This window comes from Cibotium barometz, chromosome 39 (assembly GCF_041138505.1).
Source record: "Cibotium barometz isolate CiBa-2024 chromosome 39, ASM4113850v1, whole genome shotgun sequence".
Taxonomy (NCBI): domain Eukaryota; kingdom Viridiplantae; phylum Streptophyta; class Polypodiopsida; order Cyatheales; family Cibotiaceae; genus Cibotium; species Cibotium barometz.
Genome location: NC_141084.1, coordinates 23,611,169 through 23,683,257, shown reverse-complemented (window position 1 = coordinate 23,683,257; position 72,089 = coordinate 23,611,169).

Here is a 72,089-nt window from a genome sequence, read left to right as displayed (position 1 = left end):
CTCTCACTGATCCATCTTTGGGAAAGGAAGCACGCTACATTTTACCCAATATGCAGCCCTCACAAACATGCTTGACAGGTGCCTCAAGCTTTGGCAAAGAAGACACCATTTCAGATTTCTGCAGGCGCAGCAAACTTGCAAAATTCAGATGACCAAAACGTGCATGCCACAGTTTTGCATTTGAAATAGCCTGCGTATCCATAATAGCACATGCTGAATCCTCTACACATTTGCCATCCATATTGAGCTTATACAGCCCTCGACATAGTGAACCAGATGCTACAATGATGTCACCACAAGAGAGATCATGAACAGTACATCTGTCATCCACAAATTTTACAACCAAACCTGTTTTGGCAAATGCGGAGACTGACAGCAGATTCTTTTTGATCCCTGGCACATACAATGCATCAAAAAGTGTAAAGGTGTTGCCATTTGCAACATTCAGCACAATCTGTCCAACTCCTTTAACGGGATAAGAGGAGTTATTGGCACAAGTGACAGTATTCCCTATGGGAGCAGACTCAAGGAAAGTGAATAAACTGCGCTGCGAGGTGATATGCTTAGTGGCACCACTGTCAAAGTACCATACATCTGAATTTACTGCAGACATACATGTGTCATGCAAAGATGGGTCATAACTGCACTGCGCATTGAATGCCCATTCTGTATCTAGCACAACATTAGCAGATTCATTGTTAGAAGGAGAGGCATCTGCAACAGCCATACCAGCCTCTTTCTTCTTAGCCTCTTTCGCAGCCAGCTTAGGACACGCTTTGATGACATGATCATTTCCCTTACAGTACTTGCAAAATGTCTTCTGTTTGTCACCCTTCTTCTCATCTTTGTCTTCCTTCTTTGGTTGCGCAGCATTTGCAGATTTCTGCTTACTAGAAGAAAAGCCAGCTTTACCTTTCCCGCTTCTCTGACTAGCACCGAAAGCTTGATCTGCGACACGCATACTATTCCTGTTTTGCCTTGACTGGTCTTCTTGCAGCAAAACAGAAACTAACTCCTCAAATGATAAGGCATTGGGATTGCCTTTCATCATCAAGCGAAGAGTGGAAGCAAAACCCTGATAAGAATCTGGTAGACCATTCAAAACAGTCTGCACAAGTGAACTGTCTGACAGGATTTCATCTGCAGAAATGAGCTGCTCTTTGAAATCCTTGATCTTTGTCAAAAAGCTATCCATAGAATCACCTTCGTTCATATGCTCATTCTCCAACTGTTTTCGGAGATAAGCAACACGAGCCTCATTTCTTGCCTGATACAATGTGGCAAGTACATCCCAAGCATCCTTAGAAGTCCTGCAGGAGCGAATATGTGGGATAATGGTACGTTTGACAGACAGCGCAATCAAGGCATGAGCCTGCGCATCTCTACCATCCCAACGAATCTGCTCTGCTGAAAGTGGTGGTTCCCGAACAGCTGCTACAGCACTTGTGCCTGCACCATCATCAACAGTACCTGTTTCTGAAGTGTTTGCAGCATTCCCAGCCACAATAGGACGTGCATCAATACCCTGCACAATATTCCATAACCCCTTTGCTACCAATACATGTCGCATCATATATGCCCACAATGGATAGTTGGTGCCATCCAACTTATCCTCAGCAGCCAACATGCGGAATACATCATTGTTGTCAGCCATGGCCAATGACTGTACTACTAGATGTAAATGCTGTCTGCAAGAGGTAAACCTGTATAAAATCGACCTGTGCTATATAGCACAGCCCAAAACAGACGAATGGGCACCTGTCCTGCAGATTTTAATCTTGACAGAAAATCTGCACAGTAGGACGATTTTGCCTGCGCAGTACTTGGAATGCAAAAACGGAGGGCGAAATGACTTCAGATCAAAATTCTGAAACGACCAAGCCCTACGGGCTCTCCCACGGCATATACTAACCTGCAGGCGCTCGTGAAACCTCGTTGCAATCGGAGGAGATGAAGCGGCAGGTGCCGGTGATGCTGCCCGGGAGGAGGAAGCCTGCTCTGATACCAATTGTTGGAATTAGGGTTGCAGGAATGCACACACAACTTCAAGAAGATGAGGAAGCTTGAGCACAACACAGTAGTGTATTATGAGTGCCAAAAATGAAAGATAACAAGCCCTAGAAGATAATGGGCGTATATACAATGCACGGGGGAAAAAACCTCCTAGTGAGGGAAAAAGTGCCCCGGCGGTCCTAAGTGTGTTCACACACATCACTACTATAATATGGTAACACCCTGGAGCAGGAGGTTGAGCACCAAGAACAGGTCGTGCTTGCTCTTGTGCCATCGGTGGCTTACGTTCAAAATTAGTATACTGTTGATACATTTGTGGAGCCACTCCACCCCTCGGCTGCTCACGTTCCTGTCTCATTCTCGCAATGCGAGTACATTCCTGTGTGGTATGAGTAAAGTTCCAAGCACAGGCTTGGCACCACTTCTTTGTGGGTTGGTTTGTGACTAGAGGAGAAAAGGTATTACAGTCCTCTGTTTTATGGTCATCGCCACATGCTCCACAAAGATGAGGACCTGTAGGAAGTACACTCCTCATTCTCTGCTACTGTTGTTGTGGCTGCATGGGTGGACGATAGGTCTGTCCCAATCTCCTTAGTACTAGGTTAGCTATCTGGTCTGGATTTACTAGCGCGCTGGACCCTGATCTTTGGTCATCACCCCACTGATCTCTAGGTTTCACCTCAGGGCCAGAACCATCCTGGAACTTGAAGTTATCGGTGAAATCCATAGCATCATGGCAACACTCATTGAAACTTGTATGCTTCTTTGCATAGAGATGTGTATGCAGTGTCGAATTTTTAAGGCCTTTTAAGAAGAGAGAAATTAATCGACTTTGGGCGGGCTTCTCATCTTCTGGGCAACGATTAATGTACTGCTTCATTCTATTTACACAGTCTCTAACACTCTCATTCTCGCCTTGCTTGAAAGAGTAGATGTGTGCTACCGTGTCATGTTGAATTCCCATCAAGGAAAAAGCTGCAATGAATATCTCTTCCAAAACTCGTAAAGAAGTTTTGTCTGAAGCCTCTAATGCCTGAAACCAAGCCAGGGCTTTTCCCTCAAGAGTGAGTCCAAACCCTTCAATTTGAGTATGCTTATCAGCCACTTGCTCAGCTCGAACTGCTTGTCTAAATGCTGCTACATGGTCGTATGGATCTCCCGACCCTTCATACTTCTTTACCAGTTTCTGAAGAGTTGATGGCCTTACTTGTCTTGAATACTCATCATAGGGCCTACGGCCTCTCGCTCTTAGTGGGAATTGTTCCTCTCTTTGGAAAGATGGTCCACATGTTTCCAAAATTGGTGTGGGTACCCTATTACCAGCCTCACCAAACCCTTCCAAAGATCTTGTCACCCGCATTTCAGGAGGTGCATTTATAGGAGGCCGAGTTGGCTCCCCTACCCTCCGATTGTCATAGTGAGAAAGATGTTGGTGTGATGTGACCTGTGGTCGCACATTTGGTGTAGGACGATATCTTGGTGCTAGAGTTGGGCTACTAGCTGTGGTCCACTTGGATGTTGAAGGTCCCTCTCTAGTGAACTCTCGTAGGGGAGGAGCAACAGTTTCTCCAAGAAAGGCTGTCTCTCCTGGTTTGGCTGTATTTGTTGAGAACACTTCCATAAATAATGGTTGTCCTTTCCACGTGAGTTCCCGAATCTCTTTCCAATCTAAGGTTCGGTATTCATTGGCCCATTTATCAATTATTCTGTTCATGTGTCCTGCACGCTTCTCAACTACCACCACATGAGCTAGAGGAAGATCTAGCTGTGGCAATTTAGTTGTGGCATAATATCCCTCTAACGAGTCCTTATAGACCTCTTGAAGTGGGTCATCCTGTAAGACCTTTGTCACAGGAATTTGTCGTACAAACTCCCATTGGCATTCAGCCCCCTGATCCAGTTTGCTCTTGCCTTTCCTATCCCTTTCCAAATTTAGATCTACAAGGAGTAAATCATCTATGGATGGCTTTGAGGACTGGGCATTGGATGGTCCAGGCATGTCCGGCTCAATGAGCCAGTCATCTCTAGACTCCCTTGCTCTGGAAAGTTCTGATAAGTCTAAGAACTCGGTTTTAGAGAGCTCCCCTAATTTGTCTACCTTTTCTGGATGGTAGGTGACTTCGTAGCGAACCCCATCTCCACCCATGTACATGTTACCCTGGTCATTGACGAGAGGTGCTCTATCAAGTTCTGAGAAAATGTCGGCGATCTTAACAAGATACCGTTGTTGTGGATCCTTAAAGATCTCAGCTCCTTGAGCATTTGTGTAGACATATTGGAGTCTCACATTGAGTGTTAACCCCATGGTGTCGGCTTCAAATGGATTAAAGGATCTTGTGGGTGTTCTATTTGGGGCTACGGGATGACTATTTGTCGGCCCTAGATTGTCCATGGAGAATGAACTAGTTGTTCTAGAGGAAAGGGTATCGGATTGGGATTCAGATAGGGTTTCAGCAATATCTGCCAAATTGCCTACCGATTGGGTCCCACTTTCTTGCGTAGGCACTCTAGAAGGTGCCCTAGGTCCTATGGCAGAATCTACACGACGTCCCGACCGCAAGTGCATAAGGTCAAAATTTTGTTTTGGTTTTTTTATGTGTTTTTGTTTTGTTTTGTTTTTGTTTGTTTTGGTTTTGGTTTTTGTGTTTTGTTTTTTTGATAAAAATATATATATATATGTATATATATATATATATATATATATATTTTACCCTACCTAACCACTAAAGGCAACTAAAAATGGGTATGTGTGGCGTAACTATCTATCCTATTTTTTTATTATTTGTTTTTTAAATGTTTTTTTTAATGATTTTATGATTTTATGATTTTTACTTTTTTTAACACAAAAATTATGAATCACACTAAAAAAGATACTAATTATGCACAAAGTTACAAAAACTAAAAAAATGCAAGTTACACTAATTATGCAAAAAAATTAAAAAAATGAAGAATTATAAAATATGCAAAAAAATAAACTCCTAAAAAAACACTTAATTTAAAGAATTTTTTTTTAAAAATTTTCTTTTGTTTTTTTCTCCTTTTGTTGGTTTTTTTAATTGTTTGTTTGTTTGTTTTTGTTTTTGTTTTAAAAAAAAAATAAAACTAATAAATTTCGTACCTAATTACAAAAAATATGAATTTACTAATTATGCATCATTTACAAAACTTCTAAAAAAAGAAAAAAGAAAAATAAAAAATGCAAGCTACTTTAATTATGCAAGACTCTACAAAAATTGAAAAAAATGAACAATGGATTCAAAATACAAAAAATAAAAATTGTTTTTTTTCTCTTTTAAAAAAAAATAAATTTATTGTTTTATGTTTTTTTTCTTTTTTCTTTTTTCTTCTTCTTTTTTCTTTCTTTTTTTTTAATCTCTTTTTTCTTTTTTTAAATATTTAATTATTTTTTTCTTTTTTTTTCTCTTTTTCTTTTTTTAATCTATCTCTTTTTCTTTTTTTTTCTTTTTTTAATAAAAAATATTATTTTTTTGTTTTTTTATTTAAAAATACAAAAAAAACATAAAAATTAATAAAAATAAAAAAAATAAAAAAAATGAAAAATACCACCTACCTTATCCTCCGCCCGCCGCTCGCTTCCGGGTTCGTCGCCGCACCGCTTGGATTCTTCAATGCACCCCACGTAGACACCTCACCGTCTTCTACTCCTTTGCTGTCCACTTCGCCCTGTCCTCTGCTTTGCTCTACGCCCGGCTTTGCTGTCGGTTGCAGGCTACGCCCGCCTCTCCTTTGCTGTCGGCTTCCACTGCTTCTCTTCGCTTCCGCTGCCTTCTACAGCTACGGCCACTCTCCCTCAGCCTGACCGCCTTAACGCCTTCACTCGGCCACCCTGCAACTGGCCGCCTACGCCTTCGCACCCTCACTGGCCGCCTACGCCTTACACTGCACTGCCGCGTTAGTTGCAACCGACGCCCCCCAACTGCAGTGCTCGATGCAGGTTCTTTCACGTCGACGTATAAAAGAATATATATATATATATATATATATATATATATATATATATATATATTCTTTTATTTTAAAACCGCCTCTGCTCTCCTTTCAGCCTGCTGCGCGCCTGCTGCTTCAACGCTTCTTCCCGCCTACGCCATCGCCGCCGGCCGCCTACACCAACGTTTAAAAAAAACGATTTTGTTTTTTTTATTTTAAAAAAAACGTCTGCTGCACGCCGCTTTTCAGCCGCCCTGTGCGCTAACGTTTGATGCAGCCCTCAAATATATATATATATATATATATATATATATATATATATATATATATATATATATATATATATATATATATATATATAGATTTATAAGGTTTTTTCTTAAGGCTACCCTTAGTTGCCCGTTTCTTTCAAGCAAATCGGTTAGTCATGCTCCAATAGATAAATATTCTTTATTTTTCCTCGAGCACGGACAGCTCATATTGAGCTTATTGGCCGCCTTACATGTGCATGTATATATATATTTACCTTTGCTGCGCTTGATGCGTTGGCTCCCCAAATAACAACACAACAAAACAATTAAAAGAAAGGCCGCCTCCAACACTTCCTATCTATCCCTCGCCAACCCCATCAAAAATACAAAAACAGAAAGTACTTAAATCTGATTAGTGGCGAGATTTCTCTACCGCAATGAGGTTTTAATTAATTTTGTTTTTTTTTCTTCTAATCAAAAAACCGAAAACACACAAGGCGCCCTTGAGATCACACACTCAATGCCCTTGCAAACTCTACTCTAATCTACCCTAATCCACGATTTTGCAATCAATGGAGCACTTAGTAAGAAGTAATGGTTAACACCCTTCACTAACTTAGGTGTGCGTTCCCCGGCAGCGGCGCCATTGTTTGTGACATCATAGCATAGCGAAGGCTACACTCCAACCCACACACTTGTCAATCCGTGAATACAACCCGGTTAGCGCATAGAGGCTATCCCGAATGGGAGAAGAAGAGTTAACCACACACTAATGACCTCTAGTCCTACTCAATCCTTCTCAACACTCAAGCAATCAATCTTACATAATCAAAGCATCAAGATTAGGCTACACTTAAGCACACAAATGCAACTTATGCAAGGAACCTAATATGCAAAGAGCTATCACACAAGCCTCAACTACACATTATTTCAAGCACAAGCTTCATCACAAGCACTCTATAACTCACAAATCAAAACATCATTAAGAAATCTAGATTAGCAAGAGTGTAGACCAAAACCTCATATCATTGAAAATGTAAAGAATAGAAAGTACATGATTGAAACAAGAATGGAGATGGAGAGCCTTGGGAGAGCACTTGAGAAGGAGCTATGGAGCAAGCTCTCTCTATGAGCCTCTCAACCAAATGACCAAAAAGTGTCTCTAGCTTTCAAATGGGCCACCTTTTATACAAAAATTCTAGAACTCCCAAAAGTTCCCATGTGGGACTATTGTCAAGCCCTCTCCCACATTCATCTACAACTTTGAACTCTTTTCAAGAGCCCTAAGTGTCTTTTTTGTTGCATCCTTGTATTGATCTTGATTCGTCATGCAACAGAAGACTTAGCTCTAGAATTGTTGAATTCGTCGTTCAATAGTTGGCTTAGATACCATCCTCCAAGAATTTGTCGATATGTCTTTGATGCCTAAAATTTTATTGCATGAGGCTTCCAATTTTTTGGAAAAAAGAGTTGGAATCTTTTCTAAAATTTTATGTAGATCTAAAAAAAATTCTGAATTTTATGGATTTTTACTTTTGTTAAGCTCCCTTTCCTCTTAAACCCCTTAGGAAATCTTTTAAAGATAAGCTTATATAAGCTTTATAATAGAAAGATTATTATAAATCTTATAGTTATAATAGTTTCTTTGCAAAGCTTATTAAGCTTTGAAAAACGTAGCTCTGTAGAAACCCACTAGCACGCTCCAACACGAAGGAGAAAAAAAAGGAAAGCCGTCGGTTGTGCTCCGATGGGGAGAGAGAGAGAGAGAGAGAGAGAGAGAGAGAGAGAGAGAGTTTATGTCTACTTGCACCTTTGCCACCCCGCCGTGGAGAAGAGATAGAGGAATAATTTAAGAAATTTCTCAAATTCTTATCTTTTTAATTCCAAAAATAAAATAAAAACATGCAAAAGTAGTTTTCTCCACAAATTGATTTATGGAAGCTGATGCACCATCCAGTATAGGTTTCCTCCTATTGAGATGGTTTAGCAATTGGATTATTGGGCTTAACCTCCTTTAGAAGCTCATTCAATCCATATGGTTGGAACATTAAGAGGATTTAGATTGGGTGAAACCACTTTTCAAGAAGGTGGTTTTATGGTTTTTATGCATAGTGGTTTGCCACCCCCTTTATCATTTGGTCTATGCCCCTTGGATAATAGAGTGCAACTCTTCAAAAATTCTTTGAATCAAGCTTTTAAGCTTTCAATTCTTGTCTCCATCTTCCTAGATCTAGCTCTGATACCACTATTACTGAGCTAATTTTCTAGGAAAATAGAGTTTAAAGAAACTTTGCAAGGATTGATTTAATTCAAATAACTCATCAAATACCACATGCTCAACAGATTCAATAATTGAGAGAAAACAAATAAAAATACTTAGCTCACAAAGCACGACTCCAAGATTGGGTGCAATCATCCCCCCTCATGTATGTGGCCTATTCCCCACACATGAGTATTTACAGATTACTTTATTCCTATTTAGGCCATAGCCTCCAAAAATACAAAAAGGTGTTTTTCTTACACGACACTCTCTTATGCACAAAATAGAGTGCCCATAAATTGAGGCTAGGATTTAAAGCATATCACGCTTTTAGAAAAATTATTAAAGATCAAGTCTATGCTCGATAAACTAAGGCTTTCCAAATAAATCAAAATGTGCACACGGTAGCACATGTATATACAAATCTTGTTTACAAAAATGATGTGACAAAATGATGTGCCAAATAATAAATTTGTGCAATATCTCCTTAATCTTCAGAATTCTCTTCACCTGTAAAATAATTAACAATAAATTGGTGAAGCAAATATTACATGAGTATACAAACCATAACCACACATGTTTGCAAGGCGTAAGTAACCCGGGAATCACCCCTCCATACAAACCAAATGAAACAAACATTGGAGGCCCCAAGGTCAATATCCACCAAACGTATTAATATTTATAATGGCATCACCCCCATGATATTAACATAATTTGGCTTGATGCAAAGATAATCCAAGCATCCCCAAATTATCTAAGAGGGTAGAATAGTATTTTTAAGAGGGCTTAAAATATATTCCCATAACACTTATATATTAGCTCAAGTGGCAAGATGGTTTCTATTATAGCAAGAGGGGGATAATGCTATTCTCAAGCAGCAACCATCTGGCCGAGAGTTTTCTTGCCTTTGTCACACATATGTCATGGGGAGTCCAAAAGATGTTTGAGCTCAATGATATACTCAGAACTGTTATCACTAATAGTCTTTTGTAGAGAAGAAGGCCCAGCCCGATTGGCTGGCTTTCATATCCACACTAGTGTTGTCATTAAGTTCGAGGGCTGCCACTCAGCCACTTAGTATTTTCTTGCTCATCAAGACTATATATTCCAAGGACAAAGAGCTTTCAACAAGCATGTAATACATTTTCTTCCTCACATCCATATGCCCAGTCATTGGCTTTAATACTGTGTCAGGACCACATTGTATCACTCTTTGCAAATTATGGAAGTAGTACTATGGGGAAACTTGCTGTTCAAAAGAACTCCTAATTGACCAACATTTTTCCTAAGTCTAGTGGTATTTCTAACTCGTGTAAGACATATCCTCATTTCCAACTTAATATGGCAGATGACCCCATGGGCAACAAGGTGGGGATGCAAAAAAGGGTGAAATGGTGATGTAGAAAAGGGTGTATTGGCAATAATAGGGCAAGAAGGTGGTGATATTGAAAGGAGTGTAGTGGAGGTCAAGTATTAGAACTGAATACTGTTATGTCATTTTTTTAGAGTTAAGAAACCTAAATTTTTTTCTTTTAAATGTAGTTAAAATGCATGCACTCTAATAATACCAGTTTTTGACAACAATGACGGCTAAGATAATAAGCAATGAAAATGCTATCATGTCTCAAAGTTATAATTATGATGAAAGTTATAATTGAAAAATTAAAGTTATTATAATTATGATGAATATTATTATTAGTACATTTGTGTAATTGTAAATTAAAGTTATTATAATTATGATGAATTATTATTAGTACTAAAGTTATTATAATTATGATGAATTATTATTAGTACATTTGTGTAATTATAAATTTTAATTTAGAAGTTGTGAAATCATTATTATTATTATAATTTCTACATATGTTTTATGAATTATGATAACCATTATAAATTATTCTATTAGAAGATTATTTCATTTTCCATCTATAAAATATTGTGTTGATAATTATCATTATTAATATTATATTTTGTAAATCAATTGTTATTATTATCATTATATTTTATAAATAGGATTTATAAAGTATAAATAAATTATTCTATTTATAAATTATTTAAAACTATTCCATGCATGTCATAACAACTAATTAGTACCATTGGATATTATAAATCTTCAGTTAGGCCAAAGTTTGTTGATCATTTTAAACTATGCCATGCATGTCATAATAACTAATTAGTACCATTGGATAATGCGAATCTTCAGTTACGCCACAGTTTGTTGATTATTTAAAACTATTCCATGCATGTCATAACAACTAATTAGTACCATTGGATATTGTGAATCTTCAGTTACACTAAAGTTTTTTGGTAGCTTTTACTCATTCTCCCTCACATTCTCCAACACTCTATGCTTATTTTCTGCTTCATCACATATTCTGACCATTGCCGCCCTCAACTAGCACATCGCCCCTCAAGTAAGCTCTATTCCCTTTGTTTCTTTGTGTTCAAAACCCTAGCACTTGACAAAACGCCTACTGAAAGCCCCATATACTTGGGCAGTGATGTTCTTTATGATGCCATAAAGGATCCTGTGCACACACAGGATCCTTTGTGAGCTTGTGAGCTGGCCATGACCATGTTCAACCTGGAGCTTGTGTGTGTGTGTGTGTGTGTGAGAGAGAGAGAGAGAGAGAGAGAGAGAGAGAGAGAGAGAGAGAGAGAGAGAGAGAGAGAGAGAGAGAGAGAGAGAGAGAGAGAGAGAGAGAGAGAGAGAGAGAGAGATGATTATGTATGTAAAATATAGGGTGGGCGGATCTCATAGAGCTCTACCATCGTAGCCCTTGATTATAACCCCTCAGGTAAGCTCTATTCCATGGTTTCTTTGTGTTCACAATCCTAGCACAAAAGATGACAGAGGAGAGGCTACAAAAGAGGGGAGGAAGAGGCAGAGGAGGAGGGGGAGGGGGAGGAAGGGCAAAAGGTGGGAGAGAGAGAAGGGGGGCTAGGAGGGGAAACGGTCGGAAAGGGGGAATCGAATAGGAGGGGCAGGGGGCATAGGTGGAAAGGGAAAGGAGGGGGCGGTGCAGGTTGGAAAGGGGGGAAGGAGGGCTAAGTGGGGGGAGGAGGGGTGGCGTTGGCAAAGAGAGGAGAAGGAGGCACAGAAGGGGGGGGAGGGAGGGAGGAAAGCAAAGCGGAGGGGGAAGGGGGTGATGCAGGCAAAAAGGGGAGGGGGAAGGCGGCACAGAGGGCTGGGGCCATCACAGCAAAAGCAGTGGGGGGGGATGGATGGCAAGGGCAGGAAGGAGGAAGGGTGGGGTGTGTAGGCGATGGGGCAGCAAGGCGGGGAGGAGAGCTCACAGATCCACTCAATGACTTAGTTGTTCTCTTAGTTGATAGATTTCTATCACATGAATAGAATGTAAATCAAGCTTTGGTTCGGTCAATGTTCTCTCTTCGTTCTTATTTTTGGTGGAGAGAATTTGATGCTGACGTCTTGAAAGAAGTTAGAATTAAGGATGTCGAGGATGAAAAAACAAAATATAATGTGGCCTTGGGAGAGTAAAATGTGTCTACATGCAGAAAGTCTACAAGTGTTACCTTGATTTCTCCATGTGTATAAAGCCTATGCTTACTATACATGTCTCATTGGCTCCTCCATGGAAACAAATGTTGGCCATTGCCAATTCGGCAAACGGTCAAGGTTTTTTTTTCCCTACTCTTTAATTTACAATTGGAAGAAGGAGAAGGAGTTGGTAGGCTTGACAAAAGATAAGATGTACTCATTGGTGCTGCTCAAGTGCCACTTGAGAGGTATGTTCTAGTACCTTTGTTAATGTATGGTCAGACAGGAAGCTTCATTATGAGACTCATGAGTTCTTGTGCCGTGAATGTGTAGGAAGAAAGAAATTTTGCAAGCGATAGCTACAACAAAGCTCAAGGACCCTGGCCAAGAGATATTCTCGTGCCCTTAAATTTTGGGCTCACATAAAAAAAGAGGTTTATTGGTGTGCCTTGCACGTCCAGGCTAGGAAAAAGGGGGAGGAGTTAGGAGAAGGCCTACCTGAAGGATTTGACAAGTGGTTTAGTAGGGCGAGGAATGAACATATTGACAATGCATTTTGTGAGCTGTGGAGCAAGACAAAGAACAAAGATGAGGAGGGTGGACAGCCTGAGGTGATAGAAAGCTCTAAGAGAATCCTCTATTGGTAGTGAGTGAACACACTATGTGTGCATAACCAACATTCAATCTCCTAACTTTCACTTATTATTCTCTTTGTCTTCTGTGAAGATGGCTCATCAAGATGTACGATGATCATGCTATGGATAGCATGCTAGAGGGAGTTGATGAGTGGATGAATATGGATCAAGATTGTGGTATGTTTCCCTCTTGGCAGCGCGATCGAGGACTTAATGCATGGGAGATAATGTATTGCCCGTGGTGGTTGGATTACCCATTGGAGGAATATCCAAAGTCAGAGGTAGCACTCTACCAAGGTGGGTTGGTTTTGGTAATGTTTACAATTAGCAGTGATTGATACTCTAGGTCGTCTTTTATCGTTATTATCTACTTCAAGTGCAGAGCATGCAAGTAGATTGGCACAAGAGGTGGTTGATGAGGTGCAAGGTTTGGCGATCAAGAAGGGTAAGGGTGGTAAAGAGAAGAAAGGTGAGGGTCTCCCATAATCCTCTTTCAAGAAGAGGCTAGACTTCCTAGCAAGCAAGGTGGCAAGTTCGACTAAGGGAGCTGCCTCAAAGAAGAAGACATAGAAGAGAGAAAAGGAAGTCACTGTAAAGGTGAAAGGTAAGTGTGCTGACAAAACAATCACATGGAAAGCATGTAGGTACTTTTGGGTGGTTGATATGTTTCCTAATGCAGGTATTGGTGAGCATGTAGGTACTTTGGAGACTCGTCATTCCACCTATATTGAGTCCCTCAATCTTGACATTTTGGAGTTGTCCTACGAGGGTGAGGTCAGGTAGGTACTAATCAACTATCTATATGGTTGTCGAAGTACTTCTCTCAAAGGCTCTCATGTTAGTGCAATGATTTGTAGGATACCTATATTCTTTAGAAACATACCAACATGTGGCCTCAAGGTTGATGGAGAGGAGTTAGATGAGGCGGCACACTTGCTGTACGCAGACTTCCCGCGACGATGAGCTGTTTCGCCGAGAGCTTGGACCTGGATTTGGTAAGTCTTTGTTCTTGATGTGCTGTGGCATATATATTGAAGTCATGGACTTGTGAATTCTTAGGTTTTGGCTAAAGATTGGATAGGTGCCTGCATGGAATGAATTATCACGAAAGTTGTCCAAGATGGTGGCTATCCTTGCTAAGATCTATGTTGGCAGGATGGAGGCTGGTACGTGGTCATATGCTCCCTAGATCACTTCGGCATCATTCAACTACACGCCAATAGAGCTGGCTTCAAGTTGAAGTAAACCTTGCATGACATTATCCCGCAAGGGTACTCAAGAAAGGCCACCCAAGAGGAGAGGGTAAGAAAGGAGTCTCATTTGTATATACCATTTTGTATATACTGTGTACTTATATCATGTTCCCTTGTGTAAACGTATTGTCTGTGTCTAGGTCGAGGCTCTTGTAGTATAGGAAGGGTAAAAAGCCCTTATTCTATGATCGTGGAGATGGGGAGAAGGTGGATGCAAGTGCCTACGACTCTCATAATGGTGTGATGGAGCCCATGGGCTATGACTTGCGTGGAGTTGCAGAACGGCCTCTTGTTTTCTTCAGGTAAAGTTGTTGCATTTTGACCACTAATCTATCTCTAGCTTTATTATACAAAACTTTACAACACCTCTCATGTTGTGCTTAGGTTCAAGTGGTTGCTGAGAACTTTCTTTCTACAAGGTGACATAGTACTTGACCTTTTTGCCGATTGTGGGGGCTTGGCAGCAATGTGCATGGAGCTAGGATGACATCAATTTGTTTGTGCATAGAGTGTGATGTAGCTATGTATGATGCACACTTGAAGGACTTCTAGAGAGTGGACCTCATAAATGTGGAGACTGAGAAAGTCATGAAAAAGGGTGGAGCAGTGAAGGATGAACATGAGAGCACATGGGAGTCATCACACATTGAATTTTATGCTCCATGATTGTGTACTACTCTCATGTTATCTTTCTTTTTTTCCTATTGTGTGGTTAGATTCCTTATCATCGTTTCTTGTACTACCATGGTGTTATTGGACATTACAAGGCATTTTGTTGTGGACTACCATTTTGGATAGATTTGTGCTATATGGACATGCTTGTGTTAAATATTGTTTATGTTGTTTGATTCATCACTACTGCTTATATAGCTCTTGTTGAGAGCTTTTTCAACTCCCACACTAGCTATAACTAGCTAGCACTACAACAAGGCTTGATCCAGTGAAGCAGACAAGAAACACCACCCCAAACCCCATGAAACAACCACACATACTGAAGGTCTTGGCTTGCCTCTCTTCATATCAATGGTCCTTGCGTAAATGCAGCTTTGGACGATGGTCCTTGCTTAAATGCAGCTTTGGACACCTCTTGATCCTGCCAGCTCTTGATTCAGACACCTTTATGAATCAGACAGCTCCAAACCCCTTCATATCCTTTTCTTGATTCAGACATCTCATGCTCCAAACATCAGACCCTTTTCCTGATTCAGATAGCTCCTGCTTTGAACATCGTCCTGATTGATTGAGACAGCCCCCGATTCGGACATTTTCTGATCCTAACACTTCTTGCTTAAACCAGTTTTGATTTAGTCAGCACAGATACCTTCCCCGAACCTAAACAACCACTAACTCCTCATTTGTTTGCTCTTTGTCTAACTGCACTAATTTAGATAGCTCTCAACCAGACACTTCCTACTTCAGTCAGCTCTCATTTGACACTTCCTATTGCAGTTAGCTTGGATTAAGTGAGTTTCTACTTCAAATAGTCTGGCTTTGTTCTAATCCAACTAACCTAGCAAACTTGCTATTAATAGTTCTAACCTAGACAGCTCTTGATTCTAACACTTCTCATGATTTCGACCAGTCAGCTCTCCTTGTGACTTTCTACTTTAGTTAGCTCTTATTTCCATCAGCTCTTGCTCAGTCGGCTCTTGATCCTGACACCTCTTACTTCAATCAGCACTTATTCATTCGGCTCTTGTTTAGTTATCTTGCATTCAATCAGCTAGCATTTAGTTAGGTCTCATTCAGTCAGCTAGCATTTAGTTAGGTCTCATTCAGTCAGCTAGCATTCAATTAGCTTGCATTTAGTCACTACTTCCTTTAGTTAGCTAGCATTCAATTAGCTTGCATTCAGTCACTTCCTTCAGTTAGCTAGCATTCCTTTATTTCCATCAGCTCTTGCTCAGTTAGCTCTTGATCCTGACACCTCTGACTTTAGTCAACACTTATTCAATTAGATCTCATTCAGTCAGCTCTTATCCAGTTAGCTCTTATTCAATTATATTCAATTAGATCTCATTCAGTCAGCTCTTATTCAATTAGATCTCATTCAGTTAGCTCTTATTCAGTCAGCTCTTATTCAATTGGCTAGCATTTAGTCAGCTCTTATTCAGTTAGCTAGCATTTAGTCAGCTTGCATTCTTCCTTTAGTCAGCGCTCATTCTAACACTTCCTACTTCAGTTAGGGCTGATTTAGTCAGCTCTTGATTCTGATAGCTCTTATTCATTTAGCTCTTATTTTCATCAGCTCTTGCTCAGTCAACTCCTGAACCTAACACCTCTTACTTCAGTAAGTATTTATTCAATCATCTCTCATCAGTCTGCTTGCATTCAGTCAACTCTCATTCAGTCAGCTTGCATTTAGTCACTACTTCCTTCAATCATCTCACTGGTTGATTTAGTCAACTCTCATTATGACACTTCCTACTTTAGTTAGTGTTGATTCAGTCAGCTCTTGATTCTGACAGCTCTTACTCTGACTTTTCCTAGTCTGACAGCTTAAGATCTGACATCTCCTGAACTTAACACTTATGAGAAGATGCGAACTTGCTTGTATCTAGCACTATAACGGGACTAGGTCAGACTAATCTAGCAAAAGAAACCATGATGATGATAAGGGGACTAGAACTTGCTCGTTGTAAAACTCACCATAGTCTGTGAAAAGCCCACCAAGTGATGATAAATTGTGTTATTAGCCTAAATTGTAGAAAAAGCTCACCAAAATTGCCAAAAAGCTTACCATAGCAAGCTCACCAAAAATATGCACCCTATATAAGAATATGGCACAATGGAAAGAAAGAATAGCATGACAAAGCACAATAGACAATGCAATAGATACATAATGGAGAGAGTTAAAAATTCTGATTATACCAAAGATGTACAAGTGATGGTGTTGTCCACTTGCGCGCTCTCAAGTAGAGCTTAGATAGCGATATGGACAGACTCTAGATGGAGCATGTACTAAGCGTAGAAGGGGGTGGATACTCATGAGCATTGGCTCATGGCAACCATGTCCATATATAGTACTGTAGGCGGTGTGGTAGACGTGTATACAACGAGGGCAATTATACTGCTTAGACACGTTCACCGCCTGCGTATCAAGAACGCGGCCCACCGACCACCGCCCATTAATGATGGACCTAGTATCCGAGGGAATATTTCTCATACCGTCGCCTCGGGCCGCAGCATTTGGCTGAGAATGTTATGTGCATATTCCAGATGCATCTAGGACCAAGCTAGATGCTAAAAGCAATAAGTGTATCCTTCTTGGATATAGTCAAGAGTCGAAGGCATGTTGGCTCTATATGATACATAGGCAAAGAAGATTGTGGCTAGTCGAGATGTGGTATTTGCAGAATAGCCACACTCAGTGGAGGAAGGAGTTCCATCCACTCTATCATCAGCTAGAGAAATAGTCCACCATGAGCCCAACCCACCATTCAGATTTCCTCTCAAGGAGGAGGAGTTTTTAGAGGATTGAGACTCTTACACATCACAACAACCTGCTGCTGCTGCTGCACCACAAGAAAAGCCACTTCCAAAGTGGGCACAATAGCTCTTTCATGAGCGTAATCTAATACCTGAGAAGCAAGAATCTTTAGCAGATGGACCATGTAGATCAAGGAGAATAGAGGAGAAGAGAAGAGCATCTGATCTCATTGTCAATATGGCCTTGATGGGCTAAGAAAATGGGAACAGTGAAAGAGCCAGCCACCTTGGATGAAGCCTTAGCAAATCCAAAGTGGAAAGCCTCAATGCAGTCTTAGTATGACAACATAAAAAGAACAACACCTAGGAGCTAGTTGACCAACCACCAAACATAAAGGTAACTGGTACCAAATGGGTTTGGAAAGCTAAGTATAAGGCTGATGTGGCTCACTTGAAAAATACAAATCTAGGTTGGTTGCATAGGGATTTGCACAGGTAGAGGGTTTCGACTTTGATGAAACCTTTGCTTTCATAGCTCATATGACAACTACCAGGGTGGTACTTGCCTTGGTTGCTCGGCAAAAAGTGGCCATGGATGTCAAATGAGCATTTCTGAATGGCCACCTCAAGGAGGAGGTATATGTAGCTCAGCCACCAGGTTTTGAGATGCCTGGATTAGAAAACAAAGTTTGCAGGCTAAAGAAGACATTGTATAGGCTAAAACACACCCCAAGGGCATGGTATCACAGGATAGAACAATTTTTCAAAAATTTTGGGTTTATAAGAAGTGCTTCTGATGCTAACTTGTATGTTTTGAAAAGGCATGGCAAGATTGTTTTGGTTGTCTTGTATGTAGATGACTAAAACATTTCAGGTGACAATGAAGAGATGATCTAGAAGACAATGGATATGCTGAGCCATGAGTTTGAGATGACAGACTTGGGCCTTATACATTTTTGTTTGGGGATTGAGGTTTGGCAAGAGTTAGGTAAAGTCTTCATTTCGCAGCAAAAGTATAATTGGGAGATTCTCAAATCATTTGGGATGACAAACTACAAGCCTGTGTCTATGCCAATGGAAATGAATGTGAAGCTTTCTGCTGCAGAGGATTCTTCATCACTTGTTGATTCTAGACCTAATATTAGCTTTGCAGTTGGTGTGTTGAGCAGGTTTTCCAACAAGCCACGAGAGAGTCATTGGAAGGAAGGGATGAGGGTACTTAGGTACATCAGAGGTACTCTTGAGTATGGCATCACTTATTATGACTCAGATTGGGCAAGAGATTGTGATTCTAGGAAATTAGTTTCTAGATATTGTTTTTCGCTTGGTTTCGGTGCTTTCTCTTGGACCAACAAAAAGTAACCTACAATGACACTTTCTTCCATAGAGACTGAGTATAAGGCAACTTTCTTTTCTGCATGTGAGGTAAAGGACCATAAAGATGGTCCAAAATCTTGTCTATCCTTAGCATGTGATATTTATTTATTTATTGTTAATTGATTCAATCCCCGTTAATTTTTTAATACATAACCTTAAGCTACCATCTTTCTTCTTTTAAGAGGTACAATCTTTCTTCTTTTTTATTATTATCTAATTCAATCCCCATTAATCAATACATAACCTTAAGGTACCATCTTTCTTCTTCTAAAAAAGAATAGAAGCACCACTCTAAGGAGTTGGACAAACTTCTACTCCAAGAGCTACCTCAATAATTGTTCCTTAAGCTCAATGTCTTTAGGAACGAACATCTTATAGGCCCTCTTTGTAGTAGGTTGCACATGGTATCAGCTCAATTTCATGATCCACTTCAAAAACTGGGGGCATATTTGTCAAATCCTCTAGAAATATATCAGCACAATCAGGTGCTCTAGAAATATATCAGCACAATCAGGCGCTCTAGAAATATATCAACATAATCAAGCTCTTTAGAATTCGACTCCTTTTGCTAATTGGATTAAGCTTGATAATGTAAATTACCTACTTCTTTCTTAGGCCCTTAAGCATTCTAGATGCCTCTATAAGTTGTATAAGGAAGGAGCTCTTATCACTCCATTCGCACCTTGTTTTGGTGGATATCCATAAAGGTAATGGTCCCTTTGTAGTAACGAATATAGGCCTGATTTTGGGTGAGCCAATACATTCTTAGAATACCATCATCATTATATAATAATCCAAGAGACAAGCCTTTTAATCTATATTCAGTTGCATTAGCATTTAGAATAAATTTGAATTTTATCTGTTTCATGGTAGGTGAGAAGCATCTTCTCACCACTAGACAATTCAACTTGAATTGGTTTACCACTTCTCTGGTCTAGATTCAACTTTTGTAGCCATGTGATATGAATGAATAAGTACTACTAGAATCAATTAAAATCTTAAATTGTTTACATTGGTACTTGTTTTTGCTTGGATAATGTAGAATTGTTGATTTTGAGCCTAATGCTTAATAACTACATGAATTCTCCATACGTTCTTCCAAGTCTAATAGTAGTAACGGTATTGGATATAATAGATTGAGTTTGGAAGTTCCTTCTCTGATTTTCCTAATTCTGGGGTAGGGCTCCTTGATTACTTTGCAGCACCAAAGGCTAATGGTCTTTGGAAGCGGGGTCCTATGGTACTTTAAGTAGATGGGCCGTGAGACTAGTGCATTGGGGAATTCACTTGTGATATGTTCAGTCTACTGGCATTGAAAATATCTTCTCTCCTTTAGGATTTGCTGCTAGCATTGAAAACATCTTCTCTCCTTTCGGAGTTGCTAACTACAGTGACCCATCGGTTACTCAAGACTCATCTCTTAATGGACCCATACACTATGAACCCTAGTTGGATCCTCCTATTAGGTGAAAGTTGGACTCATCTCTTCAGGAACCCATACATTTAGAACCATGGTTGGATCCTCTCATTAGGTGAAATTCAGACTAAAAAAGGGCCGTATAAGAAAGTATTAAATAAAGAATAGTCCATCCAATGAGAGAGCTAGGATTTAAGATTCATATAACATGGATCCTTTTTAATCTTGTGCCACAAACTTTGACAAGGTAATTATCATATTTTTTAAATTATACTGCACATACTTTAGCTACTAATAAGATGGATGCAAATCTCCTAGCACGATATACAAAATTTAAGTTTTTTAGATTTAGAGGTGAGATTGAGTTTACATCTACTGAATAGTCATCAAGATCCTCAAACAAGCTCAAAGGAAAAAGAAGTTACCAAAAGAGGAAATCGTCTTCTTACTAGCATACCACTAGTGTTTAAACTTTATATAATTGCTTTTACATGTATAAGTTCCATAAGACTGAGCTTTTATTATGATGTTACTTGAGCTCCAATTTTTTCACTTGATTTATAAATAGTGATCATTAACAACATACCTTAGATCTTCATGTGATTCATTAGGAGTAGACTTTAATACCTTTTTCTCATACCTAATTTCTATTCTTATGTACCACCACTAAACAAGTTCCTCATTACATAATGCATTCCACCTCCATGTGATGTTCTCTTTCGAAAACCACATTGAGCTTGCCAATGAGATCATTCCATGCATTGAGTAGACCATATGACTAAGCTTCCCTTTTTGGTAAAGTAAGGTCCATGAGCCTCCAAAATGTCCTGCAAAGTAAGATCCATATCATAAGTACTTTAAAACTTTACAAAAAACAAATTCACTTTTAGATATAGTTTTATACAATTTTGGAAACTTTCTTATTGTGCAGTGAGTGATACTACTATGACCCTAAGCTTCTACCATTGATTTGTAAAAGTTTCTAACAAAATTCTTAAAAATTAGTGTATCATCCATTGTAAATGTCATATTTTGCAAAAAACATTACCAACAACTGGTCAAGTGTAACCCATATGTTTGTCTGTGCCAACAATCGAGTCTTTCCTCCATTGCTCTTGTTTAAGAACAATCACATGTAACTTTTTCCATGCATTATATTTCTCTGGCTGCTTTACCAGTAAATCTCCCTTTTCACTTTGTGGTGGTGGAGAAAGAAAATTTATTGCCTTTGTCCCACCAAAGCATGGCCACTTGCCTTGGATATCTAATACTTTTAAATTTTTGCTTGACCTCTGTGTAACCCAATGTCTGATAAAACCTCTTCTACTTTCTTGCATGTCTCTTGAGCATCACTCTTTGGTTGCATCCTCTAGGCAAAACACACATACTTGTATACCAAATTTTCATGCATCCTTACCATGGCATGTAAAGTGCAAAAGTGAACCCTTGTTAAGGGTATCTTTAGAATAGGATCCCACTTTAGATCCAAGTAGACCGCTCTTCCCTTGCGTATTATGCATTGGCACGGGTTGCATGTCCTTATAATCTAATTTTTATTTCCATCCTTTAATGTTTTTCTAGATTTTATGTAGTACAAGCATGGAAATTCTACATTGGATCCACACGACACACCATACATGCACTTTAGAGTTTTTAAATTTCCTTCTTAGAGATTTTAATGTACATTGTATTCACCGAAACTCATATAGTTTTAGGACTTCTCTCCTTGTTTGGATGTTGACCACATTTGGTATACTTGTTAAGCTAAAGAAAACTTTAATATTTTATGGCCTTCTTTTTGGAACTTTAAAATCAGTAAGCCATCATATCTTATTTTTTTATTGAACGTTAAAATAATTTGAATGCTCTTTTGTGATGTTTGGACTCAAGGCTCTATTCATTCGGGACAAGATTACCCTCTCTAACATTTTGTCCTTTGACAATCTCACATTCATTGAGGTTTAATACAAATTTTAGTGTATCACTACATTCTTGAATTATCATGTTACAAAACTTGACCATTACACTTTGCACCTTATATGTATTGAGTATAAAATTGTTGAATTTTATTAGCTTAAAGATAACCTTTAACTTACATTTATGTGTATGGCATAGATGCATAGGCTCACCAATGACCTCCAGAACTCCTCCAAAACTTTACCATTCAATAACTTTTGTGCTTTTCCTACATGATATGGTTTTGGGAGAGCCAAAATCCTTTTTTTCTTTATAATCCTCTTAAATCCTTTGTCTAAATGCTTGTTAAATAGCAACATATTATCTTGAGCTAATATAAGCTTTATCACATATATCTTGGGCATCGTTGTTGCTGGTGGCTGTGAATGTCTTGGTTACTTCATGTATCTTGTCTCTTGTTATATCTTTTGACATTACTTTAAACGTATACTTTGTCTAAATCCTTTGTCTAAATGCTTGTTAAATAGCAACATATTATCTTGAGCTAATATAAGCTTTATCACATATATCTTGGGCATCGTTGTTGCTGGTGGCTGTGAATGTCTTGGTTACTTCATGTATCTTGTCTCTTGTTATATCTTTTGACATTGCTGGTGGCTGTGAATGTCTTGGTTACTTCATGTATCTTGTCTCTTGTTATATCTTTTGACATTACTTTAAACGTATACTTAGGGGCAACGTAAAACTCTCTACACATATAAGTTCAACTGTTTTCCTCTCCAATCCAAACACTTGAACTGCCAAAGTATACTCGAGGGTAACATGTAGTTCTCTACACATGTAAGTTCAACATACAGTTCTCTACACATGTAAGTCTAACTTATTTAAATTTTCCAAGAGGTCCATATGACACAACTAGTGTCATAAAAACTAAATAGGATGTACTAATTAATGTGCAACTAGTGTCATAAAAGCTATATAGGATTTACTCATTAATGTGCAACCGATACACAATGTTTTTGGTTAATGTGCTAACTTATGAGGTTCACGTGACACAACCATAGTGTCATATGTAAGTTCAACTAGTTTAGATGTGCTACCCTACCATCATGAGTCCATGTGACAAAACTATATAGGACGTAATTAACATGTAACCCTGATACAACAAATATCTAAGTTTCTTGTAAGCACACAAGAAGGTATGCCTAATGTTGGTGAGTGGAGTGATGCCTATGCCTAACTTAATTTCTTGTAAGCACACAAGGTATGCCTAATATTAATGATGCTTATGCCAATGTCTGTGTTAATTCCTATGAACAGAGTGATGCTTATGCTAGCATTTGTGCTAATTTCTATGAGTAGAGCGATGCCTATGCCTAACTTAGTTTCTTGTATAAGCACACAAGATATGCCTAATATTAATGAGCAAAGTGATGACTATGCCAATGTCTATGCTAATTCCAATGTATGTGCTAATTCCTATGTCTATGTAATTGCATGTGGTCTCACAACAACAAAAGCTATGTATATCCATGTTCTCATAGTTACAGATGCTTAGAGCCTCCCCAATGTAGAGCATGTAGCTTTAGATGTAGAATAATCTATGCCTATTGTCATCACATAAATGGTAACAACATTACAGACTAGTGCACCATCTCTAGTGTAAACACATGCAGAAATGGCTGGCATTTTGATCCAAAATATGATGCATGGGATGTAACTCTTCTTTGAGCACCAGCAACTTTTGGTAAGTAAGCCACATGTGGCCAAACCTCGAATATTGCTACTAGCACATCTAGAAAGCATGTCAAAGATACAAAAGTGGATTACAAAGTGAAAGAGGTAAATGAGAGAAGAACACTCTTCAAGTTGAGGTATGAAGGTTTACAAACTACCGCACCTATACCACTTATGCATCAAGATGAGGTATGAAGGTTTACAAACTACCACACCTACCAGTCATGCATCAAGTTAACAAATTGCCAGCAAACTAATGAATTTTCCTTAATAATCATGATTGAAGGTATTGAGCACTATTTCACATGTAAATATGAATCCTTAGATGAATATTATGAGGAGTACCAATTGCCAGAGCAGGCTCCATAAAGTGTGGGTGGCAAATTTATTGTAGCACCTTAACAACACATGTCATGGTGGATATAAAATTAGACTTTACATAGGCAAGTCATCCTAAGATTTAAGAATACACTCATAGAAAAAGAGCTTGAGCTTGCTAAGGCAGTCGAAAATAAGGAAGTGGCAAATGTTGGAATGATCATCTCCAACCCCATTTGATCCCTTTTATGCCCCCTTTTATTCAGCATATTTATATGATATTTTTGGTTATTTTTCCCATCTTTTATCAGGAGTTTTTCCTAGTCATGGACTTTGTCCTTAGTCATGGGTTTTTATACCAACTGACCAGCCCCTCCATGATGTATATAAGAATAGGCTTTGTGCCTTATAATTCATTTATCAATTTTGCTCAAGTGTTGGGATCATTGATGGCTACCTCACTACTGCTCCAAGTCTCTCCTCTACTTCTGCTTGTTGCTACCTTTAACTATTCTCTCATGGTATCAGAGCACTAAGTTTTTGAGGCTTTTGCTTCTACACTCTACATGAAGACTATTAGCTAGTGTTTTTTTTATAGCCCTCTCCCCATGTAGCTTAACACAAATCTCTTTTTTTTTAACGGTCTGTATTTGGTCTGTACCTTGGATCTATGGCAGCCTCTCCGTCCCTTACTTCATCGTGCGTTAGGTCGGCTCCCATCTTCACCCATGTGCCTTGATCTCCAGCGGAAGGAGTATAATTTTACATTTTCTTTCATCTAACCTAGCATCTAGGGAGGAGTCCCCCGGGTACCTACTTCCAGTCTTTTCGTTGTAAATTTAAGAGGAGGATTCCATGGCTTCTACACTGACTATCATCTCTTCATCTATTCCCCAACTTCCCCAAGAATCCATCCTAGATAGGACCAACTACCTTGATTGGTCTTTACTCTAGTATCATCAGCTATGGGGCTATTGTTATCGGAGTTGATGCCCAACCAATTGCAACTCCTCGGGCTGAGATTGATGCTTTGCTTGATAAGGATGCTTGGACGCATGCGTTTATCAGAAAAATCTCAGGCTTTCTCCCACTTTCAAGAGTGTGTGGCTCTAGTAGAGAATGCGACCACACAAAAATTTTGACAAGTTCGTTTGAAAAATGGAGGAGAATTCATCTCTAAAGCCTTCCATGTTGGAATTAGGGTTGCAGGAAAGCACACAAAGCTTGGAGAAGAAGAAGCAAGAATGCACACAACACACAATGTATTAGATTGTGTCAATGTACAAAAAATTTGTTAGCCCTAGAATGATGGGTGTATATACAAGCCGGGGGAAAAAACCTCCTAAAGAGGGAAAAAGTGCCCCGGCGGTCCTAAGTGTGTTCACACACATCACTGCCTATATATATATATCAACAAATCCCCCCTGGGAGTGATGGTGTGAACGAGAGCTGGCACTCATGTATAGGGAAGTGCCATGCCCGAAGTAGATCAGTCCACAAAGGGGAGCAAGCCCAAAGCTTTGCGAAAAGCTTCGAACTTCTCACGAGGAAACGCCAAAAGATCGGCGAGGTTGTCTTGTGTTTGGCACATAGACCAAGCTGGTCTCTCTTGCTGAGAGTCTCTCCCTGACATAGTGATAATGCACCTCAATGTGCTTTGTGCGAGCATGAAAAACTGGGTTTCTCGCAACTGCCAATGCGCTCTGACTGTCAGTGTAGATAGAGGTGGCAGACTCCTGTCCAACACCCAAGTCAGCCATAAGCCGTCTGAGCCACACACACTCAACCGTAGCTGTGAAAGCTGCCCTGTACTTAGCTTCACAACTAGAAGTGGCCACAGTAGGTTGCTTCTTGCTCAACTAAGATATGCATAAGCTACCGAGCATGAAACAAAAACCACTTCAAATCAGCGTTAAAATCAGCAATATGAGTCTCATTTGGTCCTGTGAGCAGCATGTCATCGACATAGAGAGCAATGATCAGATGTACATCCATACGTTTAGCATACAAAGTGCTTTCTATTGGACTATTCTGAAAACCATGTGCAGTCAAATATGCATGTATCTTTTCATACCAAGCTCGTGGAGCTTGCTTTAAACCATATAAAGCCTTTTTCAACCTGCACACTTTGTTTTCCTATCCTCTTTGAACAAAACCACGAGGCTGCGATACATACACCTCCTCATGCAAATCTCCATTCAAGAATGCAGTCTTTATGTCCAACTGATATGTCCAACTGATGTACATTCCAACCATTATGAGCTACCAATGTACAAATGCTACGAATGGTAGTCATACGACAAGTGGGAGCAAAGGTCTCATCAAAATCAATGCCCTTTTCTTGAGCAAAACCCTTTGCAACAAGTCTAGCTTTATAGCGATCAACACTGCCATCTGGCTTTTGTTTCAACTTAAAAACCCACTTACATCCAATGGCCTTTTTACCAATAGGCAAATCACACAAAGACCATGTACCATTCTTCACTATAGCATCATATTCACTTTGCATTGCAGCCAACCAATTTTCTGATTTTTGTGCCTCATCAAATGAAAGAGGTTCTTCCTCTTCACACATACTAGACACAACCAAAGCATAACAATCTGATGCATAAGAGGCATGCTGAAAACTTGAACGAGTACGACTAGATATAGGTGTATCGATTTTACTATCACGCAAGGTTTGCACCAGCCATTTAGGCATACCTCTAGCCTGTTCATTTTCAGCCCTAGCTTTATTCCAAATCTATAATATTCAAACTTAAGATCAATTTTTGTAAACAAGTGGGCACTATGTAATAAGTATGAGAGTTCATTAATCCTTGGAATATGATACTTATTCTTGATTGTAGCTGATTGAGACCCCTATAGTCTCAATGTAAATTCAAGAGAAAGTCTCAAGGTGATAACATCCAGACTTAAGATCAATTTTTGTAAATAATTGAGCACCATGTAATAGGTCCAAGAGTTCATTAATCCTTAGAATAGGATACTTATTCTTGATTGTTAGCTACTCGAGACAAATATAATAATATTTAGAATTAAGATCAATTTTTGTAAACAAATGGGCACCATGTATTAGGTCCAAGAGTTTATCGATCCTTAGAATAAGATACTTATTCTTGATTGTTAGGTGGTTGAGACTTTTGTAGTCAATACAAAGTCTCAAGGTATCATCCTTCTTCTTTTGAAAAAGTATGGGTGCACCCCACGGAGGTACACTCGGTCAGATGAAACCTTGTCAGCTCAACACCTTTTGCTAGTACTAACATCTTATAATGCTCTTTTGCTTGTCGGTTAAGCTCTAACAACGAGTTTTATCATAAATCTCATGTCACCAATCTATCACCAACGATCATGATACTGAGACTAGGATGGTATGCAACACCAAATGAGCATGAACACTCCTAGATTGGTGACTACTGTAGGAGCCCTATAATGGATGGTCTACACTAATGAGCCCGAACACCCTTGGACCACTATGATGACTATAGGAGCCCTAAAATTTATCATTTCTACCTCAAAGTAAGTGCCAACTAATCCTGGAAGTCACTTCTATTCATCAACTATCCTAGAAGTACAAACACTTTAGATACCAATGTCAAGAGCCATGCATGTTTAGCACCAACATGCATACTTAGCCACTAGGTGCTACCATGCGTGTTTCACTCTAGAGTAACTTCTTATCCTCACATCGATCATGCAAGGACACACCCATGTTTGGATGAGAGGGGTAAAGTCTTGGACGACCACCTTTATGTTACACACCCCATGGGATGACATTCACATGACAATCCATAAACCTGTGTGGTATATTTGTAGGCTTCCATATAAATATAATATTAAAAACAAATAAATAGTATTACAATCAAAAATATAATATTAAAAATATAAATATAATATTAAAAACAAATAAATAGTATTACAATCAAAATACACTATGTTCATATTGGAAGCAAAATCTCAATCAAAATACACTATGTTCATATTGGAAGTAGTATTGTAAACCATCACAAGCTCGACAAGACATCACAGCTCTCCAATTGAAAGTCCGAGCAAGACGAGTTCCTCCAGCCATAACATATCTTAGTGAGGTCTTCTCAAGATTCTTCCCTGCTTGGGATCATAACATATCCTAGTGAGTTCTTCTCAAGATTATTCCCTTCTTGGGATCATTTCTAAGTCTTGATTCCATAAGTTAGTCCAACCAACATTGCTTAAGGTCTTTTATGTACAAAGATAGTCATTCTAAAGTCATCGGTGTAGTTCTCGTATTTGGGCATTCTTAAGTCATTGGTCTAGTTCTTGTATTTGGGAATTCTAAAGTCATTGGTCTAGTTCTTGTATTTGGGCATTATCTATAATGAGAATCCTTCTAAAGAACTTTGGCCATTCTTAAGGATCTTAAAGACATCTCTCCTTGAAGGTCCCTTAAGATTATTTTAATCTTAATTTTTCAAGTCTAATCATCATCACATTACATCTCTTGTTCTTGATTTTTGTCATGAGAGGTGCTAGAATCTACATACCAAACATCTCAAAATCTTGACACATCTCATGTTGTGAGATTGAGCATATGTTGCATTTGACTTCTATCATCACCACCCTATTTACTTGATGATGCATAGTTGATGATGCATAGTTGTCTTGTTGGTAGCTTTCCACTTTTAATATCATTCTTCTTTTTATAGCAGTCCTTTGCCATGTATCCTGGTTTTCCATATAGTAATAACACTCTTTGTTATTTGCACTATGGTTTCTTTACCAACCACCTCGGTCCCTTTGGCTCCCTTGCCTCTAGAGTGTCCTCTTTCACTTACTTTTATATTTCAATCCTATTGTTTATTGCCATGATTTCTATTTCCAAAATGGCCTCTACCTTGTTGAGATATCAAGCTCAACATGAGCTGACACTCACGAGAGGTGCATGCATGACCGTTCGACATTTACATCACTGGCGGGCTTGGTAGCTCGCGCACTGACATATCTTCGTTAGAGATTCTACAGCTGGACTACACCGTCTAGCCCACACACCTACCCACTCCACTTAGCGTGTTTACATTATGTATCGCTTTTATATACTCTATTATGTGTGTTAGTCACTTTATCTTGTTTGTAGGCCTTTGTTGTCTGCAGAAGAAGAAGAATTTTTAGCCTCTCACCTTGTGTGTTCTCTTCTAGGGTTTGTTTGAGTATGTGTGTGCTTGCAAGAGCTTAAGCTCTCTTCCCCCCTGCATCTTTTCATGGTATCAAAGCCTGATCCATGCTAAGGTTTGAGCGGCAAGCAAGAGAAGCACAGGAAGCGGTACGAGGGTAAGAGCTTCATTTACTCTTCCCCCTTTGTGTTGGCTACTACACCCTTGTCGGGAGCTCTTTGGGGAGGGACTGGCAAATGAACTTCGATTGAGGAGCTTTCTTCGTGGGAGCAGAGCTTCAGGGAAACTATATTGTTTGTTGGGCCAAAAAAATTTCGAACGAAAACGCGTTTCAGGCGCATCTAGACCTTCGTTTTCAGTTTGCACGGGCATTGTGGGTAAGTTTTGATTCTCTGTAGAACTCTGTTTTTGGAACTGCAAGAAGGGCGATTGGTTATGCAGACACTGTGTATATTGCAAAGAGGTATTAAAGTTGCCATTGTGTGTATATATGCAAATTGAGGTCACTGGTTATGACAGTTTGGGTATGATATAGTACCGCTGTGTAAAAAAGTAGTTCATTGCAGGTCAAACACAAGAGTGCTATTTTTGGTAAATTTGTGTTGTAGACAACATGTCGAATAATGGAATAAACTAGATTGTTGCAGAGAAGCTTGATAAGAACAACTTCCATGCTTGGAAGTTTAGATTGACAAGTTTCCTGATGGGAAAGGTTACTGGGACTACATTCAAGGTGAACATGAGGAGGCACCAGAGACATAGGAGATTAATCCAATTGTTACAAATCTAAAAGAATTCAAGGATTGGAATCAAGGAGCAAGAAAATTCATGTATTGGCTTTCTATTAGCATACAGGACACTATGATAGGTCATATACATGACGCCAAGTCACCTAAGGAGGCATGGGATGCCAAGTCACCTAAGGAGGCATGGGATGGCTTGGTGAAGCTATATGAAACTAACACCAAGGCACAAAAGATTCAGTTGAAGAATGAGCTTCATACTGTGGAGAAGAAAAATATGTATGTGAATGATTATGCCTTGAAGATCAAGGGCATTGTGGAATCCCTTGCATTAATTGGTGTTTCTATTGAGATGAGATGATGATAAGGTGGAAGTGTGTCTATGTGGTCTTAGGCCACAATACAAGGTGTTCAAGACGTCTATTCAAACTCGGGAGAACATTCCCAAATTCATAGATTTGGTGTCAATGTTGATTATTGAAGAGAAGAATTCGGGTGAAGATCAACAGTCTTCACAAAAAAAAAAAAGTTCAGAGAAGCAGGCCTTCTACGCAAGTGCAGGTACAGGACGAGGTAGAGGTCATGGACGTGGCAAGGTGGTGGCCGAACAGGTAATTAGAATTATGGTCAGTAGTAGCAATAGTTCCAGGATTCGTAAACAACACACTGGTGGAAAAGGCCAGTTTAGAGGCAGGGGGAGTCAAAGAGGTCCTGGTAATTGGCAAAGGTAGCATAATGATACACGAGGCTATTTTTACTGTGGTGGTAAGCCTCGACATGTGTAGGTAGATTGCTATAAGAAGCAAAGTGACATGTGAAATGGAAAAGTGCAGCAAAACAATTATGTATCGTCTAGCAGAAATAATGAGGATAATGAGAGGTTATTCGTTATGCAACATGTGGTTAATGCTGTGTCTCGAAATGATGTAGCAGCATGTAAGGATGATGTATGGTATGTTGATATTTAGGTGCTTCGAACCACATGACAAGTCATGGTGAGTGGTTCAAGGAAATGAAGAGTCTTGAAAGACCAGGTTTTGTTGAAACAGGCGATGACACTACTCATTCGATTGCCCATGTTGGAGATATGCCATTGTCTATGCAAGACGGTAAGGTGAAGTACCTTGCAGATGTACTTCATGTTCCTAACAGTACAAAGAATCTGGTTTCTATTGGCCAGATGATTGAGCAAGGTTTGCAGGTTTAGTTTAACCCTGATGGCTGTTATGTAGAAGAGTTTAAAGATAAGTGCAGGTTCATTGCAAAAGGTAACATAGTGGGTAGAATGTTTAAATTGAATGTAAATATGTCTGAAGTGAGTGTTGCAATGTTTATAAATGGTTCAAGGGTTGTTGTAGAGACAGACATTTGGCATAAGATAATTGGGCTTATAAATGGGCAAAGAATGAAGTCTATGCAGACTAAAGAAATTGTGAGAGGGTTGCCTAAGTTTAAGGTTGAAGGTATGTAGAAAGTACGTAAGCATGTCAATTTGGAAAAGGAAACAAAGCATGTATTTCCACATGATAGAAATGTGAGCAGAAATGTACTAGATGTTGTGCATTTAGATGTATGGGGTCTTGCGAGACGACTATGTCTATAGGGGACTGCAGGTACTAACGTAACATACCACACGAGGAAAGTGGGGGTAGGAGAAGAGTGAAGTGTTCACTTATTTTTAGAATTTCAGAGTGATGGCTAAAAAATAGACAAGAAAGCATGTAAAGTGCCTAAGGTCAGATGGAGGGAAAGAATACTTCTCTAATGAGTTCTCTAAATTGTGAAAGAATGGCATTCAAAGACAATTTACATGTAGGTAGATACACTCCGCAGAGCAAAATGGAGTTGCTGAGCGGAAAAACATGCACATTGCAGAGATAGCACAAGCATTGATGGCAGAGAAGAATATGCTGTATAGCTATTGGGCTAAGGCTATGTCTATAGTAGTTTATATCATAAACAAGACTCCTATTGCAACCATACATGATGTAACGCTAGAGGAGAAGTTTATTGGCAAGAAACCTGATTTGTCTCACTTGAAAGTTTTTGGATGTATTGCATATGTGCATGTGCTAGATGAGTTACATACTAAGTTGGATCCAAAGGTAAAAAAATGTGTGTTTAATCAGTATTCCTTTGAGCAAAAGGGATATAGATGCTATAAGCTTGCTACACGTGAATTGAGGGTAAACATGGATGTTGTATTTGATGAGATGAGTAGCTAGTATACTATTGAAAAAGATGTTATTAGAGCTGATGTAAGTGGAAATGTGGTTACACAGAATGCAAGTCAAACAATCAGCAAGTTCCACGCAAACCACATCTTGACAGTGTGCGCGATGCACACTTTGGTATTTGAGGGCCATTGTTAATTATGTAGTGTTTTATGCAGTAGGTGTACCATTGGAGCTATATGGATACATAGATGAAGATTGGACATGTAGTGTCTTAGACAGGAGATCTACTAGTGGATTTATGTTTTCATTAGGGAGTGCTAATGTGACATGGAGCAGAAAGAAGCAGCCCACAGTTGCCTTGTCGAGAGGATTTACGGTGGCATCATGTGAGATAGCTTGGTTATGCAAGCTACTTGTTGATTTGGGGTTGCATGTGGAGAGAAAGGTTGTCATATATTGTGACAATCTTAGCAGTATATTAGGTAACAGCAAGCACAAGCACTTTACTAAAGGGTACCTCCAGGAGGGAGTGGACCCGGAGAAGGAAGGGCCACGATAGTTGGCCAGGAACCCAATTTTCCATGTGCGGATGAAACACATTGATGTATATTACCACTTCATCAGGGAGAGAGTCTTGGCAAGTGACATTAACTTGGCCTACGTGAGCACACAAGATCAGGTCGCCAATATCTTCACGAAGGCCTTGGGAGCTGAGAAGCTCTGTAGATTTTGAGATATGCTTAGAGTTCATGAGCTAGATTTTGAGATATGCTTAGAGTTCATGAGCTTGAGGGGGAGTGTTGAGATGTCAAGCTCAACATAAGCTGACACTCACGAGGCACCTGTATGACCATTTGACATTTACATCACTGGCAGTTTGGTAGCTGGCACACCGACATATCTTTGCCAGAGATTCTATAGTTAGACTACACCGCCTAGTCCACACCTACCTACTCCACTTAGCGTGTTCACATTATGGACCGCTTGTATATGTGTGTTAGTCACTTTATCTTCTTTATAGACCTCTTTTTGTTGTTTTGTGAAGAAGAAAAAGAATTTTCAGCCTCTCACATTGTGTGTTCTCTTCTAGGGTTTGTGTGAGTGTGTGTGCTTGCAAGAGCTCAAGCTCTCTTCTCCCCTGCATCTTTTGATACCTCGGCCTTTAGATGATGATCTCCCACTGCCTCTACCTATATCTGAGTAGAATTCTTGCTCATTTGAATATCCTGAGGATGAACCTCCCCCAATATTCATCTCCTCATAGATGAGAAGAGCAATCAACTCCTAAAAATCAAGAAAGTTTTCTCTAAAAACTCCAATGAACTCGTTGTATTCTTTGGCAAGACCATTTAAGGTCACGAACACCATATCGTCATCATCTAGTGGTGATCCAACAGAAAGAAAGGGCATCTGCAAGCCCTTTAACCTTCGCTATGTAATCATTCATACTCAGCTTTCCTCTGGTAACATTATGCAGCTCCTACTTTAGCTACATCTGCAAGCCCTTTAACCTTCGCTATGTAATCATTCATACTCAGCTTTCCTCTGGTAACATTATGCAGCTCCTACTTTAGCTACATCTTCCAAGCTTGGTGGGTTTTTGTGTTATACATCTTCACTAAGTGTCCTAAAGGTGTCCTAAACCTCCTTAGGTGTTTGTGCATCATATATATGCACAATCATAGAACCTATCACACTTAGGCCTAGAGAGAGAAAGTAACTCTAAGGTGAAGAAAAATACCTTAGTTCATGTATATGCACAATCATAGAATCTGTCACACTTAGATCTAGAGAGAGAAAGTAACTCTAAGGTGAATAAAAATGCCTTAGTTCAATTAGAAAATTTTAGGGTTATAGGATTCTTTTTAGAGAAAAGAATCCTATGTATCTAAAACCGGTGCAAAGAATTCTAGAGAGAAAAATAGATTCCCGAGAGAGAAAGTCTCAATCAACCGCTAAATCAAGAGCCTGAAAGTACCTCATTCAAATGTAGGGTTTGTAGCATTATATGGTAGTGATGTGTGTGAACACACTTAGGACCGCTGGGGCACTTTTTCCTCACTCTAGGAGGTTTTTTTCCCCGTGCATATGTACACCCTCTTATCTACTCATTTTGGGGTGTGTACTTATCTTTTGTATCTGGTAGACATTTGTTCATTCTTATCTAGTGAGTTTGTGTGCTCTCAAGATTCTCTATCTTGTGTATGTGCATTGTTGTAACCCTAACGGTAATTCTAGCAATTGGTATCAGAGATAGCTTCCTTGACACTTGATTTAGTAGTCTTCCTCCCTCCTCCACGACCCTGTTTTTCTATCTCCGATTGAGATACCCTCTTAGAAGAAGAAGAAGGTATATATTGTAATGTATTGTATACATAGTATACCAAGTTTTGGGGTCCACGGTGCGTTTCGAATGTGTTTTGGGCACCGCAAGGTTTCTGTAAACATTCTAGAGAGCCGTCATTTTGGATTGGTTCTGCTCGATTTTGGGTGTTTGGGCTATGTAGTGGCAAAGATTTGGTGTACAGCAGCATCTGCAATGTCTTCAACAACATCAACCATCATACTTTCGCCACCAGCAACACTCTATTCTCTACTCTGTGTTATTTTTCATACACTTTGCAAGTGATTCAATCAATTGGCAGCCATCCAGGGTTGCATTCAGTGAGAATACTAAGTACTTGCAGTGTGTTTAAGATTTTGCATTTGGTAGAAAGTCATGGCTGGTAGTAGTGATGTATTCAACATGTTGTCTCTGCTGAGGACAAACTTGATGGGACTAAGTACCCATTGTGGTCCTATATAATAAGGCATGTACTAGTTGCTAAAGGCCTTTGGAATATGGTCAATGGTAGTGAAACTCATCCTATTTCACAACTACCACTACAACAAGGTGTTGTAGGTACATTTGAAGTAGAATCTGATACAGATGTGGCTCCTCCACATGCACCGCCAGTACCTCCCACTGCTCCTCAAACAAGATGGGATGGAAGAGATGCACAGGCACAGGCACATGCATTGCTTGCACTTTCTATGAAGCGAAGCATTATTCCTCATATTTGGTCATGTAAAACTTCAAAACAAGCATGGGATGCACTTGCTGCATTATACTAGGTGCGTAATGAAGCACGTGTTGCATATCTGCGCAAATAGTTGGACTCTGAGAGCACATGAATGAGGGAGACTCAATAGACGGCTTCTTGACCAAAATCAAAGATTTTGAGCAGCTCGCGCTAGTGTGGATGAGATATATCCTAATAGTACATTGGTGCCCATTATTCTCAATGCATTTCCAGATTCTTCTCAAAGTTTTGCCTCTACCCTTAGATTCATGAGATGAAGGGAAATCCAAATACCCTTACATTTGATGAGCTGGTTTTAGTACTCTTACAAGAAGAGCAGTCTAGTCAAAATAGATATGTTATGCGAGTTGGTGACCAAGCTTTTGTTGCCAGTCAGAAAGGCAAAGGTAAAGCCTCTTTGCATGGTGGCTATAAGCCAAAATCAGAATCCTTAGGTAAGGATGTAGAGAAAGAAGGTGATAAGCCTAAAAAGAAGGGCAAGTGTCACTATTGCAGGAAACCAGGGCACTACATTTCAACTCTTGAGACCCCTACTAGACATGTATGTGAGGGGTGTATTCTTGGTAAAATGCATCAGGAATCATTTCCAAAGGATGGATCTGTGAGAGTTGTTAAGAAATTACATTTATACATAGTGATGTATGTGGTCCTATGAGGACACCATCTATTGGGGAATATCTCTACTTCGTCACTTTTATTGATGATTACTCCAGATATAGCTGGGTGTATCCATTAAAGAAGAAGTCATAGGTTTTTATGTGCTTTAGGAACTTTGTATCCATGGCTGAAAATGCATGTGAATGTAAAGTTGGCACCCTTCGTTCAGATTGAGGGGGGGAGTATATGTCCAAGGAATTTCATGCATATATGGTTGAAAAAAGCATAAGGCATCAATGTATAGTGACATACACACCTCATCAAAATGGTGTGGCTCTGAGAGGAAGAATAGGTCTCTCATGGAGATGGCACAATGTATGGTGAAAGGCCAAGATTTACCTTGTGGTTTTTGGTTAGAGGCAACTATGTGCGCAAACTATGTGTTAAACAAATGCCTACCAAGTCCTTGCAGTCTAAAACTCCTTATGAAGCTTGGCATGGCAGAAAGCCTTCTGTGGCTCATTTGTGTGTTTTTGGTTGTCTTGCTTATGCTCTTGTGCCTGAGCAACAACATAGTAAGCTTGATAAGGCAGTTCAATGCATATTTGTGGGATACAGTTCAGAAAGCAAGGGATATAGACTCTACCATCTAGCCTTAAAGCGGATTTTGGTAAGTAAAGATGTTGTTTTTGTTGAAAACTCAGTTTAGCCCATGATTTCATGCAAAAAACAACAGAATGTATGCTCACAGGACATGCTTGATTCGCTCCTACCTTTGTTTATCGTTCTATACGTTGATAACATGCTACTTATTACGAGACCTGATATAGATCAAATTTTAGCCTTTAAGGTTGATTTGCAGTCATCGTTTTAGATGTCAGATTTGGGGCCCTTGCATTACTATTTGGGGATTCAATTTATGCAGTGCAATGATGGCATTGTTATGCTGTAGTCTAAATATATACAGAAGCTATTGAAGAGGTTTAATCTTGAAGACTATAAACCTGTGGCTACACCTATGGAGCAGGTACTCGACTTAGTCTTCAAGATGGAGGAGACTCTTTTGATGCTAGTTTGTATCAACAAGACATTGGATCCCTTCTTTATGTGTGCAACATGAGGCCAGATATACAGTATACGGTCTCACAGTTGAGCAGATTTATGCATAGCAGCCCAGGTACGAAGCATTGGCAAGATGTTAAGTGGGTTTTTTGCTATTTACAGAGCACTCAGTATTTTGGATTATTTTATCCAAAGGGGGGTGAGTCACAATTGCATGCTTTCAGTGATTCAGATTGGGCTGGATGTTATGACACACGAGTGTCCACTAGTGGGTTTTACTTTCACCTTGGTGATTCATGTATATCATGGCTGAGCAGCAAGAAGCAGCCTATAGTGGCCACTTCCAGCTATGAAGCTGAGTACAGGGCAGTTTTTATAGCTATAGTTGAGTGTGTGTGGCTCAGAAGTCTTATGGCTCATTTGTTTAAAATTATAGCAATGTGATGAGCTATGACGGATCAAATGCTAGAATCAACATCATTAACAAAGAGATTAGATGATAATTAAGATGTGATTAGTGAGCAATTAACTGATAGCTTAATGTAGGCATGGATAATAAAAAACTAGCAAATTCTCATTAGGCCAATGCCTCAATTTATAGAGTTTATATCCAAGCATCCAATCCCACTGATTTCTCCTTGATTCACTCCACCTCTTTTGCTTGATTCTCTCCACCTCTCCCAGAATATCTTCACATCTCCTAAATCTCATCATGCTACCCTTTATTCTCTCCTAGTAGATTCTTCTCACCTTTTCACTACAGGTTCTCTCACATTTACAGATTCTCTTTTACAGCCTCTAGCCAAGGGCTTGTTCCTGCACACACCCTATTCACTTGTATATTTCAACACCTCCCCTCAAGTGAATACTCCTAGCACACCTGGAACCTATACCAAGTTTCCCTCTTACTTGATAGTCCGCTGTGACCAGTGCCTCAAGTCCTTAAACTCATAGTTCTTGACACTCTTTCTCTCTATGTGTCCAAGGCTACTACAAGTACCTTGACTAAAATGCTCACACAAATATCTACTACATGGTCTATATCATCGGTGGATCAGAGGTGGTTTTACTCTGTTGGGGTAGGCTACATTGGGTTGTGGGGTTTCTCTCTCTCTCTCTCTCCCTCTCTCTCTCTCTCTCTCTCTTCTGGCTTTCCACAGTTGTGGCAAGTGAAGGTCCTTTCTCCTACTCTGCCTCTTCCTCGTCCTCGTCCTCGAGAGAATCCTCCTCGAGTGAAGAATGCTTTTTCTTCTCATGCTGTTGAGTCGAGCCATTTCTTCTCTTCACCTCTGCTCTCTTGCTCTAGTAGAGCTCCTTATATCTCGTGTAGCTTCAACTCAGGTACATTCTTTAGTGTTGCTACAATGTTTTCATATTCACCTTTGTCCACAATCTTCAGAAGCACTGCTAGTGCCTCATCATCTTCTACCTTTTTGCCAATGGCTGCCAGTTTGTTGCTTAATGCTTTTATATTTGTTCAAGTGTGTGATTAAAGGTTCACTTTCCTTCATATCCAATTTGTAGAATTGCATTAACAAATTTATCTTTGAATTTTTAGCTTGTGTGCCAAATAATTTATTGAGTTCATTCCATGCATCTTTTGCCCATTGTATCCCTGTGATGTGATGAATGATTTCATCATTTAAACTGAGTGCAATAAGTCCCAATGCTTTTTCATTCCTGCTCTTCCACTCATTTTCCCCTCTCAAGTCTGGGCATTCATCTCTTCCCTCAACTAGCCCCCCCACAGATTTTTCCTCATGAGCAGATACATGGTTTTTGTCTGCCATGTGTAAAACTACTCCCCATTAAATTTGGCTATTTCTTGTGCGGTACTCATGATAAATTGTCCGGCTATCCTGCTTTAATTCCAAGAATTCATTCATTTTAGTTTCAAGGAAGCCCAGAGGACAAAACCTCTTTGTGAGGTAAGCTTTAAGATCGGTCCAGGTCTGGGTATTCCGGTCGAGATGGTTAGTCTTGCAGTGATTCCTCCAAGCGACCCTGGCCGTTTCCACAATCTTTAACCTAGTGAGAGCCATCTTGCTTCTTTCATTGTAGCCAGTTACATCAAAGTATTCCTCCATTGCCTCAATCCACTTTTCCACTACTTCACCTAATTGTTCCCCTTCACCCTTGAGAAGGGACCAAGTTGGGATCTGTGCAGTGCTTTTCGAACATCCGGATCTAACTCTTCATCATCGGTTAGAGGATCCGGTTGCACGGGCCGCGCGCCTCATGATTCTAACAAAACGAGATTTTTACCAACTTAACTTTGACAATAGATTTATGATTATTTAATTTTTATAATTTATTCTTTAAATAGATAATTATTTCATCATACTTCATGAAATAAGATTAACCACACTCACAATCATGAAAACAATTTGGAATTTTTTTTGCAAAACATCATTTACTATCAAAAGTTTTTGATATATACACAGAGCATCACGGCTCCCAAAAATCACTGCCTCAATCGTATTCGCATAAAGAAGCGAAACTGCGAAGGAGACATACCATGGTACACACGATTCATTACAGAAAGAGGTGCTGTAATTCTATCTCTAGGGATAAAGCGGCTAAGAAGCCTAAAAACTCGGCATGAAGTTCTGAAGTTCCTGGGTGAATGATCAAAGAGTTGCACATGCTGAACAAGCCCTAGCCTTATCAGAATCATGGCTAAGGAAATATTCTGCATGAGCCTTTGACGCTGACTGGTACTGACATTAATACATCGCCCTCCACAGAACCACATATACCGACATCACTCAAGAGGATCAAGAAAGTAAAGACTCTCAAAATGACGTGCGAGTCTCACTTTGCTTACTCGTGTCATAGCAGAGTTGATGAGGTGGTCGAATGCAAAGGCTATCATATCCTGACTCTGGGAGAGTTCAGGAATGCTAGAAAGATTCGGGGTATCCATCTATAAATTCCAATTCAATTTATGAGTTTTCAATTTTTGAAGTTCCTTGAACATAATATTAACAAGCGAAAATATTATTTTTCTAGATTTACTTTAAAATTTTTAAGCAATTTCTGCTGCTGTTACATAAATTTACAAAACAGCGCTCTGATACCAACTGTGAGATCCCACTGCCCCCTCTGCTGTGCACCAGATTCCCGGATGGTAGCAGCGGAAGTAGCTTCCTCATGCGCGGGGCAGGGTTTTCCACTCGGGGCCTTGCCCTCGAATGTCCGGGCACGAGACTAAGTTGGTGGTCATTCCGAAAACCGAAACCGGGAAAATTTCCCATGCCCGAAAAACGGGGACGATTCCACCATTTATATTTTCTTAACGAATTTTTCTAACGAGGTCAAGATACTGAACTAACCTTCATCTGAATAAACTAGATAGAAGGGAAAGTATTACAGACTTAACTTGAAGGGATCAACTCTTTTTTCCTAATTGAATCAGGCACAGCCATTGATCTATTCATTTGAGAAGTCTTCAGGCTTTTAATTAACTACTTGAGTTCTAAGCGTAATTCTATTAATCAATTTTATTATTAAAACTCTACTGATTCTAGCCTAACCCCATCCGGCCCATGGGTTAGACACCGCTCAACCACTGGAAGAGTAGAACTAGACAAGTACTCACCCACCCATAATTGAAAGCCTTTCATAACTTTTGCTTTAGAATACATATACTCACACACTCCTCTTTAAACTTTAATTTATAAAACAATCCATTGACAAACAATTACTGGGTACAGATGTCACAACTCAAAATTTTCATTCAATCCTTGTTTCTCACAAAATAGTATCACTCTGGACTCTCTGTTGAGACCAGCAGGTTAGCAACGAGATCCAGTAACAGATTACAATAAGTTTCTCGTCATCATACATATATATCTTTCTCGACATACGCATGGGTGTCCTCGGCACCGCGAGCCCGTGCATCGCCTGGTCAAAACCCTCCAGGATCCTCCTTAGGTGTCCTGGTACTTCACTTAGGGACCGCTTGTCGGCCCTCGTCCATCGTACCGCAAGCGTACCATTTTAACCATATTGAGGCTGGTCAAGACCTGAGCAGGCTTTGATTTGATAGTATCTAGACCAATCTCGGTGAACATTTGGGTGCCATGTAATTGATCCAAGGCTTCATCAATTCATTTTATGAAAATCAATAATGATGAAAGTAACACTTTTATAATAAAAAAATTATTCTTTTATGCATCTATTTATGCATAAAAATCCATTTTGATAAAAGTAACACTTTTATAATTAAAAAATTTCTTTTATGCATCATTTTATGCATAAAAATCAATAATGATGAAAGTAACACTTTTATAATAGAAAATATATTCTTTTATGCATCTATTTATGCATAAAAATCCATTTTGATAAAAGTAACACTTTTATAATTAAAAAATTTCTTTTATGCATAAAAATCAATAATGATGAAAGTAACACTTTTATAATAAAAAATATATTCTTTTATGCATCTATTTATGCATAAAAATCCATTTTGATGAAATTAACACTTTTCTAATAAAAAAATAATCAATATGCATCTTTCTATGTATAGAATTTAATTCTATTGAAAATCACTCTTTTATAATTAAAAAAATTCAATTCTATTAAAAATCACTCTTTTATCATAAAAAAATAATCAATATGCATCTTTCTATGCATAGAATTTAATTCTATTAAAAATCACTCTTTTATCATAAAAAAATAATCAATATGCATCTTTCTATGCATAGAATTTAATTCTATTAAAAATCACTCTTTTATAATAATAAAAAATCAATGTGCATCTTTCTATGCATAGAACTTAATTCTATTGAAAATTACTCTTTTATAATTAAAAAATAATAATCAACATGCATCTTTCTATGCATAGAATTTAATTCTTCTAAAAATCACTCTTTTATAATTAAAAAATAATCAATATGCATCTTTCTATGCATGAATGAAAATGACACTTTTAGAATACACTAACGATGGGGATTACTCTTTTTGATTAATAAAAGATAAAATTTATTTCACAAAATTTTAGAAAATTTTACCATAACCTCCTTTGTATGGCTGACCATTTTTTAAATTTCCTAACCTTAATCTACTTAGGAATTATCCCTAATTGGTTTAAAGCATTCTAAACTAATCAATTTTCACTTTTAAGAGAGAAACATTATGAAAAGTTTAATTCCAACAATTAGATCACTTAACTAGGATAAAGAAGGGCTGATTTTAAGAATGAGAGAGGGGGAAAGCCTTTCCAAGAAGGCATAGCATCTGTTTATCATTTTAAGATAACAAACAATTTAGAAAAGCATTAAAAGAATAAAGAAAAATATAAGATTTCTAACTTACATGAATTCTGGGAGCTTTCCTTTTGCTTGATGGTTTGAGGGTTCTACTCTTGTTTGCAACAAGAGTGGCCACCAATTCTTTAGAAGAGGGAATGGTAAAAAACTAGTGAATTATTAAGAAATTCACAGTTCTTGGCTCTCTTAGGAGGAGTAGAGTAATAGTGCATAAAACACTATTAAGCTTCAACAAAGGGGGAGGCTTGTATTTGTAGGAAAAGGTGAGCTCCTATCCAAGCAAACTGATTCTAGAATTTTTCATATCAGTTTGGTCAATTTTTGACCATTTTTAGGTCACTTTAGCTTACTTTTTGGAACTAGACTTGAATTAGGAGAGAGGAGAGATGAAATATCTCAAATTTTGATGATTTAAAACTCCACCACACATGTGAAGTAGGCGCCTCATTCATGAGGGGGGAATCCCTATTGTGAGGTGTCAAAAATCCATTTTTTTAGTAATTCCTTTAGTCCTTAGTCCACTTTTCATCTTATGTGAGTATTTACTCATTTTTGGGGGGATTTTCTTTATTTCTTCTATTTATCTTCTCCACACATTTGGATGAATCTGATTGGTCCCCCAAAACCTTAATTTAAAATTTTTCGAAAATCTGGACCCCTAGGGTAAGGCCTCTTGAACAGATTTTACTTGATTTCTAATGCACCTTCTGAAAATCTTTTTGAACTTCTGTTTCAGGGGAACTTATTTTAATAAGAAGAGATATTTTTCCATCCAAAAATATTCAAAATTTGAATAATCTCTCTCTAGAATATTTTCTCTCTCTAGGCCAAAACAGGTAGAAACAAGATCTTTTATATTTCTGAAGAGGGATTTGATTACAGGGGAAGATGCTGGACATCTTGAGAGGTTAGGGAGGAATCTTACATTCTCTCCCACTTGAAAAATGCGAGATGTCCTCATCTCGCAAACTGGGGGTAATCATGCGCAACAGTTTGGCTTCTTTCTCCTAGGTGGCATCTTCAAAAAGATAGAACTTCCATTTGATCAATAATTCTCTCAGAATTATGTTCCTAAGAACCTTTTCTAGAACATCAAGGATTTCTTCAGGTTGGAGTTCCATCTGCCCTTGGGTTGAAGAAGTTAAGATTTCATCAATCATCAAGCACATGATTCGGGCTTGGTACATACTTTTTAAGAAGGCTGACATGAAATACATTATGTACTTTGAGATGAGGAGGCAAAAGAAGCTCGTAGGCTAAGTCACCTACTTTCTTTGTAATCAGATATGGCCCACAATATCTGGGAGATAACTTCTTGTACTTCCCAAGAGATAGAGAACTTCTTTTGGGATGTACTCGAATGAAGACCACATCTACTTCTTCGAATTCTCTATCTGTCCTCTTCTTATCTGCATACTGCTTCTGTCTATCTTAGGCAGCTTTTATATCTTTGAGAATTGACTATATCTGCTGCTCCATGTCATCAAGCATCTGTCTAGACATCTCGACCCTAATCAATGGGTCGGACCAAGTTAATGGAGTTAAGCAATCTTGTCCATACAAAGCTTTGAAAGGGCTCATCCCAATACTTCTATGATACGAAGCATTGTAGGTGAACTCGACTAGGTGCAGATAGCTTAGCCACTTCTTGGGTTCCCTGCCACAGCATGACTGAAGTATATCTTTGATTACTTGGTTTACCCTTTCTGTTTGTCCATCGGTCTCAGAGGGTGGTAAGCTGTGCTGAGATCCAAGAAAGTTCCTACTGCTTCAAAAAAGGCAGTCCAGAATCTTGACATGAATTTGGGATCTCGATCACTTACTATTCTTCTGGGTAGGCCATGCAATCGGAAGATTTCCTTGAGGAACACTCTGGCCACATCCGCTGCAGTGTGTGGGTTTCTTTACTGGAATCAGATGAGCAACTTTGGTTAGTCGATCAACTACCACGAAGATGGAGTTGTAACCTGATTGCACTGAAGGTAATCCAGTATAAAATCCATACTGATGCATTCCCACTTCATCTAATGGATGTAATTTCTCAGGCATTTTTACTCTCTTGGCCATGACTTTCTGACAAGTCAGACATTGACGTACATGATTAAGCACATCTTTTTTTAGACCAAGCCAAAAGAAGCTTTTCTTCACAGACATGTAGGTTTTGATGAAACCTGGATGTCGTGCAATAAGGCTGTCATGGGCTTTATTCAGAATTTGACCCTTAGTTCCCTCATCATTGGGAATGCATAGCCTGCGATTATAATACATAATTCCATCATCCAGGCTGTACCCTTGAACTCGGTTCAACTCCTATGGAATTTTGCTTTCCTGCATAAGTAGGGTAGCAATAGGGCCAAAGAATCTATCCTACATGATCTTCTCTCTTGCTTCAATAATCAAAGGATTTGACACTACAGTAATTGCAAGCAATTAGGCTTTTCTACTGAGGGTATCTGCTACCACATTTTCTTTGCCTGGGCGGTACTTGATTTCAAAATCAAATTCCTGCAGGGTCTGCATCCACCTTCTCTGGCGCATGTTAAGATCCTTCTGAGTGAAGATCCACTTTAAGCTCTGATGATCTGTCATCAAAGTGAATCTTTGTTCCAGTAGGTAATGTCTCCACAACGTTAGGGCATATACTACTGAAAGTATTTCCAAGTCGTGGGGACAGCATAATTCCTCTCATGCATTCTGAGTTGTCGGGATTCATAGGCCACTGCATGACCTTCCTGCATGAGTGCACCTCCTAGGAAAAAACCACAGGCATCAGAGGGTAGAGAGAAATCTAGTAGCTTCAGAACGAGATTGGTTACCAAGGTGGTCTTCAGCTTATCAAAAGCACTCTGGCACCTGGGAGACCATTGAAACGGGATATTCTTCTTGAGAAGATTAGTCAGGGGGAAGATATGAGAGCATACTTTGGTATAAAAATTCTATACCAACCAGTCAATCCCAAGAATCGTCTGACTTCTTTCACTGTCTTTGGTTCAGGCCAATCTATGACTGCTTGGACTTTCACGGAGCCTGGTGAAATTCCATCTTTGGATACTAGAAAGCCCAAGTATTCAACATGGTTGGTAGAGAAAGTGCATTTGCTCTTTTTTGCAAAGATATGGTGCTTCCTTAGAATCTCAATAACTTTTCTGACATGAGCTTCATGGTCAGCTGCATTCTTTGAGTAAATCAAAATATCATCAAAGAAAATAAGAACGAAATCATCCAAGTATTCTCTGAGAATGTCTTGCATTAAGCGATTGAATGTAGCTGGGGAATTTGTCAATCCAAACGGCATGACAGTGAATTCATAATGCCCATACCGAGTATTGATGGGCTGTCTTCGGGATATCTTGCTTATTAATCCTGATCTGATAGTATCCTGATTTGAGATCTATCTTTGTGAAGATCTGGGCTCCACTTAGCGTGTCTAGAAGCTCATCAATTCTGGGGGGGATAGGATACTTATTCTTAACTGTCAGCTGATTGAGACCTTTGTAGTCCACACAGAGTCTTAGCGTTCCATCTTTCTTTTTCTGAAAGAGAACTAGCGCACCCCAAGGTGAAACACTGGGTCTTACAAACCCTTGTTCCAATAGTTGTCTAAGCTATTCCTTGAGTTCGATGGCTTCAGGAACTGGCATTTTGTATGTGAGCAAGGCTACTAGCTGAGCTCCGGGGGTCAATTCTATGACATGATCTACTTCCGGAATTGGGGGCATCTCTGTTAATTCTGCTGGGAATAAATCATCATATTCACTTAACCATTCAGGTTCTTTAGCTTTTAACTTTGAGTCTATCGGATTCATTTTTACAAGATAAATGCGCTGCTTCTTTCTAAGTCCTTTTAGTAACTTCTAAGAAGCTTTTACTAACTGCAGACTAGGGGATCCTAAAATTTTGATTCCTTGAACTTTGTTTTTGTGAAGGTCACGGAAGGAGATGGTTCCATTATGTGACAGTGAATGTCAGCTTGATTTTTGTGAGCCAATCCATTCCAAGGATCCCGTCGAAAACTCCCAAAGGTATAACTTTGAACTGACAGTTAGTTAAATTCCCATCTAGATTGAGCTGAATACGATCTGTCTCAAGGTGAGTGAAAAGAATCTTCCCACTTGCCAATTCAACTTGCATAGGTTTCCGTGATTTTTGATCTAAGACTAGCTTATGCAAGCATCCAGGGGAAATGAAAGAATGAGTACTACCTGAATCAATCAAAAGCTTAAAAGGCTTACCTTGATACTCAGCTGGAGTATGAATGATGGAGAATTGACGGTTTGGCCCTTGGTTTTCAATTGCAGCATAAATCTGTCCTCTTTCTTCTTCCACTACTTCTGCAATTGTGACTGCTCTGGCTGCTACAATTGTGACTGCTCTGGCTGCTGCAATCTGAGGCGGGACTCTTTCTCTTTGGTTGCCCCCGTTTTGGGAAGGAGTTCTCAGGCTTCTTTGGACAGAGGCAGACGGTTGAGCTGGAGTGCTTCTAGGATTTCCCTAATTTGGGCGAGATGGTCCTTGATTTGACTGATAAGAAGGGGTTGGTCTTTGCATTCTTGGTCCTTGACTTCCCTGTCCCCTTGACATGGCAGGAGTCAGGCAGTCTTTCAGCTGGTGACCAAAACCCTGGCATCCAAAACACCGGTTCTCACTTCTGAGCTCATCCCTCTGAATCCTTGAAATAGGTGGGGCTCCTGAGAAAGTGTTCTGGGGGAAGGGTCTTCCTTCACTTCTGAATCTTCCCGCATCCTGATTTTGATTGCTGCCTCTTTGGGAGAGGAAAGTTTGAAGTACTTCCCGGGGTTTGGAATCTTTTAAAGTTAGAGGGTGCAGGTTTTGGCGGGACCTTAACAACAAAGGCCTTGGCAAAGTCCTTTGTCATTCTTACTGCTTCGGCCATTGAGACAGGTTTGGCATTCTTCACACTAAGGTGTCCAATGGTTTGTTCATTCCTCGAATGAACCTGGCTATCAGCTGCTCTTCATCCAACTGAGGGGAATATTTGAGGAGAAGGGCAAAAGCTTGATGGTACTCTTCAATTGTCTGGCTATCTTGCCTTAATTCCAAGAATTCATTCATTTTAGTTTCAAGGAAGCCCGGAGGACAAAACCTCTTTCTGAGGTAAGCTTTAAGATCGGTCCAGGTCTGGGTATTCCGGTCGAGACGGTTAGTCTCGCAGTGATTCCTCCAAACGACCCTGGCCATTTCCACAATCTTTAACCTGGCAAGAGCCATCTTGCTTCTCTCATTGTAGCCAGTTACATCAAAGTATTCCTCCACTGGCTCAATCCACTTTTCCACTACTTCACCTAATTGTTCCTCTTCACCCTTGAAGGGACCAGGGTGGGATCTGTGAAGTGCTTTTCGAACATCCGGATCTAACTCTTCGTCATCGGTTAGAGGATTCGGTTGCCTTGCACGGGCCGCGCGCCTCATGATTCTGACAAAACGAGATTTTTGTCAACTTAACTTTGACAATAGATTTATGATTATTTAATTTTTACGATTTATTCTTTAAACATATAATTATTTCATCATACTTCATGAAAGAAGATTAACCACATTCACAATCATGAAAACAATTTGGATTTTTTTTTGCAAAACATCATTTATTATCAAAAGTTTTCGATATATACATAGAGCATCACGGCTCCCAAAAATCACTGCCTCAATCATCGTATTTGCCTAAAGAAGCGAAACTGTGAAGGAGACATACCATGGTACACACGATTCATTACAGAAAGAGGTGCTGTAATTCTATCTCTAGGGATAAAGCGGCTAAGAAGCCTAAAAGCTCGGCATGAAGTTCTGAATGATCAAAGAGTTGCATATGCTGAACAGAATCATGGCTAAGGAAATATTCTGCCTGAGCCTCTGACGTTGACTGGTACTGACATTAATACATTGCCCTCCACAGAACCACTTATACCGACGTCGCGATGAGGTGGTCGATTGCAAAGGCTATCATATCCTGACTCTGGGAGAGTTCAGGAATGCCAGAAAGATTCGGGGTATCCATCTATAAATTCCAATTCAATTTATGAGTTTTCAATTTTTGAAGTTCCTTCAACATAATATTAACATAATATTATGTTGAAGTTCCTTCAACATAATATTAACAAGCGAAAACATTATTTTTCCAGATTTACTTTAACATTTTTAAGCAATTTCTGTTGTTGTTACGTAAATTTACAACAGTGTTCTGATACCAACTGTGAGATCCCACTGCCCCCTCTGCGCACTGGATTCTCGGATGGTAGCAGTGGAAGTAGCTTCCTCATGCACGGAGCAAGGTTTCCCATGCCCGAAAAATGGGGACGATTCCACTTTTATATTTTCTTAAACGAGGTCAAGATACTGAACTAACCTTCATCTGAATGAACCAGATAGAAGGGAAAGTATCACAGACTTAACTTGAAGGGATCAACGCTTTTTTCCTAATTGAATCAGGCACAGCCATTAATCTATTCATTTGAGAAGTCTTCAGGCTTTTAATTAACTACTCGAGTTCTAAGCGTAATCCTATTAATCAATTTTATTATTAAAACTCTACTGATTCTAGCCTAACCCCATCCGGCCCATGGGTTAGCCACCGCTCAACCACCGGAATAGTAGAACCAGACAAGTACTCACGCACCCATAATTGAAAGCCTTTCTTAACTTTTGCTTTAGAATACAGATACTCACACACTCCTCTTTAAACTTTAATCTATAAAACAATCCATTGACAAACAATTATTAGGTATATATGTCACAACTCAAAATTTCCATTCAATCCTTGTTTCTCACAAAATATCACTCTGGACTCTCCGTTGAGATTAGCAAGTCAGTAATGAGATCCAGTTTTGTAACCTGATTGCACTGAAGGTAATCTAATATAAAATCCATACTGATGCATTCCCACTTCATCTGGGGGATGTCTAATGGATGTAATTTCTCAGGCATTTTTACTCTCTCGGCCTTGACTTTCTGACAGGTCAGACATTGACGTACATGATTAAGCACATCTTTTTTAAGACCAAGCCAAAAGAAGCTTTTCTTCACAGACATGTAGGTTTTGATGAAACCTGGATGTCGTGCAATAAGGCTGTCATGGGCTTCATTCAGAATTTGTCCCTTAGTTCCCTCATCATTGGGAATGCATAGCCTGCGATTATAATATATAATTCCATCATCCACGCTGTACCCTTGAACTCAGTTCAACTCCTGTGGAATTTTACTTTCCTGCATAAGTAGGGTAGCAATAGGGCCAAAGAATCTATCCTACATGATCTTCTCTCTTGCTTCAATAATCAAAGGATTTGACACTACAGTAATTGCAAGCAATTAGGCTTTTCTACTGAGGGCATCTGCTACCACATTTTCTTTGCCTGGGCGGTACTTGATTTCAAAATCAAATTCCTGCAGGGTCTGCATCCACCTTCTCTGGCGCATGTTAAGATCCTTCTGAGTGAAGATCCACTTTAAGCTCTGATGATCTGTCATCAAAGTGAATCTTTGTTCCAGTAGGTAATGTCTCCACAACGTTAGGGCATATACTACTGAAAGTATTTCCAAGTCATGGATAGCATAATTCCTCTCATGCATTCTGAGTTTTCAGGATTCATAGGCCACTGCATGACCTTCCTGCATGAGTGCACCTCCCAGGAAAAAACCACAGGCATCAGTTACTACCTCAAAGGGTAGAGAGAAATCTGGTAGCTTCAGAACGAGATTGGTTACCAAGGTGGTCTTCAGCTTATCAAAAGCACTCTGGCACCTGGGAGACCATTGAAACGGGATATTCTTCTTGAGAAGATTAGTCAGGGGGAAGATATGAGAGCATACTTTGGTATAAAAATTCTATACCAACCAGTCAATCCCAAGAATCCTCTGACTTCTTTCACTATCTTTGGTTCAGGCCAATCTATGACTGTTTGGACTTTCACGGAGTCTTGAGAAATTTCATCTTTGGATACTAGAAAGCCCAAGTATTCAACATGGTTGGTAGAGAAAGTGCATTTGCTCTTTTTTGCAAAGATATGGTGCTTCCTTAGAATCTCCAGAACTTTTCTGACATGAGCTTCATGGTCAGCTGCATTCTTTGAGTAAATTAGAATATCATCAAAGAAAACAAGAACGAAATCATCCAAGTATTCTCTGAGAATGTCTTGCATTAAGCGATTGAATGTAGCTGGGGAATTTGTCAATCCAAACGGCATGACAGTGAATTCATAATGCCCATATCGAGTATTGATGGGCTGTCTTCGGGATATCTTGCTTATTAATCCTGATCTGATAGTACCCTGATTTGAGATCTATCTTTGTGAAGATCTGGGCTCCACTTAGCGTGTCTAGAAGCTCATCAATTCTAGGGGGGATAGGATACTTATTCTTAACTGTCAGCTGATTGAGACCTTTGTAGTCCACACAGAGTCTTAGCGTTCCATCTTTCTTTTTCTGAAAGAGAACTAGCGCACCCCAAGGTGAAACACTGGGTCTTACAAACCCTTGTTCCAATAGTTGTCTAAGCTGTTCCTTGAGTTCGATGGCTTCAGGAACTGGCATTTTGTACGTGAGAGCAAGGCTACTGGCTGAGCTCCGGGGGTCAATTCTATGACATGATCTACTTCCGGAATTGGGGGCATCTCTGTTAATTCTGCTGGGAATAAATCATCATATTCACTTAACCATTCAGGCTCTTTAGCTTTTAACTTTGAGTCTATCGGATTCATTTTGACAAGATAAATGCGTTGCTTCTTTCTAAGTCCTTTTAGTAACTTAGAAGCTTTTACTAACTGCAGACTAGGGGATCCTGAAATTTGGTTCCTTGAACTTTGTTTCCGTGAAGGTCACGGAAGGAGATGGTTCCATTATGACAGTGAATGTCAGCTTGATTTTTGTGAGCCAATCCATTCCAAGGATCCCGTCGAAAACTCCCAAAGTTATAACTTTGAACTGACACAGTCAGTTAAATTCCCATCTAGATTGAACTGAATACGATCTGTCTCAAGGTGAGTGAAAAGAATCTTCTCACTTGCCAATTCAACTTGCATAGGTTTCCCTGATTTCTGATCTCTAAGACTAGCTTACGCAAGCATCCAGGGGAAATGAAAGAATGAGTACTGCCTGAATCAATCAAAAGCTTAAAAGGCTTACTCTGATACTCAGCTGGAGTATGAATGATGGAGAATTGACAGTTTGGCCCTTGGTTTTCAATTGCAGCATAAATATGTCCTCTTTCTTCTTCCACTACTTCTGCAATTGTGACTGCTCTGGCTGCTGCAGTCTGAGGTGGGACTCTTTCTCTTTGGCTGCCCCAGTTGTTCTGGGAAGGAGTTCTGAGGCTACTTTGGACAGAGGCAGACGGTTGAGCTAGAGTTCTTCTGGGATTTTCCTGATTTGGGTGAGATGGTCCTTGATTTGACTGATAGGAAGGGGTTGGTCTGTAAGATTCCTCCCTAGCCTCTCAAGATGTCTAGCATCTTCTCCTATAATCAAATCCCTCTTCAGAAATATAAAAGATCTTGTTTCTACCAGTTTTGACCTAGAGAGAGAAAATACTCTGGAGAGAGAATATTCATATTTTAAATATTTTTGGATGAAAAAAATTCTCATCTTATTAAAATAAGTTCCCCTGAAATAGAAGTTCAAAAAGATTCTCAGAAGGTGCATTAGAAATTAAGTATAATCTGTTCAAGAGGCATTATCCTGGAAGTGAAGATTTTCGAAATTTTAAATTAAGGTTCCTATATGGACCAATAAGATTCATCCAAATGTAGGGAGGAGATAAATGAAGAAATTAAAGAAAAATCTCCCAAAAATGAGTAAATACTCACATAAGATGAAGAGTTGACTAAGGACAAGGTTAATAGTTAAAAAAGAGAGATATTTAGGTGAAATGATGCATTTTTGACACCTCTACATGGGGCAATTTCCCTCATGAAGGAGGCACCTATTTCACATGCTTGAATGAGTTTTAAACTCCCAAATAATGAGATATTTTTTATCTCTCCTCTCTCCTGTTTCAACTAGATCCAAAAAGTGAGAAAAACTTACTTAAAAATGGTCAAAAATTGACCAAACTGATCTGGAAAATTCTAGAATCAGTTGGCTTGGTTAGAAGCTCACTTTTTCCTATGAATAGAAGCCCTCCCCTTTGTTGAAACTCAACAGTGTTTTGCACTATTACCCTGCCTTTCCCAAGTGCCAAAGACTGTGAATTTTACTCTAATTCACTAGTTTTTGACCTTCTCTCTTCCAAAAGATTGGTGGCCACTCTTGTCTCAAACAAGAGTTGAACCCTCAAACCATCAAGCCAAAGGAAAGCTCCCAAATTATCTATGTAAGTTGGAGATTCTTCTCTTTTCCATTTCTTTTATGGTTTTTTTGGTTTTTTTAAATGATTTTTGTCTTCTCTACATTACAAATGATGTTCTGCCTCATTGCAAAAGGCATTCCCCTCTCTTCTCTAGTAAATCCAACCATTCTTTATCCTAGGTGAATGATAAATGAATAAAATCAAGTTTTTCATAATGTTTCTCCTAAATAATTAGAAAAATGTTACTTTAGAATGATTTACATACTCTTGATACATTTCTAATTAATTTTAGAGACTTAAAATTGAAAAATGGTTAGCCATACAAAGGAGGTTATGGCAAATTTTTTTAAAAATTTAGAAATAAGTATTATCTTTCATTATTCTAAAAGAGTAATCCTTATGATTTCTATATTCTAAAGTGTCATTTTCATGCATAGAAGACGCATTTTGATTATGTGTATAAAAGAAATTTAGTTTTATTATAAAAGTATTACGTTCATTATAATTGATTTTTATGCATAAAAGTATGCATAAAAGGTTTTTTTTAAATTATAAAAGTGTTACTTTTATCATATTTGATTTTTATGCATAAAAGTATGCATAAAAGATAAATTTTTTTATTATAAAAGTGTTACTTTTATCATATTTGATTTTCATGCATAGAAGTATGCATAAAAGATAATTTTTTTATTATAAAAGTGTTACTTTTATCATATCTGATTTTCATGCATAGAAGTATGCATAAAAGATTATTTTTTATTATAAAAGTGTTACTTTTATCATATTTGATTTTTATGCATAGAAGTATGCATAAAAGATTATTTTTTTATTATAAAAGTGTTACTTTTATCATATTTGATTTTTATGCATAGAAGTATGCATAAAAGATAAATTTTTTATTATAAGTGTTACTTTTATCATATTTGATTTTCATGCATAGTAGTATGCATAAAAGATAAATTTTTTATTATAAAAGTGTTACTTTCATCATAAATGATTTTTATGCATAAATGGTTGTATAAAAGAAATTTTTATATTAAAAGTGTGACTTTCATCATAAATGGTTTTTATGCATAAATGGGTGCATAAAAGATATTTTTTAGTAAAAGAGTGATTTTCATCATCATAAATGATTTTTTTATGATGATAAAAGTATGACTTTCATTAGAATTAGATTTTATGCATAATTAGATGCATATAGAATCTTTATAATTAAATAAGGATTCTCTTTAATCCTCTGTTAATATTCATAAAAATTGAAAAAATGAATAATTAGATGATATGTGAGAGGAAATTCTACCATTCATATTCACTAAGATGGTAATGAGAAAATTCAATTAAACCATCGAAGTCGGAGATCGAGATAAATGATTATTTTATTCCTCATAAGAAATTCATGTTTTAGAAATCTGTAAGCAAATATTCGTCGAACGAAATTTAGAAAAAGAGAAATTGAAATAGTACCTTTCGAGAAAGATAGTTTAGGAAGAACCTTTCCAGACCCAAACTCTGATTCTGACTATTGACCAAGATCTAATTCCTTCGTCAATGACGACGTGCTCAGTACAGAAAAAATGCACTCAAAACACCCACCGAATCTGAAACTAAGTTAAGACTTTTGATTTTGATCTGAGGATCAAGTTGACAGAATTCGAGGAATTCTGTTTGGAATTCAGACCTGGATCTAGAAGTATTGAGATACGGATTTAAGATTATTCATGGTTTTTAAACAAAAATCAAAACTAAAAACTTACAAAGAAACCTTGTTTTCTTAAAGGACTGTCTTACGCCAGAATGCTAGAGGGAGCATTTGGCATATATGTTTATCTAAGGGAAGTTCGGTTGTAACAGCTGGCAGGGAGTGTTCGAGGGATAGCTCACGCGCGGCAAAGCCTGCCGAGGTCTTGACCAGCCTCGGTATGGTTAAAATGGTGCGCTTCCGGTACGATGGGCGAGGCCCGACGAAGCGGTCCCTGAGTGAAGTGCCAGGACACCTAAGGAGGATCCTGGAGGGTTTTGACCAGGCGATGCACGGGCTCGCGATGCCAAGGACACCCATGCGTATGTCGAGGAAGATATTGTATGATAGACCAATGTTATTATAATCTATCACTGGATCTCGTTGTTGACTCACTGGTCTCAACAGAGAGTCCAGAGTGATACTGTTTTGTGAGAAACAAAGATTCAATGGAAATTTTGAACTATGATATGTGTAACCAGTAAATTGTTTGTCAATGGATTGTTTTTTTTATATTAAAGTTTTAAAGAGGAGCGTGTGCGTATCTGTTTTCTAAAGCTAAAGTTAAGAAAGGCATTTCAATTATGGGTGGGTGAGTACTTGTTTGGTTCCACCGATTCCAGTGGTAGGGTGGTGGCTAACCCATGGGCCGGATGGGGTTAGGTTGGAATCAGTGGAGTTTTAATAATCAAACTGAAAAATCTTAGGATTACGCTAGGATTCCAGTAGGATAGTTAATTCCCTGATAAATTTCTCGATTGAGTGGATCAACGGCTGTGCCTAATCTTGATTAGGAAAAAAGCGTTGAATTGCTTAGATGATCAAATTATATCGGTGATAGTTTCCTTCTATCTGGTTTATTCAGGTGGAGGATAGTTTAGATTTTGATCTTGTTAGAAAACTCGTTAAGAAAAATTCAAAAAGGTGGAATCGTCCCCACTTTTCGGGCATGGGAAATTTTCTCGGTTTCGGTTTTTGGAGTGACCACCAGCATAGTCTCGTGCCCGAACATTCGTGGGCGAGGCCCCGAGTGAGAAACCCTGCCCCGCACATGAGGGGGGCTGCTTCCGCTGTCAGCTACCGGGAGTCCCCGGTGCACGGAGGGGGCAGAGGGATCTCACATGGTCTTTGCATTCTTGGTCCTTGACTTCCCTGTCCCCTTGACATGGCAGGAGTCAGGCAGTCTTTCAGCTGGTGACCAAAACTGTGGCATCCAAAACACCGGTTCTCACTTCTGAGCTCATCCCTCTGAATCCTTGAAATAGTCATGAACATAATTTAGAATTTTTTTTCAAAACATCATTTATTATCAAAAGTTTTCGATATATACATAGAGCATCACGGCTCCCAAAAATCACTGCCTCAATCATCATATTCGCATAAAGAAGCGAAACTGCGAAGAAGACATACCATGGTACACACGATTCATTACAGAAAGAGGTGTTGTAATTCTATCTCTAGGGATAAAGCGGCTAAGACGCCTAAAAACTCGGCATGAAGTTCTGAAGTTCCTGGGTGAATGATCAAAGAGTTGCACATGCTGAACAAGACCTAGCCTTATCAGAATCATGGCTAAGGAAATATTCTGCCTGAGCCTCTGACGCTAACCTAGTACTGACATTAATACATCGCCCACTACAGAACCACATATACCGACGTCGCTCAAAAGGATCAAGAAAGTAAAGACTCTCAAAATGATGTGCAAGTCTCACTTTGCTTACTCGGGTCATAGCAGAGTTGATGAGGTGGTCGAATGCAAAGGCTATCATATCCTGACTCTGGGAGAGTTCAGGAATGCCAGAAAGATTCGGGGTATCCATCTATAAATTCCAATTCAATTTATGAGTTTTCAATTTTTTAAGTTCCTTCAACATAATATTAACAAGCGAAAACATTATTTTTCCTTTAAAATTTTTAAGCAATTTCTGTTACTGTTATACAACAACGCTTTGATACCAACTATGAGATCCCACTATCCCCTCTGCGCACCGGATTCTCGGATGGTAGTAGCGGAAGTAGCTTCCTCATGCGCGGGGCAGGGTTTCCCACTCGAGGCCTCGCCCTCGAATGTCCAGGCACGAGACTAAGCTGGTGGTCATTCCGAAAATCGAAACCGGGAAAATTTTCCATGCTCGAAAAATGGGGACGATTCCACGATTTATATTTTCTTAACAAATTTTTCTAATAACAAGGTCAAGATACTGAACTAACCTTCATCTGAATAAACTAGATAGAAGGGAAAGTATTACAGACAACTTAAAGGGATCAACGCTTTTTTCCTAATTGAATCAGGCACAGCCGTTGATCTTTTCATTTGAGAAGTCTTCAGGCTTTTAATTAACTACTTGAGTTCTAAGCGTAATCTTATTAATCAATTTTAGTATTAAAACTCTACTGATTCTAGCCTAACCCCATCCGGCCCATGGAATAGTAGAACCAGACAAGTACTCACCCACCCATAATTGAAAGCCTTTCTTAACTTTTGCTTTAGAATACAGATACTCACACACTCCTCTTTAAACTTTAATCTATAAAACAATCCATTGACAAACAATTACTGGGTACAGATATCACAACTCAAAATTTCCATTCAATCCTTGTTTCTCACAAAACAGTATCACTCTGGACTCTCCGTTGTTGAGACCAGCAGGTCAGCAACAATGAGATCCAGTAACAGATTACAATAAGTTTCTCGTCATCATACATATATATCTTTCTCGACATACGCATGGGTGTTCTCGGCACCGCGAGCCCGTGCATCCTCCTAAGGTGTCCTAGCACTTCACTCAGGAACCACTTCGTCGGCCCTCGTCCATCGTACCGAAAGCGCACCATTTTAACCATACCGAGGTTGGTCAAGACCTGGGTAGGCTTTGCCGTGTGAGCCGTCCTTTGAACACTCCCCGCTAGCTGTTGCAACCGAACTTCCCTTAGAACACACATATACCAAATGCTCCCTCCAGCATTCTGGCGTAAGACAGTCCTTTAAGAAAACAGGGTTTCTATGCAAGTTTTCAATTTTGATTTTCTTTTGAATACAATGAGTATATGTAAGATTCCTCCCCAGCCTCTCAGGATGTCTAGTATCTTCCCCTGTAGAGTCAAATCCCTCTTCAGAAATATAAAAGATCTTGTTTTTACCTATTTTGGCCTAGAGAGAGAAAATATCCTAGAGAGAGGTTATTCAGGTTTTGGATATTTTTGGATGAAAAAATATCTCTTCATATTTAAATAAGTTCCCCTGAAACAGAAGTTCAAAAAGATTTTCAGAAGGTGCATTCATAATAACTTATAATCTGTTCAAGAGGCCTTATCCTAGGGGTCAAGATTTTTTTGAAATTTTAAATTAAGGTTCCTATGGACCAATCAAATGTAGGGAGGAGATAAATAGAAGAATAAAAGGAAAATCTCCCAAAAATGAGTAAATACTCACATAAGATGAAGAGTTGAATAAGGACAAGGTTAATAGTTAAAAAAGAGAGATATTTAGAAGAAATGATGCATTTTTGACACCTTAGTATGGGGGAATTCCCCTCATGAAGGAGGTGCCTATTTCACATGTGTGGGAGAGTTTTAAACTCCCAAATAATGAGATATTTTTATCTCTCCTCTCTCCCAAATTCTCCTTGTAAGTTGGAGATTCTTCTCTTTTCTATTTCATTTTATGGTTTTTATGATTTTTGTCTTCTCTAAAATGAATATGATGTTATGCCTCATTGAAAAAAGGCATTCCCCTCTCTTCTTTAGTAAATCCAACCATTCTTTATCCTAGATGAATAATTATTGGATAAAATCAAGTTTTTCATAATATTTCTCTTAAATAAGTAGAAAATGTTTACATCAGAATGATTTAAATACTCTTGGTGAAATTCTAATTAATTTTAGAGAGTTAAAAATTAAAAAATGGTCAGCCATACAAAGGAGGTTATGGCAAAATTTTCTAAAATTGTGTAAAATAAGTTTTATTTATTTATATTCAAAAAGAGTAATTCCCATCGTATATGTATTCTTAAAGTGTTATTTTTCATCCTAAGTATAGAAAAATGTATACTAAAAATATTCTATTAAAAAAGTGTTACTTTCTTTAGAATTAAATCCTATGCATAGAAGGAAGCATATTGAAATTGTTATTTTGATTATAAAAGTGTTATTTTCATCATAAATGATTTTTATGCATAAAAGAAATTCTTTTATATTAAAAGAGTGATTTTCATCATAAATGATTTGTATGCATAAACATATGCATAAAATTTTTTTTATATTAAAAGTGTGTTTTTCATCAAAATGATTTTTATGCATAAAAGAAATTCTTTTATATTAAAAGAGTGATTTTCATCATAAATGATTTGTATGCATAAACATATGCATATAATATTTTTTTATATTAAAAGTGCGATTTTCATCATAAATGATTTTTATGCATAAAAAATGGATGCATAAAAGAAATTCTTTTATATTAAAAGAGTGATTTTCATCATAAATGATTTGTTTGCATAAACATATGCATAAAAGATTTTTTTAATATTAAAAGTGTGATTTTCATCATAAATGATTTTTATGCATAAATGGATGCATAAAAGAAATTCTTTTATATTAAAAGAGTGATTTTCATCATAAATGATTTGTATGTATAAACATATGCATAAAAGATTTTTTTTATATTAAAAGTGTGATTTTCATCATAAATGATTTTTATGCATAAATTAGATGCATAAAAGAAATTGTTTTATTATAAAAGCGTGACTTTCATCAGAATTGAATTTATGCATAAATAGATGCATAAAAGAAAGTTTTTATTTTAAGAGTTATTTTTCATTGGATTTAGTTTTTATGCATGGGAAGATGCATAAGAGAAATTCTTTTATTCTAAAAGTGTAATTCCTACTAAATTGGATTTATGCATGGAAAGATGCACAAAGAATTTATTTTAATCCCAAAAGTGTTATTCTCATCAATTTTGATTTTATGCATAAATAGATGCATAAAGAATTTTATTTTTAATTCAAAAGAGTTATTTTCATCAATTTTGATTTTATGCATAAATAGATGCATAAAGAATTTTATTTTTAATTCAAAAGAGTTATTTTCATCAATTTTGATTTTATGCATAGACAGATGCATAAAAGATTTATTTTTATTTTGAAAGTATTATTTTCATTGAAATTGAATTTATGCATAGATAGATGCATAAAAGATTTATTTTTATTTTGAAAGTGTTATTCTCATAAAAATGAAATTTATGCATAGTAAAATGCATAAAAGGTTTATTTTTAATTCGAAAGTGTTATTTTTCTTAAAATTGAATTTATGCCTGAATAAATGCATAAAAGGATTTTTAGAAAAGTGTTATTCCTACTAAAGTTATCTTTATGCCTAATTAGATGCATAAAGAATCTTTATATCAAAAAATTAAAATTCTCTTACAGTCTATAAATAGATGTGATAGGAATCAGATAGATGTAAATGGATGGATGGAAGTGATATGAATCAGATAAATGAAAATAGATGAATGGACATGATATCCTGTGAATTAGATGTGAAGGAATGTGATGGCATGTGAATCGTGATATGAATGAATGATAAGGGATGAATGAATGACGGTATGTGAATCTGATGTGAATGGATGATGTGGTTTGATGTGTGAATGATGTGGATTGATGTAGATTGATGTATGGATGATGTGGTTTGATGTGTGAATGATGTAGATTAATGTAGATTGATGTATGAATGATGTGGTTTGATGTGTGAATGATGTGGATTGATGTAGATGGATGAATGGGTGATGTGGATGTGGATGTATGAATGTGGATGTGGATGTAGATGTGGATGTGGAAATGGATGTATGAATGTGGATGTGGAAATGGATGTGTGGATGTTCGAATGTGAATGGGGATGTGAATGCATGAATGTGGATGTGGATATGCATGTATGAATGTGGATGTGAAAATGGATGTATGGATGTGGATGTGGATGTGAAAATGGATGTATGGAAGTGGATGCAGATGTGGATGTATGAATGTGGATGTGGATATGGACATGTATATATGAATGTGGATGTGGAAGTGGATGTATGGATGTGGATGTACGAATGTGGATGTGTATGTGGAATAATGAATGCGAATGTGTATGTGAAATGATGTGACGTCGATATGAGTGAATGGATGAGATGTGATGACATGTGAATAAATGATATGTGATGTGAACGATATGAGTGAATGTGATGACATGTGAATAAATGATATGTGATGTGAACGAATCTGATGTGATGAGATGGAAAATGATGTGATTGGATGAGAATGAGTACACATATGAATGGAATGTGGAATAAGTAATGTGGACTGATGAGGGATAATGTGGAAAGACGAGGGTTCATTATAGAAACTGTATTTGTGACCTGTTTGTAAATGACTATTTTATGTCAAGAATGCTGGGGAAGCATCTTGACCGTCTTGTGATTAAGGTCGTGGAGACCTAACTGATAAAGTTGCAACAGTTGACGAGAGTCAACAGAGGACGTCTCACGTAGCATGGTCGACCGAGGTCTTGACCAGCCTCGGTTCGATTTAAATGGTGAGCTTCCGGTACGGTGGATGAGGGACCAAGGAAGCAGCCTATGAGTGAAGCGCTAGGTGACCTTCGAAGGATCCTAGAGGGTGCTGACCATACGGTGCTCGGGCTCTAGGTCGCCGAAGATACCCACACGTGCAACGGGGAAGATATTGGATCAAGGAGTAAGAGTTGTTTTCTGAATTCGGGTGTGGATCTGGTTGATTGACCTTGCTGGTCCTCAAAACGGATGAGTCCATGACTCTTTTATATGGATCTGTTGGTTGATCTTGCTGATCTTCCACGGAGATTCCATTTTGTTATGTGAATATATTGCCGGTTACTATGAGCTAGGAACTATCGAAAAGGCCCCTGAGTGAACAGGTGGTGAGCATTCTGGTTGCCAATGATGCCATAAGTACACCAATGATGGAATGATTGGAAATAAGGATTCAACCAGAGATTTTGAGGATTGTGATCAGTGACACAATGGTTTCATTAAAGGATTGTTTTAAAGATAGCTGATGTTGAGAAAAAAGGCAATTTCATATTGGGTGTGTAAGTGGTGTGACTAGTTTTATGTTTGCATGAACATCCGGCTAGGGGGCCTAGGAACTCTTTTCCCTGGTACCCGAGACAAAACCTAACCAAATTCCTAATTGGATCCCATCACTACAGTGGTTGGGTGGTTGGCTAACCCATGGGACTGGATGGGGTTACTGATGGATCCGTAAATCGAGACTCAATTTCTGTTTAGTCCGATAGATGAAGTAACTTCCGGACAAAAATTGTTCTATGGAAAAGAATCAAGGACTGTGCCTCTCAATGAGGAAAAAACGTTGGTCTCTATGATCCAAGTACAGTCTTTTTCCATGATCTGACTATGGGACTTACGGGTTCGGTCAGATGAGCTCAGTTAGTTAAGGCTTTTGACTACATTAGGAAAAAGTTATCCTGGTGGAATCGCCCGTGCTTTTCGGGCAAAGGAAGTTTTTTCGGGTTCGATTTTGGAAAAACCGATGGATTAGTCTCTTGTCCGGATATCCGTGGGCGAGGCCCCGAGTGTGGGATCTTGCCCCGCGCAAGAAGTGCTACTTTCGTTGCTAGCACCCTTGTTTTCGTTGCGCAGCTGGTCAAGACCTGGCAGGCTTTGTCGCGTGAGCCGTCCTTTGAACACTCCCCGCCAGCTGTTGCAACCAAACTTCCCTTAGAACACACATATACCAAATGCTCCCTCCCTAGCATTCTGGTCCAGCATTCTGGTGTAAGAGAAAACAGGGTTTCTATGCAAGTTTTCAGTTTTGATTTTCTTTTGAATAGAATGAGTATATCTTAATTTTGTATCCCAAGACTTCTAGATCACAGGTCTCGATTCCCAAGCAGAATTCCTTGAATTCTGAATTCTTGATCCTTAGATCAAAATCAAAGGTCTCAACTTAGTTTCAGATTCGGTGGGTGATTTGAGTGTAGATTACTGAACTGGTCACATCGTCATTTCTTGAAACTGACGAAGGAGTTACGTCTTGGTCATAGTCTGATTCAGGGTTTGAGTCTGGAAAGGTTCTCCCTGAACTATCTTTCTCGAAGGTAATATTTCAATTACTACTTTACTGAATTCAAAACTAAACACGAATTCCTATGAGGAATAAATTAGTCATTTATCTAAAATTCTAACTTTGATAGTTTTTTTTTCTCATTACCATCCTAGAGAATATGAAACGGTATAATTTTCCTTCACTGAGTATTTACTTATTCATTTTTCCAATATTCATGGGATTTAAACACAGGATTAAAGTGAACTCTTATTTTGAGTAAAAAATTCTTTTATGCATCATTTTATGCATAAAAATCAATATTGGTGAAAGCAACACTTTTGTAATAAAAAAAATCTTTTATGCATCATTTTATGCATAAAAATCAATATTAATGAAAGTAACACTTTTACAATAAAAAAATTCTTTTATGCATAAAAATCAATAATGATGAAAGTAACACTTTTACATGTGAAGTAGGCGCCTCATTCATGAGGGGGGAATCCCTATTGTGAGGTGTCAAAATTCTATTTTTTTAGTAATTCCTTTGGTCCTTAGTCCACTCTTCATCTTATGTGAGTATTTACTCATTTTTGGGGGGATTTTCTTTATTTCTTCTGTTTATCTTCTCCACACATTTGGATGAATCTGATTGGCCCCTCAAAACCTTAATTTAAAATTTTTCGATCGAAAATCTAGACCCCTAGGGTAAGGCCTCTTGAACAGATTATACTTGATTTCTAATGCACCTTTTGAAAATCTTTTTAAACTTCTGTTTCGAGAGAACTTATTTTAATAAGAAGAGATATTTTTCCATCCAAAAATATTCAAAATTTGAATAACTTCTCTCTAGAATATTTTCTCTTTCTAGGCCAAAACAGGTAGAAACAAGATCTTTTATATTTCTGAAGAGGGATTTGATTACAGGGGAAGATGTTGGACATCTTGAGAGGATGGGGAGGAATCTTACACTCTTCTTCCTCTTGATCAACCTACTAGGCTACTACTATAAAATAGCATTAGAAGGGCTTGACTATGCTAGAAGTGGCTCCTCTAATTTCTCCACTTTTGAGATAAAGTTTCTTAATTTCTCCTAACCTGAGATTGTAGGCCTTTGGTAATGAGATCCTAGAGCAGGAGTTAGATAAGTGATTAACAACGGATGCATTTAGGCAATCGGAATATGGTATCTAAGATTCATATACATCAATCTATGAACTCTAAGATCTCACTATGATGTGGTCCATATAGAACTATACCTCCCACAACATTCAATTGAATAAGAATCATTCCAAGGACAATGTTCTTCGATAATGTTAATCCCATTTTGGATTAATAAGATGCTCCTGCAATTGAGGACATTAATAAGTGTCATGTAAAGGCACTATAAAAGTTGTACATTTTGAGACCCAAGGCCTTAGTTAGTAAGTTTTGGGCACCCAAATGTGAATAAGGGCCATTTTTATACAGGCAAATTCTCATAATGAAATGACACAACCCCCCTTGTTCTATGAGAGCTCTTGTCTTTGTCTTTGGAGAGAGAGAGAGAGAGAGAGAGAGAGAGAGAGAGAGAGAGAGAGTACCCTACCTTGTGCATGTTCCTCTTTCATGTATGTGTGTGAGAGAGTGTGAGGTAGATTGCATTGCATTGTGGTGTGAGGGACTCGGCGGCGATGACAATGTGGGAGGTGGAGATTGGGGGAGTGGAGCTTCCAAAGTGAGCTTGGGGGGCCTCAAGGGATGTGAGCGCGAAGCATTGGTAAGTACCCAACGATTGTTGTGTCTATTGCTTCTTCCGTTTGTGGTTGTGTGGAGTTTCCTCTTGGGAGGTACAACTTTGTTTCTTCCATCGTTTGAGAGCTTCAACTCCCACTATGCAAGATTCACCATTGCCTTTGCATTTGGAGCTGCAATGTGAAGAAACTGTGTCAATAAGGTTTGAGTGGTAGAGAAGAAATTACAGAAAATCGTGTGTTGGAAGTGTGGGTGAGTACTTGGGAGAACCTAGAGGAATGCTACACTCAGTTTCACATTCAATTTGGTTGTTTTTCGTCACCAATTCCTACATCGTGAGCTAGCAAGAGGTGACACATTTTGTTCTGTTTTTCAAAAAATCATGAAGACTACAAAAATAAAGAGCCATTGGTTGTGTTCATGACCTACATTGTATTCCTAATCCTTGACACAACTAGTTTGGATCATTTGGATAGGAAAATCACCCTCTAACATCATTCTGTTGACGCGGATATTAACTCGTGAAAGTGCAAAAAAACGTTTCACGATGTGAAAAATTACTTGCTACTTCACGACGTGAAACATTTTCCATAATTAGTGCCAGGAATCTTGGGATTACCTTACTAAAATTAGGTCATCTTATCCTGACACATTTAACATAGTGAAAGTGAAGAATCTTATCACATGAAATAGCAGCAAAGCGTTTCACAATGTGAACCACATTCTATTTCATGGTGCAAAGCATTTGAGACTTCACGACATGAGCCATAACCTGCTACTTCACGAGTTAACCCTTTACGCCTTAGAGCTTCACGTGTTAACAGTTCATGAGTTAAGCTTTCATGGACTACTAGTTCCCAAACTAAGGGTTGTCAGACTAGCAGCGGTAAGGGAAGTACTGTAATTACAACCTCTAGAACCCATCAATAAGGAACCAAGGGGTGACAAAAGCCTTGAGATACAAGAAGAGGAGGAAAATCTGCCTAGGGCACCTGCAGAGGTGGTGGGGGTCATCTCTATACAAGAGAGGATATACAAGAAATGATCAATGATCCCACGTTCTTGCACAGTATGGAACTCTTAATTAAACAAAGGCGGGCTGAGGATGCCAATAATGAGGAATTACCTGGACCCAGCCAGAGGCTCGAGTTGAATAGAAGCTACTATCCAAGAAGAGGACATGGTCTAGGTAGGGGGGAATAGCTCCTCAAAGGCCAATTGTAGATCCTAATGCAAAATTAAATGCAATCACGAGGGTGGACCTACTAAACATGGCCACGAAAAATGGGCCGAGGTATGGTTAGGGAGGTGGGCACTGCCCTGGAATCCAGACCATCCTAGCTAAAGCCACATATTATTTCAAAGCTTGTGCAAAAATTCTCAAGAGATGGGGACCTGATCCAACATATAGAGATCTTTGAGTCTACTCGTGAAACGTGTGGGCCAGTGAGCAACGTAACCATGATACATGCTTTTTCCCTGAATCTATAAGGGAAGGCTCACCAACGGTATCAAACACTAAAACCTAAGGAAAAAGTCAACTTCACTCGACTTAAAAATGTGTTCATACCAAGATTTGCTCCAAGTGGTGATGACAAATGGAGTCCTAAGGGTCAGCTCCACAATATCAAGCAAAAGGAAAATGAGTCCATGCGAGTTCATGTTTCTTGGCTAAAACACTTGAATTCAAGATGCAAGTTGAGGGAAAGGCTAACTGATGGATTAGTTACTGCCTTGCTTTCGAAGAGGAGTCCAAGATCATAAGATGCATGATTATCTAGTGTTAGCCCAACCAACTACTCTAGATACTTGCTGTAAGCTGGCCATTGAATATGAGAACAATATGCTTGAGTTGTCGCAACCAGAAGACACACCAAGTACTGTCAACATCACAAGTCTCCTAGTCATCGACATAGGAACCAAGAACAAGCAAGTTGGAAATATGACAGTGGATGCCATCTGAGAGAAATTAAAGGTCAGGGATGGGAGAGAAACATCAAGAAACACTCATATCTACCCCCGAGGAGAATTGATTTGGTGCTCTACTTGCAGACAAAATCACACGATCACCGAATGCCCACTTAAGGCCAAGGTAATTACTCTATGCGCTCACTGCAGAGATTGAGAAACAATGACACTACCATGTGCAGGTATACAAGAGTTCAGCCCTTAGCACAACTGCTAGCACGTAGAGTGCCACTAGCCTTGCCAGCACGTGCAAACCAATGTGGTTGTAGGGTAGTCAAATACCTATCTACTAAGAGGGATGGTCCGAGTGCAAGAACATGCCACCTTTTTTGCCACTTGTTCTACACCCACAGCCACCACAAGCTAAAATCAACCAAGTGTTGATTGAGGAGTCCTTGGATGAATTAGAAATCATGCACGAGGTAGAAGTCAATAGTGACTACTACGAGGAGCCCACGGAGATCACACCAGAGTATTATGTCTTACAAAACAACACGCTAGTACCAGTGTTTCAAACCACGGTACAATGGAAAGGAAAAGGCATAAACTCCACTATGAGAAGGGGACCCATACAATGTTTTCATTGTAATGGACCTCATCGAGTGTAGCGGAGTGCCCTCTTAAGAATGTGGCTAATGCTAGCCAAGCTCAGCCACTCGCAACATAGACCAATGTCATGCCTACACTCTCATGTGTGGTGTGGTGTCGATCATTTGATCAAAGAGTGCCCATATTGGCCCCATTAGTTTCGCTTCTACTTCTAATTGCACCACTATCAAGACTATAAGTGTGTAGCCTGGAAATATCACACCTTTGAATGTCCTGACTCAAGTGTAAGCAAAACAAATGGTCAAAGGGAAAAACAAGGGAGCTGTTACAACCTTTAAGACTGGGAGAAGGAGAAGAGTAAAAAAAGTGGGCAAGGGAGATACCATGGTCACAATCCAGGATAGATTCGAAGAAGATACCATTGACACTGGATCCACCCAATTAAGGGAAGAAGGTGACCAAGTGCCAAAACAGGATGGGCAGACCCAAGAAATTAAGGGGATTGGAGAATATCCAATCCAGGATAGATTCGAAGAAGATACCATTGACACTGGATCCACCCAATTAAGGGAAGAAGGTGACCAAGTGCCAAAACAGGATGGGCAGACCCAAGAAATTAAGGGGATTGGAGAATATCCAAATGTTGAAGAAGAAATAAGGAAGCTGGAAGAAGAAGCTAAAGCCCTGGTGGTTGAGGAGTGTCAACGCAATCATGTAGCCAAGTTAAGGGCCCAACCGGGCTAGGGATATAGTTCATCCAAGAAATGAGATGTTAAGGGAAAGAAGATTGGATGTGCCTACTCCGATCCCAGAAGAGTCCAAGGAGGGGACTCACAGAGTGACCTCATGGCAAGAATGTTTGAGGAAGAGGATCAAGATATGTCAAACCATTCATTCCCTAGGATTGAATACGCGACAAACACATGTAAGGAGCCCTCACTCGCCAGAGAACCTAGAGACATAGGCAGTCTCGCAAGCCATACTGTCCACAACTGTCAAAATGCCGCTAGGACCATTGTTACGCAACACGTTGGCATGTGGTGGTGGGGCCAGATGTCAAAGGCTAGGTAGAAGGAAGATTGAACCCAATGTCCACTAGAGAGGAGAGTCAGTCACCTCTAGTAGAGAAAAACCTGGTGCATGAGAAAGAGGGAACACCCATATTCGTCAAAATACCTGTCAATCAATTGGGCCGGTATTATGAGAGTGATGATACGAATGGCACAATTCCAATCCACCACAACGGGTACCAACAAGCACTGGCTATCCTAGATGGAGGCACATGTGTGAGCATTATTACCAAAAGGTGTTGGGAGAATTGGGAAAAACTAGAATTGGAAAGAGAAGATCTAATCGTTAAGATGGCAAATAGAACTTCCTCAAGACCAATGGGGCTATTGAAAAATGTTAGGCTTAAGGCCTTTTCGTTCCGCTACCATCATACAATTGTTGTAATGGACTTTTTGCACTAGTTGGATTTATATGACATTATCTCAGGCAGACCTTTCATGAGGGAAGCCAAACTGGTGCACGATTGGGCGTTAAATTAAGTGTATGTTCGAAAGGATTTGTAAATTCTAAAAATTGATCTACATATGTGGAAGGCACATCCCATGGAAGGGAAATTGTTTGGAAATGATTCGGTCCCACAGAGCCACATCCTTACAAGTCTTCTAACCAATTGAGGAGAATTCACGGGAAGAGGAAGAGGCCGCAATGAATGCATCGCTTTCACCTTCGGATTTTGCAAAAACGAGATGCACGTCTACGTTATTCGGGACGCCATAGAATTTGTAAAAAGATCAAAGATTGCCAATGATTTGGTATTCCACAACAAAAGGATAGGATTCCACTCACCCTTGTGACTGTGAGACAACCCTTTGAAAAATGGGGTATCGATTTTGTTGGACCCATTAGTCTAGCAGCGCATCCATCCCAAGCATGTTATGTGATCGTGGCCATATATTATTTCACTAAGTGAGCGAAGGCGAGAGCCTCTAAACGAGTTGATTCTTGAACTATGGCCAAGTTCCTATATAGGAACTATGGCCAAGTTCCTATATGAACAAATCATTTACAAATTTGGCTGCCCACTTGAATTAGTCAATGATGACCAGGGTTCACATTTCATCTATGAGGTGATTGAACATTTATGCACAGGATTCCCTGTAGTACACCGCAAGTCATCACCTTATTACCCACAAGAAAATGGCCAAACAAAAAGCACAAACAAGATCTTATGTGCTATCTTGACTAAAACTTTAGAAGCCAGTCACACAGATTGGGAACACAAGCTGACCGCAGTACTATGGGCCTATCGACATCATATAAGGTAGCGAGGGATACACTCCCTTTCGCCTAGCTTATGACATTGATGTGGTAATGCCTATGTAATTTTTATTTCCAAGCTTGTGAATTGCCATATAGGAAAGACTCATTGAAAATGCATTAACTGAAAGATTAGTTGACTTGGAAAAACTCGATGAAACCCGACTGATTGCCTCGCATGGGCTTATGGTCGAAAAACTACAGAGGAAACACTAGTTTGACCATAACTTGAAATAGAAAGAATTGGAAACGGGGGACCTCATCCTCATGTATAGGGTGGGAAGCACCAAGAAAACTAAACTAAAATACAAAGGGTTAGGAGCTTTTAGAGTGTCTGAAATCACCCCTCAAGGGCCAGTCCACATTGAAACTATAGAAGGGGTAGAAATGGAAGGGTACATAAATGGGACTAAACTTAAGAAATATTATGGACCCTTGACCCAGGAACGAGTACTTAGGATAGAGGTAGTGTGGATCAATGGGTGGTGTGGTGGAAGACGAGGCCACGGAAGGTTTGTACTGATTTGATGAAGGTCAAAACGATGGGTCATTCAGGTCATCTAGAAATGTACTGGGAGGGTTATCGACAATGAGGCCCAATGCAGGTTTGTGAAAGAACAATGCCTATGTGTCTATATTACATGCACATTCCGTCTTTATATTGCAGATGGTGTGCATGGACATTGGGAAAAAGGTGGGCCCGTATAGAAGCTCCTTCTGGTGAAAATGCCTACACATTGCTTTTTTCAACACTTATTTGTTTGCTTGCTTTGACTCTTACACATGGTTTTAGATAGGGAATTGAGTGTTGATAGCAAGGATGGTTGATATAAGGCAGGTGTGAATGAGATTGCATTGTCTAGAAGCCTTGCGCTTTTAGCAGCTTGTTGGCTGGGATCCAATGGAACATCGGCTCTATTGGCCTCAAACTGGGGTTCGAAGCCGTTGCCTAACTCTCTTTGACTTTGGAGCGAACCATGAGCAGTCCATTGCCATGCCTCAAACAATGTAATACTCTTCACTCTCCAAGAAAAGGGATGTCGAAAAAATGTAAAAAAAAGCAGTTGAGTTGGTCAAATCTCAAGGTTGGAGAAATACACACACGGACACACCTTGCGCCCATTGCTCGTCAGACGTATTTGCAAGGTCGAGGGCTCTCTAGGCGATGGGCCGTATCATGGGCCAGTCATACCACCATGGTTCCCCCATCCACATATGTACCTAGAGAGTTAGCGTTGATGAGGTTATTTGTAGGTGCATGTGTTTGTGTGTGCCATGAGATGAGAGAGATAAAAGTAGTGATGCCCATAGTGAAATATGTAGGTGACGTGCAAGAGCTTCAATGCATGCGACCTCTGCTTTGACTCCAATTCAACACCAATAAAACCTCGCCCTGGTCGATGTATTCACCACCACGAAGAACCCCAATCTCTAGGCATCGTTCTAGCTTAGGGTATAACATCATATCGCACCAAGAAGATCCGGACCACCATCTATCCATGTAAATCATTCCATGGTGGTCTCGGCACTCATTCCACCAATCACAGGATGCATACCACTTCTACCAACTACTTAATTTTAAAGGGTCCCAACTATTTTGACAACAGAAGAAGGCCTTGCATAAAGAACTTCTATATTGTCTACACCTTTCGTGCCACCTCAATAAGCAGTCCACCACCAGGGCTACCCAAAGCTTCTCACTAATATTCCCTACATCCGGCTGCTCGGTCCCAAACCACACCACATAACCTCCTATGCCAACTTCCTGGAGTATTCTAGACAATCCACACCTTTCTTCTTGACATATAAAGTGGCTTGGATTAAATGATGCTAAAACATATAACACGGCCTTACCTTGTGCTTAATGTCCAATAGACAAAGCCTAAGAACTTCATGTACATACTTTCTTAAGACTAGTAATAGAGGGTTGACCATTTTTAAGCTTGCTCGATCTAGTGTGAAAACTAATCAAGGTAAGGCCGCTTTATATATTCCATGTAACCTCATATGCCAACTTCACAGCAACTTCACCACCGACTTGGGTGGCACAAGGACGCAGTCACCATTCGGAAGGAGGTATGTTAACCACTTTGTAGGTTAACATGGTTTCATCTATCTGACTTATCATAAGATGCTAAAACATATAACACGGCCTTACCTTGTGCTTAATGTCAAATAGACAAAGCCTAAGGACTTCATGTACATACTTTCTTAAGACTAGTAATAGAGGCTTGACCATTTTTAAGCTTGCTCGATCTAGTGTGAAAACTAATCAAGGTAAGGCCGCTTTATATATTCCATGTAACCTCATATGCCAACTTCACAACAACTTCACCACCGACTTGGGTGGCACAAGGACGCAGTCACCACTAGGAAAGGAGGTATGTTAACCACTTTGTAGGTTAACATGGTTTCATCTATCTGACTTATCATAAGATGCTTCACCATCTTACCCACTTGAACGGGCACTTTTCTTTTGTAAGATGATGCTGGAACATATAAAAGCGACCTTACCTTGTGCTTAATGTCAAATGGGAATTGTCTAAAAACTTTGTGTGCATACTTCTTTAAGACTAGTAATAGAGGCTCGACCATTTTTAAGTTTGGACGACTTAATGTGAAAACTAGTCACTTTGTATACAAGTTATTTCTTACAATAAGAAATACACAATCATTCCCTTGCAATAGAATACTTGTGAGCTCTTCTCTTTCCTCTTCTTGCTTACATTTATGCAATTAAACCTTGCTTGCTTGATGGCTGTATGCTAGATATGATTGTTTGTAGGGTTCTCTCTTGTATTCCCCACCTTTTGTGAGAGAGAACCATCTTACCCGCTTGAACGAGCATGTATCTTTTTAGAACATATAAAGCAGCCTTAACTCCTGCTTAATATAACATATAAGGACTTTGTGTACATACTTGCTTAAGGCTAGTAATACGTGCTTGACCGTTTTTAAGTTTGCCCAACCAAGTGTGAAAACTAATCACTTGTATATGACATTAAGTGATACACAATCATTCCCTTGCAATAGAATATTTGTGAACTCTTCTCTTCCCTCTTCTTGCTTGTATGTATACTATTTAATCTAGCACAATTGTTGACTTTGGAGGAGTTTCCTGAGAAGAAAGACGAGTTGGTAGAATGAGAGAAGCAAAAAAGCAAGTTTGACAACAAGTCACCAAGATGGTTCAAAAAACCCAAGGTGTTGATCGGAAGTTTGTAGAGGTTCAAGATAGACAGCTCAAGCTCTTTCGTA